Source organism: Colobus angolensis, unplaced genomic scaffold (genome assembly GCF_000951035.1).
Source record: "Colobus angolensis palliatus isolate OR3802 unplaced genomic scaffold, Cang.pa_1.0 Scaffold15, whole genome shotgun sequence".
Taxonomy (NCBI): Eukaryota; Metazoa; Chordata; class Mammalia; order Primates; family Cercopithecidae; genus Colobus; species Colobus angolensis.
In genome coordinates this window covers 3,783,668-3,855,756 of record NW_012114599.1, presented here as the reverse complement: position 1 = coordinate 3,855,756, position 72,089 = coordinate 3,783,668, and positions in this window count along the sequence as shown.

Sequence of the window (72,089 nt, the reverse complement as noted above, 5' to 3'; positions counted from 1 at the left end):
AATTCCAGCACTTAGGAGTCAAGATTATGCCATTGCACTCCAGCCTGGGCAACAAGAGCAAAACTCCGTTTCAAAAATAAATAAATGAATAAACAAACAGCGGGTCTAGGAGAAAATGGGAGGAAACAAATGGAAAGAATGAACACAAACAACTTTCTGGAGAAGTTTTGCAGCAAGTAAAAATCAAACAAAAAGTTGAAAGAGAAAACTTTCAAGGAAAGATTCTTTTAAAATGGGAGAGGTAATCACATGCTCGTATGCTGGTGGGAATCATTCAGGAGAGAATGAACAATGAAGATGTGGGAGAGAAGCAGGCAATATTGTTGGAGCAATATCCTTGAGTAGGTGAGAGGGTGAAATCCAGTGTGCAGGTGAAGAGGTTTGCTCTAGAGAGGAGCATGGAAAGTTCATCCCTGTTAGAGTCAAGGAAACAGAATATACAAGGTCAGATGCTAGCAAGTGGGGGGATGTGGTCTTAAGAGGGAAGAAGGTCATGTGCCAGGAGTAATATAGGGGGAAGGTGTTACGGGAGTGAAGAGAGAAGGGATGGTGTAAAGGTGTCATCAAGGAGAGTGGATGGGCTCGGGACATAGTGCATGATGACCTGGCAGCAACTACTGACCTCCTTGAAAATTGTGGCCCCGAATTTAAAGGGAGATCAGTTACAGGGTTGTATTTTTTTTTTTCCACCAACAAGCATGGAGTAAATGGAGAGTTGGATCTAACCATGGTTATGGTTTTGCCAAAACAGTACAATGAAATGAGAGGGACAAGGACGTCAAAGGGATACACAAGGGAGTGATTATGATAATTGACCATGGAATTGAAGTTGCGTTCTAGTAAGAAGGGTTTCCATTTTAGTAAGTGGGAACATGTGAGGTGTTTTACTTTGCCAAGAGTGAACTGTAGATGGAAAAAGTCTGAGACTTACTGCCTGGAGCCATCATTAACTCGGTGACTCCCTGATGATTTAATGGAGGTGACCTGCCTCCCAAACTTGCTCTCATAATTGGCTGGCCAAGACATATGATGTAGTAGAGAAGTAGAGAAGTCAGCAGTGAAACAGGGAGATTAGGAGCTGTCCTATTTTACCAAAATTGCTGTTACACTGCCCGTGGAGCACCCCATTTGCCCAAAGACACAGTCCTCCCTGCCTCATCAGCAAGCCTGGCCTCACCAGGAGTAGCTCTAGCAATCTCTGACTCAGCCAGGCCTTCAAGCTCCTCCAACCTTGGCTGAAGGAGCTCTGCCAGGCAGCTGCCTGTCCCTGTCCTCTGGCCTCCCTTCATATGGTTGGCCTTTTCCCACCCAGTCTGTTAGTCCTGGGATGGCAACTCCCACTCAGTTCACAGCCTTTGATTCCCAGAGATTTCTGATTCTCTTCTTCTGGCTTATAGGACGAAGTCCTTGGCTGCTCTGCCCTAGTCAACCCTCTACTCTTCCCCATTACTAGCCCCCATCCAACATCCAAGCTGGGCCTCACCAGCCAGCCTCATTCCTACATATTCAGCCCTGGGATTGCTAACTCAGCCTTCCCCTGCCATGGGCAGAGAGTAACTTCTAGGCCTGTGTCCAGAATCATGAGGACGATAATAATAACAGTAGTAACTACCACAATGTAACCACTGAGAAGAACCAGATCTACTTTGCTTCCTGCTACGCTCATGTTTCCAGAATGCAGCACAGAACCTTACACATTGTAGATATTCAGTAAATGTCTGAGGAATAAAGGAATAAACACATCTATCAAGTGTTTACTAAGCCCCAGAAAGGCTACCTAAGTCTTGATCACACATTACCTAATTTAACCCTCTAAACAAACTTTGGCAAGGGATAATACTGTCCTAATATTATGGGTGAGGAAATTGAGATGCTGAGGAATCATATAGACAATAAATAACAGAAACAAATGTAAAACCCAGTTCTAAATGTCTTATAAACCTACTACCCTATACAAATCTGGCCTGTGAGTCCCCACGGTCAGTCTGGCCCCACTAAGAACAGAACAAGAGATTACGAATCAGAGCCCCCTGGGCCACAGCCCTCACCAGTCAAGCTACATCTCATGATGTGTTACATAGAAATGGCAAGCCGCTGGCTCCCAGAAATGTTTTGGTTCCCCCTCAGCTCTGGGAAGCCAGGCTCCAATGCATGACTGCCCAATCTCCTCAGATAGCTCTGGACAGGGGGTACAAGCTGACCATCCAGAGCTTTGGCCAAGAACTCCAGAAATTCCTCCCTCTGGTGACCACCTTCAGCCCCTCCCCTCCAGCTGGACCACTGTGCATTCCAGGCAGATGTCTCAGACATGAGGTGGAACTTCAGTGATTTGGCAGGCTGAGTACCTGAAACAGATGAAAAGACTACTAGTCGTCCCCAAACATTCATTCTCTCTAATAACAGAACGATGGGTAAGTTCTGGGAAATAGAATGACACCAGAAGTAATGTATACTTTTTCTAGATCAGTAGTCCTTAACCCGGGATGATTTTGCCTCCCAGGGGATACCTGACAATGTCTAGAGATATTTGTCATTGTCACCACTGGTACCTAGTGGATAGAGGCCAGAGATGCTGCTAAACACCGACAGTGCACAAAATAGCCCCCGCCTAAAGAGAGTTATCTGGCACAAAATGCCAACAGTGTCAAGGCTGAGAAATTCAATTCCAGATCATACCCTTAAAAGGACTGCACATGACCTCCTCTGGTTTTTTCCTCCTCTCCTCCAGGCTACAAGTTGAGGAAAATTGGAGCAATCTCCTTGGACTTAGAAAATGGAAACTAGGTCAGGTGCGGTGGCTCACGCCTGTAATCCTAGCACTTTGGGAGGCCAAGGTGGGTGGATCACGAGGTCAGGAGATCAAGACCATCCTGGCCAACATAGTGAAACCCCGTCTCTACTAAAATACAAAAAATGAGCCAGGCGTGGTGGCATGCACCTGTAGTCCCAGCTACTCGGGAGGCTGAGGCAGGGGAATCCCTTGAACTCAGTACACAGAGGTTGCAGTGAGCTGAGATTGCACCACCGTACTCTAGTCTGGGTGACAAGAGCAAAACTGTCTCAAAAAAGAAAAAAAAGAAAAAAGAAAATGGAAACTACCTGCTTGGGGATGTCAGAACCACAATAACACCCTTAGATGATCTACCTCTACTATTACCATGAAAGAGAAATAATCTGCCTTGTATTTTGGGGTACTTTTGTTACAGTAGCTTAGCCCATACCCCAATACAAGGGATTTTATGAAGCTAAATAGGATTTCAATTCAGCATAATTTAGTGTAATTCTTCTTTTTCTATCCTCTTTCTCTCTTACCCTTGCTTTTGCTAACACCTTGTGGTGGGCAGAATAATGGCCCCCTAGAATGCCTCTGTCTTAATCTCTGGATCCTGTGAGTATGTTAGGTTACATGGCAAGAGGGAAGGTTACAGATGCAATTAAGGTTGCTAATCAGCTGATCTTAAACTAAGGAGGGTATCCCAATCACCCTGAATTGCCCACTGCAATCACAAACATCCTTATAAGTGAAAGGGGGAGGCAAGAGAGGCAGAGTCAAAGTGACACAGCATGAGAAGGACTCAGCTGGCCATTGCTGGTTTTGAAGATGAAAGGGAGCCACAAGCCAAAGAATGCAGGGAGTCTCTAGAAGCTGGAAAAGGCAAGAAAATGGCTTCTCCCCTGGAGGCTCCAGAAGGAACCAGCCCTGCGGTCACCTCGACTTTAGCCCAAAGAGACCCCTTTAGGACTTCTAACCTTCAGAACTGAAGGATAACCAAGTTATATCATTTTAAGCACCAAGTAGTGTGGTGATTTGTTACAGCAGCCAGAGGAAAAAAAAATATTCATCGCCTTCTTTCTTTCTCCTTCCTCTTTCCTCTGTCCCTCTTTTCAATCTAACTTCTGGGAATCCATTCATTTTCTGTGAAAGTCTGAGCCACTGTGTAGGAGAGGCCAAGGCCCTAGCTGGCCTGTGTCTGGAGTCTCCTGGAAAGCCCTCACCAGCAAGATAAAATGTGCACCTGCACATGGAAACAGCAGCTATGCTCATCTGGAGCATGAGTTCGGTCCAGCAACTTATGAATTTGACTCTAATTTCTTTCATGATATGTTTTCAGAAACACATTTCATCAACATCCAAGAACCTGCAGTAAGGAGCCCAGGCTGCTCTTTATGAAACCCAAGTCATCACTACGTGGTCTGCTTTCCCAAAGGTGCTCTGCCCAAAACCAAAGGGACCAGTAGGCAACAGCCATGCTAAATGTAGGTGGAATTAGCCAGTCCTGTAATTCCAAAGTGTTTAGCTTTGGAGCACAAAAAGTTAAACACCTTCTTGCAACACATTGTAAACATGTCAGTGTGTTTAACATGTTAACTATGCTCTGTTCTCCTGCCCATGTGTTTAGAAAAGAAACAGGTTATGATGTTTAACTAGTGAATGGATGTATGCGCTCATAGCGGCTAACACTTTCTAAACACTTGTGGATGCTTAAAATTATGATGTGTTTAAGATTCGAACACATTTGCTTTTCTACACTCTTAATCCAATGAGTGCTGGCAGCATTTTTTTTTCTAATTGCAAGGGTTTGTCCACCTTGCAAAGGCCAGTCTGCCATGATGAGTTCCAAGAGTTGTCAATGGCCCTTTTTTAAAAATTAGCATTTTCTTTGATACACGAATCCCCTTCTCAAAGAAAGGATTAACTAAGAGAGTGTAAATAATAGTCATTGTTTAGAGGATGTTGAGAGTCCTATTCTGTTAGAGAATCTAAAGGGTTTTACGGGCATCAGCTGTGAGGCTTTGCTAATTTCACCATACGGTTCAGAAAATGAAAACCAAAGAGACTCCAAACCCTACAAAGGTCACGCAGAAGTGTGTGGAGGAACAGGGGATAATACCAGGCCTCCAGGTGCTGCCCAGGCCTCTGCTTACTTGTCCTCTCTACCCAGTCTTCTCAAACCAGTAGCTGGAAAAGGCATTAAACACTGCCTCTCCCTTCCAAGCGTGGGCTCACCATTTGCAGTCATCCAGAGGGTTGTTTGGGGGTGGTTGTCCATCCAGTCTCCTCTGTCCTGCTGTAACTTTTCTACCCTACACCTCCATACTCTTTGGCCTGATGACACTGAATCTTCCCTCCAATCTCCTTTGTCTACTCTGTGTCTGCCCACTTCTCCATGCCCGCTTCCGACCACAACCCCCCTATAAGTGGCCTCTGAGATGGCCTATCTCTCTGCCATCGGACACCCTCCCTAACCAACCTTATTTCTTGCTGATGTCTCCTTTCCCCTGTAGGCTCGAGGCACCCTGGCCTTCTTTTAAGCTATTTCCTGCCTCGGGGCATTTCAACATGCTGCAAGAAAGCCAATCTTTCCTTGGTTCTTGTCAACTACCTAACTGTTTTAAACACCAATGCCTCGGGAAAGCTTTGCCTGACTATCCCACAACCCCCTCCAGCCCAGGTCATATCCCCCTTTTCTATCCCGACACTTTTTGCTTCTCCCCTTAGAGCTCTTAATTACCATTTATTTAGGTTTGCCTTCTAGCCAATGAGGGCAGGGTCTAAGGCAATCTTGTTCACTGTTGTATGCGGGGCACCCAATGCCTGACAGGTAGTTAGCACCTAATGAATGTTTGTTGAATGACCATTGGGACTTCTGGCTATCCAGTCAATCTTGGGGTGGTGGAAAGAAAGATCGTATTATGAGTTGGGGGCTGTGAGTGTGGTTTCCCACCTGGTGGGAATTTAATTTCTCTGACTCTCAGTCTGTCTGCATGCCAGATGGGAAACTGGCTCAATTCAGCAAATATTTATCAAGCTGGCCTCATGTATAAGGATGCTGATAGGCTCTCTTGGTGCCTGCAGAGATGAAAAACACAGTTCTGGCCTTCAAGGGGCTTGTTGTTTAGAGTATAAGATTAAGCGGCCGGGCGGGGTGGCTCACACCTGTAATCCCAGCACTTTGGGAGGCCGAGGCGGGCGGATCACAAGGTCAGGAGATTGAGACCATCCTGGCTAATGCGGTGAAACCCGGTCTCTAGTAAAAATACAAAAATTAGCCGGGCGTGGTGGCAGACGCTTGTAGTCCCAGCTACTCGGGAGGCTGAGGCAGAAGAATGGTGTGAACCCAGGAGGTGGAGCTTGCAGTGAGCTGAGATTGCGCCACTGTACTCCAGCCTGGGTGACAGAGAAAGACTCTGTCTCAAAAAAAAAAAAAAAAAAGATTAAGACTTCAATGTAAGTAACTACAATACAAGGCAAATTTGTTTTTTGGTTTTAGTATATGTCTCCATTTATTTCATTATGCCATTAATAATCTCCCTGCAATATTTTGTAGTTTTTAGTGTACTGATTTTTTACATCTTTTTCAGCTTTATTCCTAAGTATTTGATATTTTCTAATGATATTTTAAATTGCACTACTCATAATTGTAATGTCCAGTGATTCTTTGTAGATATATAAACATACAATTAATTTGTATTTGTTGATCTTGCATCCTGCAACCTTGTTAAATTTAGTGATTAGTTGTAGAATTTCTTTCTTTTAACTTTTAGGTTCAGGGATACATGTGCAGGTTTGTTACTTAGGTAAGCTTGTGTCACGGAATTTGTTGTACAGATTATTTCATCACCCAGGTATTAAGCCCAGTCCCATTCATTATTTTTCCTGATCCTCTCCCTCCTCCCACCCACAGGACAAATTCGATAATGCTCCAAGATAATTTGAAAGGACTAGGGAATGCATAGAAGAAAGAACTTACCTCCAAGTGACATACTGAGAAGGCTTTATAGGGGAGGGACACCTGGGCAAATTTAGAACAGGCAGGACTTCAGCAAGCCAAAATGAGAGGGAATCCTTTCACTAATGCAGTGACGTTAAAGACACAGAGGTGGAGAAGCCTGAGAGAGGCTTGAGGAGCACCTAGGATCCAATGTAGCTGCCATGTAAGTTGCAGAGGAGGAGATGAAACTGGAAAGGTTGATTGGAGACACATCAGGAGGTTCTGAAATGCCACTCAGGAGTCTGGAATAAACTATGTTGTAGGAGCTAATGGAGGACTATGGACAGGAGAGTGACCAATGAGAGCTACACTTCAGGGTGATTAATCCAACTTCCAGGACAAGAGGGAATGATGTGTTAAGAGGCACCTGCAGTTATTCAGGAGAGAAGGGAGAAGGGAGATGGCAGTGAGAGAAGCAGCAAGAGGGGGAGGCTGAGCTCAAGGTGCTCTCGAAGACAGAAGCAGCAGGACTGAGGAGCTGGCCAGATGAGCAGGCCAAGTGGAAGAGTGAAGCCCAGCCAGGATGCCAAGGGTGCAAGCTCGGACCATCAGGAACAAGATGGGATAACAAACAAAAACAGAGGCCACCAGACGAAGAGAAGTGGGTGGGGAACACATAGCATATCTCAGACACGCTTACTGCAAGGCCTGGTGAAGCCGTCAGGTGAACACTCGAAGGCAATGGGAAATGCAGGTCTTAAAACTAGAATGTGGATTAACACTTCCCAGCCTGGCCACAGGGCTACTGGGAAAATCAAAGGAGATGGTAAAGCAGAAGGTACATTGGGACTTATAAGTCACCATGTACATGTAAGGTATGACAATTTGTATTTTTATTACCGTTCCACAATACATTTTAAATATCTCAGAAGCTGGGGATGTACATTTGGTCTTTCTCTAATCTCTAATCTTAGAGATTAGAAACCTGAAAGTATTCCCTGAGTGTTAAAAACAACCCATAAAGGAAAAGAATAGAGGTCTTCGTAAGAGACAGAATGGCTTCAGGGCCAGCAGATAGTGGCAAAGACGCTGAACCATCCCTATGGACACGGGAAAGGGAGAAACATGGGGCATGACTGAGGCTCACCTGAGTACTGTCTAGGGGCATAGAGGCAGGAACATTTTCCTCTCTGGAACACCTACCCCTGTCATCACACAGGTCCTAACACCTAAGTGCAGAGACACACGTACAGACATATTCTCTGTGCCTGGATTCTACTCCCAGAGATGCAGGCTGGCCTTCTGGTTTCCACAGCAGCCCGTGCCTGAGTGAGTTTGGTTAATGTGAGTTACGCCATTCATGGCAAGCAAGGCTGAGCACTAGACGTTACACCAATGATTTGCCAAGTGAATGCCACTTGGTGAGCCCTTAAGGCATTTTAAGAAGACAAATGATCCTGGGCTTTCAAAACAATATTTTTTAAATACTTAACTCCTATTTAGAGAAATAAAGGAGAAACTTATGTTTCAACAGTAATGAACATTCAACATATTTTCATTAAAAAATTCTGATTAATATAAAATAGAATTCCAGACACTGAATGTGCCATTAGCCCCTCAGTGCATTTGGAACTGTCTTTCATTTTCCGGTTTTGGCATCACTGATAAATGGATAGCATTAGTCCCCTGCACTCACTGAAGTCTGAGGTAACATCCATGGATAACGTTACAAGGTCGTATTGAAAATATGATTTATGGCCTTTTTTCCTGGCTTTCCATTTTTCTGTAATTCCTTTGGAATCAGGTGGATGGACGATTGGTTTCCTGAAGGCGGCCTCCCAGAGAGGGAGCTGGCCTTCTGCTGAGTTCCATGGCTCCTCTGTAGTTTTCTGAACCGGGCATCTTCTTGGGAGGTATATTAAAACATTTAAATTTTAGATTATAAAATAAATCCCTCATTTCCTGAGAACAGCATTACTCCATGCATAATCCACTTTCAGAATTTCAGCTGGCTCTGCCTGCTAGCTCTGGGCAACAGTCAGCTGGCTAGTCTCAGGACAGGTGAGGACACCCACAATTCACACCATGCAACTCACAAATGTGAGTTACCTAAGCACTTAACAGACACAGGGTCAGAATGGTAGAGACTGTTTCCCATGACGGTGGAGTGCACTGTCTGTGAGGTCACAGTAGACTTTATCTGTTGTCCTCCTGGCACAGGAAGCCTGTACTTCTCAAGCCCCCTGGAGCAGGGCAGAGCCACGTGCTGGGCTCTGGCCACAGGCTGAGAGAGGAAGTGACTCCAAGGCTGAGGCAGTGATGAGCCCACGCAGGGCTTTTTCTCTCCCTTCCTGTGCCTCATTGATTAAGAAGGTCATGTATTTTAGAAATGCAGCCCTCTGGCTCCCTGAGTTGTTATATGGAGCACATTTGCTTTGCAGAGTTGCCAGAACTGGTATAAGAAGTAAACCTGTGTGTTAGAACTTGGATATTTGAAGATTGTATATAGAAATGTGACCCATGCCAGATTTTTCACTTATTTGGTGACATTTCTACTCTTATAATTGATTGGTGACTAGATTAATTCTCTATTGCTGCTGTAACAAATTACCACAAACTTGGTGACTTCAAACAATACAAATTTATTATTTTACGGTTGTGGAGGTCAGAAGCCCAAAATCAATCTCAATGGACTAAAGTCAAGGTGTTGGCAGGGCTGGTTCCCTCTGCAGGCCCTACAAGGAGAATCCATTTCCTTGCCTTTTCTAACTTCTAGAGGTTGCCCACATTCCTTGGCTTGTGGCTCCTCCTCCATTTTCAAAGTCATTAGTGTAGCATCATCAAATCTCTCTGGCTTCTGTTTCTGTCATCACATCTCCCTCTGTAACTCAGACTCTCTTGCCTCCCACTTCTAAGGACCATTGTGATTATATTGGGCCCAGTCAGATAACCCAGGAAATCTCACCCGAAAAATCACCTGAATCACATCTGCAAAATCCTATTTGCCATGTAGGGAACATATTTACAAGTTCAGGGGATTCCACTGTGGGTATCTTTGAGGGGCTACTATTCATCCTTCCACAGTGACCCATGCATTTGCTTATCCAACTGATCTTTAATCCCATTCTGGTGAGATTTAGCCAGTAGCCAGATGGCCTTTCCCAAGTAATATTCCTCCATATTGCCTACAGCCATATAGCTTTTCTTCTGAAACACATACATTTCCACATATGAGAACTGATTATGGGGAAATAATCCAAATGAAGATAAGCTTTATGCACAAAGATGGTTATGAAGGATTATGGATTTTGTTATAAGAAAAAAATTGGAAACATCTAAATGTGCAATGATATAAGGAAATGTGCAAAGAAATTCTAGAACACCCCATGTGTAAATATCATGCAGCCATTATGTTTATAACAAATATTTATAACTCTGAAATGTTCTTTATAATAATTTTTAAAGAAATTTACACATATATATAATCTCAACTCTGAGAAAAACATATGTAGAGGAGAAAATTCTGCACATGTATACACCAAAATGTCAATAGTGAGGTTTTTTTTTTCTTTCTGTAGGGTATATATAACTTTAGTTTTCTTTTTCATACTTCCATTTTTTTAAATATCCACAAAAAACAACGATGACTTTTGTAATCAGAAATCTCTATTGATGATAATAGCAGGTCACCAGGTTAGATAGTAATGATCTGGAAGTGCTGGAGAATTCTGTTTATTAGGAAAGGTGCTCCATCCTCCATCTGTAAGCACCTAAGGAGCGGATGCTGGATGATTCCCCTTCTATGTGTGCTGGGACCCTACGGCATCCCTTCTTTCAGGGCATTTGCCCTGAGGGAACATCTAGGATTTCTCCAGAAGGTACAGGAACTCACCACGCTTTGGGCCATACTGGACAATGAGGTACAAGGTTGGAAATATCACACAGACGGTTACCCTCAGGCTTCTGTTTAGTTCCACAAGAAGATAATCAAAGGAAGGTCTTCAGTGTGAATATGAAAAAGTGTACCATCCTCCAGGGTGGCCAGAACCAAAGTAAAAAAAGAAAAGAAAAGAAAATACTAGGCCATATCTTCACTGCACAGAAGCAGTGCTGGTCTCAGACCACATCATCCCCAAGGTGAAAATGAGTGGCAGCCGGTGTGGTAGGAATGGGAAAATGGGGACATTCAAAGACTGCCAGGGGAAGTGCAAACTAGTAAAAACAAAACATGCCTGTGGAGGGTAGTAGGGTCTGAATCAAATCACAAAAATGTCAGTTCCTGTGGCCCTGTATTTCCACTTGAAGAAATGTATCCTAAAATAAGAAAGTTAAAAATCTAAATTCCTAGCTTTATGAGATCCACGCAGTAGATTACGCAACCATTAAAAATCATGCTCGAGTAGAATTTTTAATAAATAGAGATGTTTATAATATAATGCTAAGTTTAAAAAGCAGAATATAAAATAACAAATACAGCATAATCAACTTTTATAGCAAATAAATATGTAAATAGATGTTCCTAGCAAAAAACCTGCTTATACTAAAATCAACAAATGTGATAGAGTAACAGGTAATTTGCAGGGTTTTAGGGGAGGTTGGTGTGGGGAGGTATAGATCTCAGTTCTCTAAGTTTTCTGCATGAAGTGTGTATACCCTTAACATAGGGCTTTTGCTTCCAAAGTAATCAGCCTACAGTTCCTTCCACTGTTGGAACTCCTGTTCTGCTCCCTGGCAGAGACACCTTCATGTCCATTGTCCTGGGTCACATCTGAGTGGCCATTGGAGAATACAGACTTTGAAGAACTACCAGGCTTTTGAAGGCCCTGTCCTGCTGTTGCAGGACTGGGTGCCCCGGAATGGTTTTAAGGATTGAACACGTTTTTTTAGGCCAAGATTATGGTTCATTTGATAACATCATTTCTTCAAATACATTTGAAATACTTTTGTTTCTGGTCATTTCATATGTAAAAAGCTACCACTAAACCGCTTGCCTATTCGCAATTTTTAAACCTATAAACTGTTCTTTCACATACCGCCTGCTGGGCTCTGCCAGTGCTCGTAGTTTTATGGTAACTATGTTGAGGCCAGCTGAAAGCATAGGTTTGGGTGGAAAGGCAGCCCCTCTTAAGCCCACCTAGACCAGCAGGCTCCCTATTGCTGTAGGGCAGAACACTAATTTTATCATCTGCTAAGTCTATGACTTCTCAAATACCACTTACTCTCTGCTTCAGTTTCAGGTACAGAAACAATTGGCTTTTTCAACCCAGCAAGGCTCCAAACTACCGAACTCTCAGTCAATTTAGACTCCAGGCTGCAGGCAAGAGAGCAGCACAAAGTCCTGTTCCTGTCCATCTGCTGTTGAAAACTAGCTCACGCTACCCTAACGTCACTGCATTCTTACAAGACTTCGTAAAAGCAACAAGATGCAACCCAACACACACCGAGAATCTGAGTCTCTGTCATCACTTCCCTATTGCCACAAACCTCAGGCAGCATGTGATCTCTCTTCAATGTCAGGCACAGTTTGATCAAATGTTTTGCCACACACAACAAGGGTCACTAAGCAATATCTGAGTCCTTACTCACTGTCACCTCAAAATCTTTTTGGAACAAGAGAGAGTATGTAGCAAAATATGCATATCCCAATGCATGATGGCCACTTCGAGGGTGGAAACCTTCATTTGACTGTGTGCATTCTGTAAACTTCGTTTTTAAATTGCCAACCTCAGTTTCGTATTAGTCACACTTAATAATTTCCTGCCCAATGTCCTTGGAGGGAGACTTTCTCCACATTTAAATGCCTTTCTAAATAATTAGCAAAAAGTGGACATGGGTTTACCTTGATTCATCATGTCATGTATTAAGGTGGCTGCACATAGCAGGTAGGTCCAGCAATTCCCCATTAGATTCCAGTGAGATGTCTAAGGCTGATTTGATGACAGATGTAGAAGCTCAACACTCAGGATAAAGTAACGTCCTCCAATCCCCAATACAGTTTGGATATTCTTTCCCTCCAAGCCTCATGTTGACATGTGATCCCCAGCATTGGAGGAGGTGGCTGGTGGGAGATGCTGGATCATGGGGGCAGATCTCTCATGAATAGCTTGGCGCAGTCCTCTTGGTAATGAGTGAGTTCTCACTCTATTAGTTCACAAAAGAGCTAGTTGTTTAAAGGAGCCTGGCAGCTCTCTTGCTGTCTCTCTCTTGACATGTGACATGTCTGCTCCCTGGTACCTTATGCCATGACTAAAAGCTTCCTGAGGCCTCACCAGAAGCTGAGCAGATGCTGGTGCCATCCTTGCACAGCTTGCAGAACTGTAAGCCAAAAAAAAAAAAAAAAAAAGCCTCTGTTCTTCATAAATTACTCAGTCTCAGGTATTCCCTTAGAGCAACACAAAACAGACTAATACATCCCTATATCCCCAGTGCCTGACCAGAATGATGGTGTTTTTCCCCATGGTTCTAGACAGGACACGGCGAGTTGGGCCCACCAACCCTGGTGTGTGTGACAATAGCTCTCTTTAGATGTCTGACCTGAGTCTACCAGCCCTTCTTCAATCATTCCTTTTCTTATTGATATAGCTGCAGGGAAGATTCTGATTTTTCCAAGACAAACGATGATACTAGTGACAACAGCTTTGCAAGTTTGGAGGAGTCAACCTGATTTACTACTGTCATCTCCCTGGTCAGGACAATTCTTCATAAAAGACCAACGTGGGGGATGAGGTGGGTGAGGAGGAGGGGAAAATGAGAAGGCTGCCTTTGGAGTGTGACCTGTGTGTGCAGGTACATCACCAAAGCTTGCTGCTCACAAGTCTCTCTTGCCCCCTGCAGACTCCATAGTCCCCCATCAAGGTTCCTGTTCCAACAGTGGAAACTTTAACCAGGTTACCCTTTTAAGTGTCTCTGCCCAAATGGGACAGCTGGTTATGATGCAGGCGAACCCCAACATTGGGGCTTAGCCCAAGACGGTTCTTGGCTTCACTCAGGAAATAATTCAAGCATGAGCCAACAGTGAAAGGAAGCAAGTTGATCTGAGCAACAACATACAGCAAAATGGCTGCTCCATAGACAGGGAAGGGCTATCCCACAGGCAGAGTAGCACTGGTGGATTGCTGGCTAGGTATATTTACCCCTACTCCTAATTATATGCTAAATAAGGGGTGGGTAATTCATGAACTTTCTGGAAAAGGGGCGAGCAGTTCCTAGAAGCATATAAAGTCATTTCTGGGCATTGCCATGGCATTTATAAACTGTCACTGTGCTGGTGGGAGTATTTTGTAGCATGCAAATGTATTATAATTCCTAGTCCTTGCTGGTTGTGGACGATTTCCTTGCTACATCAGCAGGGTCAGGAAAACAAGCCCTGCTGATCTCCTGGCTCAGTTAGGTTAGGGTTGGGGTCTGGGGGAGTGCCATAGTGAAGACCCCAGCCACTGACCCATCCCCAGAGCCTCCCCCTCCAGGATCATTCCCTACTCATTCCTTTGCCCATTTCCTGTGTTTGTTTGGTCTCTATTTCAGCTCCTCTTCCTGGCTACAACATCCAGGCAATGGCTCTCCCCACTCAGCTCAATCCCTGGGGCTTCTGCTATTCACCATCCTTGAAGGGAGTGAACTCACCCACCACCAAATGCCTCAGAAGAGCTGCATCAACAGCTGCTTCCCAAGAGGCAGGGAGTGAGTGCTCAGAGAAAACTCTGGGTAGGGGTGAGGACGACACCAAAGGTTAGCTCTGCTCCCACTGTGCTCAAGACTATCTGGACAGTCATGGTGCTTGGCCAGCTTCTCTTGGCATCAACCCCCTTTCTTCAGGTCCTGGTCCAAAACCCAGCCTTGAGGATGCTGCCTGTCTCAGATTCTGAGCTCCATAGGAGAAATGGGGCCATGCCCAGCACTGGGGCAGATGTAAAGAGCAGTTTAAAGACTATGGAAAAAAGGAGGACATAAAGGACAAGGGAAAGGGAGAAAGAAGAGGAGGAGGAGGAAGAACGACAGTGCCTCCTTTATTCCAGCCTCCATGCCTTTGCTCATACTGAAACCTAAAGGGTCGCCATGTATGATCTGCTTCCCAAAACTATTCTCATCCTCATTGCTCTCCCCTGCTGCTGGCCTCACATCCGTCACAGAGCCGTGCCTCGCCTGTGCCCTCTCAACCCAGCCTGGGCTTATAGCCTGCAGCACTGTAGCTGTTCACTGCATGTGCTTCAGGCTTGGGTCCACACTGCAAGCTGCTCCTCTCGCTTCCCTGTGGTGACTCACAGGCCCTTGCTGCAGCCTTGATTGATTGGGTGACAGGGTAGCCAGGGTCTGAGGCACCCTAGTGGCTCTTGCAGAAGAAAAAGGAGTCCAGGGCACATTCCAAGCCCTGTCAACGCTGGCTTAGCCCCTTAGTGGTGTAAAATCTCACGCCTGGAGTCCTGTAAGCTCCTGGTGCCAGCTGCAATTTTATTGGTGGTCTGTGACTTCAAAGGCCTCTCCTCCTGCATGGCTGAGCCAGGCAGACTGCAGAGCAGAAGGCCTGTGCCCAGGGCACCAGGGAATTCCCCCAGGACCTGGACCCAGCCTCCTCTCCAAACTACACTGCCTCTTTCTTTTATAGTCACAAAAATCATTTTCCCAGCTCCCTTTGTAGCCAGAGCAGATGGAACTGCAGAAGAGGAACTGGCTTCCCTGGATCAGTTTCTTAGGATACTGTTTTTCTGGATCTGTTTGTCCCAGATTTGAGGTGAGACACTTCCAACCAAACATCTCTTCAATGTCTCAACTGGATAAGATACTTTTTTTCTCTCTCTCATTCCCAGCAGTGGTCCCAGCAGTGGAAAGACAGGAGGCTGGGGTGTGGTCTGGGTCATCCTAAGCACCCACTTGGCATCTGTCTGCCTCATCTATCAAGGAGGGTGACACTGAGGCCTGGCCACTGCCTCACAGCTCTTTGGAGGTTAGAAGAGGTCAAGTCTGGGAAAGCAGGCAATGAAGCTTTCAAAGGGAAGGCACTGCTCAGTCCACACTGCTGGTGCCCCTCGCTGGCCGTCTCGACACTCAATGAAGTGTTTAAGACACAGTGTCTGAATCTCAACTCTGACATTTCCCAGCTGCTTGCCTTTGGGAGAATTACCAACTCCTCTGGGCCTCCATGCACTCGTGGGGATTAGCTCATATTGGGGAAACACTTGAACAGTCCCTAACACCTGGTAGGTGCTATAGAAATGTTTGCTATTGGTTTTTTGTTTGGTTTGGTTTTGAGACAGAGTCTTACTCTGTCACCCAGGCTGGAGTGCAGTGGCATGATCTCAGCTCACTGTAACCTCCACCTCCCGGGTTCAAGTGATTCTCATGCCTCACCTCCCGAGTAGCTTAGATTACAGGTGTATAACGCCCAGCTAATACTTTTTGTATATTTAGTAGAAACGGGGTTTTACCATGTCGGCCAGGCTGGTCTCAAACTCCTGACCTCAGGTGATCTGTCAGCCTCAGCCTCCCCAAGTGTTGGGATTACAGGTGTGAGCCACTGCACCCAGCCAGAAATGTTTGCTGTTGTCATTATTGTCACACATATGCCTCATCTTGCTCATTTATTCCACATGAATATGATTTGTGTGCCAATGAGATGGCACGTTTCCTGTATCCTTTCCTTCCCAGCACACACAGACACCCAGCCCAGCCTGGTGTGCTCAGAGGGGAGCAGCTCAGACCCTGCTCGGCTTTTTGCTTGTGAAGTAAGCATGCACAAATTATTAAACCCCTGCAATCTGGCATGCTCATTTATAAGGGGGAGCTAAGAATAATCTGCTTCACAGAGTGGCATAGAATTTACATGAAATTTAGATAAAGCTACTAGTAAATATCAGCAAAGCTCAGTGCCTGGCTTACTATAGGCACTTAATGAATGTAGTAATGAATGTTTGTAGTAGGCATTGAATGAATGTTTGTTCTCCCCGGTGCTGGGCAAACAACAGCTCAGTAAACACTTGGTGACTTCAGGTCCGTTCTGAAAAGCATGTGTTAAAGGGGGTGGTGGCATCAAGTGACCAGCCCCACCCTCCACCGCTGGCCACACCTTCCATAGTGACTACACTGAGAAAACATTTAGATGGACCGACGGGTGTGAATCCCTTGAGAACAAGGACTGCACCTTCTCTCTTGCACTTGCCAGCATCTGGCACAGCTGAGTATTAACCACGCAAGACACAACCTCAGCAGCGGCGGCCCTGGATGTCTGAAATCCTGTCCAGAAGAAAATTGAGAGAAAGCCAAAGAAGGAAAAGTTGCCCTCAAACATGCCCAAGATCTTGCTGGAGATGAAAACTAACAAGGATGGAAACATGACAGCAGAAAAATATAGACCGGTTTGAAGTTTGCCCACCTGGGAGTCAAGCCACATTGAAAATCAATAAGGCATCAAGGCCAGGAGCTTGGAGAGCCGACTGGATACCTGCGTGGGCCTCCTTTAAAGAGGGGAAAGCTTTGAAGTTGCAGACGACCAATAAAAATACAGCTGGCATTTACAGCTTCAACTCCTCCTGCTTTTGCTTTTCACCGTGTTGCTAAAGCTGCCTACAAAGCTGCTCCAGGCTGGAATCTTGGCCCAGGTCGACAGAGCCCATTCCTGTTCCATGGACAAGAACAGGGGCTCTTGGTGTCCACTGTCCAGGGATTGGTGATCAACTTTAGGCACACTGGCAATTTCCCAGGACAACCCCATCTTAGGTTCCAAACATCAGAGGCAATGGCTAAGGTCCCCCAAAGCACTTTGGTAAGTTCAGTTAGAAGCAGGCTAAGAGGTGGCCAAGTTCAGTTAGAAGCAGGTTAAGTGGTGGCCAAGATGAGCCTCAGAGAAGCTCATGCTCTTCTGGGATACCTTCGCTCTATTTAATGTGTTTTCTGGTCTCCTGCCCATTCAGTGTTCTCTTTTCAATGCCTGTAACACCAGGAGGAGGAAGGGCCTTCTGGAATGAGCTCTTCCCCTCAAAGATGGAGCAATGCAGGCACAACAGGTTAGTCTAAAAGGCAAACAATGGTTCCAGTGAGAGGGAGCTGGACCCTGATTCCCAGCCCAGTACCTAGGATTTAAGATGCTGAAGCTGGAGGCTCTTCTTTCTTCTCTCACTTCTCTATTTACCACTCTCAGGAAGCTCCAGGACCTTCCTTTTTTCTCAGTAAGCACAGAAAGGGTTCTCAGAACTAGGGGCTCCTGGCCCAGTCAGGGAGACAATACTTAAAGCCTAAAACATCCAGGCAAAAAGCTACAAAGCAGTCTCAGAATGAATGGAAGGTGTTATGCCATGCAACATATATGGGCAATGTCAGGCTTAATGACCAAGCTGAGCTAATGTCAATAAACAGAGAACTATTAGGAAATTCATTAATCAAGGTCTTGTTTATACTCCTATTTGTCAACCAAATTATTTGTTTGACTTGTGGCCTCCTTGGTTTATTATGGCCATTTCTGTCATCAGTAGAGCTGGGCTGCTGGAATTTCACACATAGGTAGTCCTGCCTCTGTCTTCAGCATGCTCCTGGTCAGCCTTCTCCCAGAATCACACCTCTCAGCAGGGGCCAAGGTCTGTCTTCAGTTAACAAACAACCATTCTTTATAATCTAGTGATTTATCGGGCCTTAATTAATTGATTTGCTAATCACTATTTCCTGTTTCTAGAAATGAGCCCAGGAAGTTGACCTTTGAAGCACTCTCCTGCTCTTGGGGGCATGTCATCAGGAAGAAACTCCAGGCTGAAAACACCTGTTTTCCCAACAGGCCGGGGAGCAGCTTTCTCAGGACATCTGAGGTCCTGCCCCACCAGGCTCTGGTCTTCACACACCATCTCTCAATGTGTTCCAGCCCCAACTGCCCTTTGCCTTCCTCCTCCCTGAGCTCATGCTTGCCCCTCCCTCAGGATCTCCCTAGCCCCAGCCTGAAGGCCAACCTCCTCCAGAAAGCCTCTCCCTCACCACAAGGCCAGAAGGAGTCTGTCCTGCCTCTAGCTTCTAAGCTTCTTAGTCCCAACGACCGTCCCTGCTACATTGACACCTTCCATACACAGCTTTGTGAGCTGTGCGTGTCTATGGTTACCAGAGGGTAAGTTCGAGGGCCAGCTGACGCCTACTGTCTCTACTGTCTCACAGCTCTGCATCGGGTTTCCTTGGCCCCACTCCCCCACAGACACACGTACATGTACACACTCACACAACACTGGACCAATAGAGAGAACTTTATCAGTAAAATGTAACTATTTCATTACACCAGAAGCTATCCCTGTTTAAGGCCCTACCCCCAAAGCAAGTAGAGAATGACAACTACCTTGGTAAGGAACAAGGGCCTTCCCACTTCCATCCCCTAAATGACACTAATTTCTGGGGTTTCCACCTTCTCTGAGCCAGTGCTTCCATTTGGGAAACAAATATGAAACGATTTCTCCATTCAAAGTGACAGATCACAGGTTTCTAGGTAGTAGGCAGGAGAACCTGCCTCACAAAAGGTAGACATCCTTTCTGACTTTGAAGGGAAAAGGGCGAAGGGCCTTGTGGGGAGTGGGAGCAAGGATTGGATTTCTCCAGAATCACTCGGAGTAATATCTATCCTCAGCAGCTGCCCTGTGGATTCTGACACATCTCAAAAAAGCAGGGGTCTGGAAAAAGCAGTCAGCATCTCTTACCTTCTGCAAAAGCTACCGTGCGGACTGTTCCTTTGTAGTTTGGGCATAAAGAAAAAAATCAAACCATCTTGGAAAAATTAGAAAGCAGATGCGCCCATAATTGAACTTGGCAAGAGCAATAGAAACCTCGTTATGAGTGTTACAGGCACTCACACCTCAATTAACCTAGGGGGCTTGGGGCCGTCGGTTTCTCTGCACAGATGTCAGGGTGAGAGACCCTCATGGGCAGAAGACTTAGATACCCTGAGACCCCCTTCGGAAACCAAGGGCCCGGGATCCCCACCCAGCCCTGACCTAGGATCCTTCTCAAAGCTTCGGAGCCTCATGTCCAGGGTAGTCCGTGGTGCACCCTGGGCTGCCTAGGCCACCAAGCCCACCCTGGAGTGGCAGGAGCCCAGCCTGTGGCCAGCTCTGCACCCACAGCCACGACCTGCTGCCGAATTTTACTATCTGCCATTTACCATTCTGACGGGGAAAACAAATTTAAAACACCTGGAAATTTATGTCTCTGATGGGTCAGGTTGCACTGTTCCATTATATTAAATAATCCAGGCTGTGTGCTTCAAAGGCCGCTGGCCTCAGGAGGCCGCCAGGGCGTGGGGCCTTTGTTAGCGGTGGGGATGCGGGCAGGCCGTGGCCCACCTGAGCCTGGGGGCACCCCGGGGTGCTTGGGCCTGAAGGCTGGTGGTTGGGGAGAGGGTGGCCTTCAGAACCAGCCCCAGGCAGGTTGTGAGTTCTTTCTGAGGCCTGCTTTCCTTTTCCCTGGACTGGGGATGACTCTCACCTGCACCGGCCTGGGTTCAGAAGGTGGAAGTTTCCTTTCTCACCCAGTCACTTACAGGCTCAGTGACGTGGGGCCCCAGTTTCCTCCTCTGTGTAACAGGACCTTAGTGGCAGGCAGCTCTGTTCGCATGGCTGATGCCCCTCCCCAGCCCCATTCTGTCCCCCAGACTTACCGGGGGGTTCAATTGATTCCCTTCAAACTCTCAGAAGCTCTGAAGGTCAAAGTGGGCAAGGAAGGGGTGAGAAGATTGGAGTTTGGAGGAATGATCAAACTGCTGAGACTTGGGTGGCTAGTGGGGTCAGTAGCAGAAGCTAGGAGAATTCTCAGGAGGTGCTGGCCAAGCAAAGCTCTCAAGGCCAGGGTGGCCAAGAGCAGCACTGATTTGGGGGAAGAAGGAGTTCAGCACCCTGAGACCATCTGGCGAGTGACCCTCACCCAGCACTGACACTGCAGGGGAGGTGGGAGGGCCAAAGGGCAGGGGTGAGGACTTGTGTCCCAGAAGCTGGACAGGAAGGATAGGTGAGTTGTGCCTGGAGTCTGAAACCAACAGACTGGTTTAAGAACTCACATGAAGTCTTGGAAACTTCTAGAAAATGCTAGAGGATGGGATGGCAGTGGGCTCTGAGATGTTCTCACCCTATGGTGAGGCCTGTGAAGCTTCTCAACGTTGGTGCTACATCTATAAGATGGAGATGAAGCTTCTTGCTCCCTCTGCCTCACAGCACTGCTGCAAGGGCCAGTGGACAAGTCTTCTGGAAGTACCTTGTAAACCTAAGATTCTGTAAATGAAGACTTATTTTTGCAGTTGGGAAAAGGAAGCCTGGAGGAGGCTGGAAACATGGCAAAGCCACAGCAGAAAGAGAAGAAAGAGATGGATGTTCTCACTCCCAGCTCTGTGCTGTCCAGCCCCTCGTCTTGCCGGTCATCAGGACCACTGCCCCCTCCCCCATGTCTCCTCTAATCCTCTAAGTGTGTCATGGGTCCTTCCCTGGGTCACTGGTGACACCCTGCTCAGCCACAGCACCAGAGAGGAGAGAAAACACCACAACAGTCTTCATAGAATTAAAAGACTTCCTGGAGCGCGCTTGCCCTTTGTTTTTATAGCTGCTGCTATGTAGATAACAGTCACTAGTTCAGCTCATACTCAGGACCAACAGAACACTTCCAAAGGTGACCCACCTCGGAGACTGGGACTCCAGAGTTCAGCATGCCTCCGTCTAGCTGTGCTTTCTAGTGAACACGTTACTTCACCTCCCCTGGGCTCGGTCTTGTCACTTTGGCAATGAGGGCATTGTGCGGCATTCTCTGAAGCCACCCTACCCCCTTTAATGGTCTGGAACCTTAGCAGCACATTTGAATCATCTGAGAAGCTTTTTAAAAATACCTTGGCCTGGGCTCTGCCCCCAGAGGTTCTGATCTAATTGGTCTGGGATAGAACCTCAGGTGGTTCTCATGTACGGGCCAGCTCGAGGACCCCTACACTAGTGGCTATGAGGATTTTATTCAGCAAACATCAAACCCCACATGGAGTGGTCCAGGAGCCAGAACCTAGACATTCAAGAGGGAGCTCCTGTGAGTTTAACTTCCTCTCCTGGAATAAAACTTTTAAGAATTCAAAAAGCACAAAAGTTGATTTTTTGGGGGATCTCTTTTCAAATTATGACACTAAGGTTAGGCCGCTATCAGTCATATACAGGTCAGAAGGGGCCAGTCCTGGCCTGGATGCTGGGTGGGTTTATTGGCCACAGAGAGACTAACCTGAATTAATCTTAAAGGAGCCCCTTGGCAGGAGGAATCAGCAGCCAGAGTGGCCACTCCACTGCCTGACCCGGGCCCCCAAGGTGAAGGGGCCCTTTGAGCCTCTGTGCAGCAGCCCTGCCAGGAGGCACCACCGTGATGTATCGCCGTAGTCAACCGTCCCTCTAAGCCTCAGGGCAGCCTTTGAACCAGGTTGACCTGCCCACAGTACGAAGCCAGTGCTCTGACCAGGCATGGCAGAGAATACTGCCGGAAAGTCACTCCTCAGGACCAAGTAGGGAAGGGCCATAACGAGCAGCAAAAAGTTATCCATCGACGTGTTTAAAAGAAATCCTCTGTTAACCCTTTTAAGGATACTAAATGGCAGATGTTGGTGCTTGAAGAGGCCTGGCCAAAACACAGCACAGGCAGAACAGGTTCTCTTATCCCCATGTTTCCTCTACAGTAAAAACCCAGAGGAAGAGCCGATCATGTGCTGCCCACCTGGTCTACTCCCGGGACACAGGATTATTTCTAATTAGCCAGACTCTAAACAAATGGGTGCAATTGACATGCTGGGAATATTTTCCTTTCTTAAGTGATAATGATAATATTTTCCCTTTATCACGTGCTTGACTCTGATGTGTTGCACGGGATGGCACTTTATAACCCCTTGAGAAAGTGAGGCAGGTATTCGTGTCTCTATTTTACAGATTAGGCACCCAGCATAAGTTAATGCCAGGGCAAGACTGTTTGTAAGCCAGGTCTCCTGGCTTATCCCTTCCTCACGTTACTGTTAATTCTCTCTCCAGCGACAATCAAGCTTACATTATCTGTGTGCTCAGCAATTTTATTTTTAATTTAAAGGTATATGTTGTGTTCCCAATTATAATTTAAAAAATTAAAAGTATGTCATTATATTTAAAGTATGAATCCAAGTCTGAAAAAACACATGTAAGTTATACTCATGTAGAATAAAATAACAAAAATAAAATACATCAAAATATTAACCATGGTTATCTATGGATGGTGAGAATGTGGTTGACTTTCACTGTCTTTATTCTACCTTTCTATATATTTTGAGAACTTTAAAATGAGCATGTGTTAACTTGGAATTTCAAAACAAGATGTTTCAAAAGTTGAGTTTTGGTTCAGCAGACTGTGCAAGAATAAGCTTCTGTTGGCCCCATCTGTGTCATCGTAAGTTTCAAAATGGCACTGAGCCAATTGGGAATGGCAATTACCAAGGGAGAGCTTGTAGTTTAGCACACCAAGCAAAGCCCAAAATTAATGGCTGTTAGCCATCATAATGGCCAGTTTCTCAGGGATCACTCCAATTAGGATCTTCTCCATGGCTTACAACACTAGCCCTCTGACTTCAGACAAGGCGCATCTGCAGCACAGCTGGAGCAGCTGGGTTGGAAAATCAATCACTGCCCAACAACTGTGCAACTGATGGCCCATCAATCAGAAACATAAGGCGTTCACTCCATTTGTAAAACACATACATTTGCTTGCAAATCTGCAAACGCAATGAGCAGCCCAAGCAACTCCAGCCCTGGAAAAATGGCAGCACCTGTCAGTTTTGCCTGTAGAGAGTCACAGATTGTCAGCCCAAATGAAGCACTCCCATTGCAAGAGTCCACAAAGACCCCTGGCCCCACACTCACTGGCCCTCAAAGCCCTTACAACCCACAGGACAGAGTTCTCCAGATATACTCAAGACCTGACAACAGTCATGTTTTAACTCCTTGAAAATCCATCAGTGCTTGGATAATTTCTTTGAGACCTTCTAATCCATCCATCCTTCCTTCCTTCCTTCCTTCCTTCCTTCCTTCCTTCCTTCCTTCCTTCCTTCCTTCCTTCCTTCCTTCCTTCTTCCTCCTCATCCCTTTCTCCCTTTCTTCCTTCCTTCCTCTCTTCCTTTATTTCTTCTAAAATTCAAACATTAAAGGAGAAATGTCTTTTCCCTAGGTCATGGTCAGATGAAGACCTAATTTGTAGAACTTAAATGCAAACCTGCACGTGAACCACTTTCTGCGGCAAATCTACTTTCTCAGTACCGAAAATGCTTTGTTGCAAGGTCCACAGACAACATCACTCCACGCAGCGTTTTAGATGCTCTCAGTAAATGTATTCAGAATAAATATATGAACAGAACACTTTATAGCCATAGCTGCCTCTGTTCCCTCCAGGACACCCTAACATTGCCTGGTGATGTCTCCCTCATTTGCCTCTGGAGTAAGGTGAACAGCCCTTGGCCTTTGGCCTGGCAGCAGGGTGGAAAGATAGCCCGGCCAATATTCCTGACCCCTGCCAAGATCACTTAATATGTTCCTCTCTGAATAATAATAATGGTAAGTATAAACATCATATATCACTCTGTGATTTATAGATAATCTCACTTGATCCTGAAAATCCTGCCAAATAAGCATTGTCATCACCAAGAAAGATAAGAAAACTGAAAGAGAACTAAGGGAAAGAGAAAACTGAAAGAGAACTAAGAAAACTGAAAGAGAATAATAAGGACCTATCAGTGATGTGTAGCACTGTGCTAAGTACTTTTCCAATGTGAGATCATCCATTCTTTAGGATACCCCTGAAGAATGTAGCATGTAGATATTATTAGACCCAATTTATAGTTGAGGAATTAAGACTCAAAAAGGAAAAAGAATCAGAGAGGTTGTAAGACACACCAAGGTCACATAGTAAGTGATGGAATGAACTTGGATTTAAACCTGAGACTTCTGACTCCAAATTCTCAAAACTTTCTGACTATAGTTTTGTGAATCCAAGTATGTTAGTGGCATAGTTCTTAAAGTCACATGAGCTTTCCTGGTCGGTTGATAACCTGAAGCTCAGGATTTCTTTTCTGGAGCAGAAGACTGGACCAGGAAAACCCCCAAACAGCCCACCCTGAAGTCCAAACTCAATCTTAGGGATAGTCTTCCATGACCCACCGTAGCCCAACTCAGCCCTGAGGCTAGAGCTCAGGATTTCGGAGGCACCATTACATGAATAGCAAGTACAGTATCAGGCCATCTCCCCATCCCTGTCCACTCAGCCCAGAACTGCAGGCTCTGTTTGCTCCTGAGGGAATGCTTCCTGAAACTCTAGGATCCTCCACCTGCACTGGTTAGGGAAAAGAAAGACCGAGCTGCCTCTGCCTATGGCTTTCAGAGCCTGTCCCTGTGTGAGCATGGAGTGCGTGCCATTGTGGGGGCAGGAGGGAGTGCTGCAATGGGCTCCACTCCTGTTCTGAGAAACTTAATAGTGGTATTACTAACGCATCAGAAAACTCCGGGCAGCAGAACCAGACTGCCAAACCACATCGTGCTTGGGGGTGAGCTACAAAAGGCCCCAGCAGTTATTGAGCATGTGCCAGGTGGAAGAGCAATCAAGCTTTTCCATATGGTTCCAAGGAAGGACCACAGAGAAGAAGCTAAAGGGAGACCCACCTCACGTTGTAAAGGGAAGAACAAGGCTATGTAGAGATACAAAGACTGCCTTGGTGGGTAGTGTGTTTCTCGTCGCTGGAGGTATTCAGACATAGTGTCGACAAGCCCTTGCTGTGAGGCTGTAGGTAGGATCATGGAATAGGGCAGAGGGTAAGATCTGAAGATTTTCAATGTCCCTTTCAACGATGAGGTTTCTGTGATTCTACTTTGGTGTCACAGCCTGGTAGCTCCTCTCTTCCATCCTTCAAACCAGGCATTTGCTGAACAAGGAGCAAGGTTGGCCCCCCATAGCAGGAAGGAGAGGAGCTGAGGAGCTGCCCGGTTGCTCAAGGCTGCTGCGCCACCCTTCCAGGCGTGGTGCATGGGGAAGTGGTTAGGGTGGGTTATGGAGAACTATCCCCAAGACTGAGTTTGGACTTCAAGGAAAGCTACATCTGTCAGGCCCTTCCTGCATTCCCTAATCTCACAAGCTCTTTGTAAAAACTCTCAGAGCCATGGTAGCTCTTTTTGGCATTTGCAATGAACACAGAATCCAAAACTACTTTCTGTTACTGAAATAAAGCCTGACTCCCAAAGAAACAGGTCTTTTGGATGGCATTGGATTCCTTCCCTTGCTATTACCAATTGCTGTTTTTTCTTTACTTTGTAACTTTCAGTTTTTCCCACAGTTTGCCACTCTGGAAAAAATTGTGGAAACGGGGCTCTCACATGTTTGAGATGGAGAGCAAACTCCTGCTGGAAAAAATGAAATCTCCAACCTGGAGCCCCAAGCCCGAGTCAAACTTTCCACGGAATCAAGATCTCTACTTACAACTTGAGAGGCAAAATCAAGTTGTAATACTCCAGCAAATAGCTGCAGCCATATTCAGAATGCTACTCCTGGCTCCTTGGCTGGATCACAAACCAATGCAGAGGCAAATTTAATTACCTGTCAGGAACTAAATAAAAGGTTTGCTTCATGTAATATTCCCAGTGTGCGGGACAGCTATGAAAAGAGTCTGACACTCAATCGATTTGTTATTTACAGAGGCCCAAGGAGGCACTGAGACACACAAACGGGCTACTTGAAGCTTGTGCAAGTTTAAATATTCTTTAGTGTATTTGCCGACTGCTCCCTATTCCTGAGCTACACTCAAAGTCACTGCCTATCCCCAAGGGCTCTTTCATCTGTTCCTTAAAAATATTCCATGATCTTTCCTTTCAGATGTTAAAAATGGCTGGTAAGGCAAGTCCCACTCCATTAGATAGATTACCCACAGCAGAACGCTCATCTCCCGCAGAGAGAATCTGGCTTTCTGCAGTCCACTGCCTACTCAGCAAGAGTCCAGGCTGCCTTTTACCTCCAGCAGCATCGGCCATCAGGGTGTCAGGACAGAAAGGACATTTTTGCACCAGGAGACTGTGATTAACAAGGTTAAGTTCACATCCATTGCTCTAAACCTCAGTTTCCCCAACTGTAACCTGGGGAAACCTGCCCTGCCTACTCACAGGGCTGTAGTGAGCCTAAGTGTGATGATGAGTCTGAAAGACCTGGGCTGATGTAAGGAGGTGTTACTGCTGATTGATACGTGCAATGGCATTTCATTGTCTGGAGTTGGAGAGCCAAGGCTGGGGAAGGAACAATTTCTATCTTCATGGAAGTTGGAAATGGCAGCTGTGAGCAGCACACAGAGAACACAGAGGAGGGGCGGGGCAGGACTGTGATGGAAGATGGGCAGGACTGTGACGGGAGATGGGCAGGACACAGCCGGCTCCCAACAGAGCTTCTCCTCCAAGGCTTTGCAGAAAGCAAAGTCAGTCCACAGAATTGCTTGAGAGAGCCCACCCCAACTTGTTTAGGGTAAGACCCTGAAGATGCTACAAAAGCAGCCGTCTGTTGGAAATGAAGGACAAAATCAGGACTGGAGACAGGAGCTTTAATGTTTTAAAATCATTTCTTCCCTGTGCCTAAAGTCAGCAGTATGGGTTTTTAAAGCAAGAACTCCATGTTGCTGTATCACTTGGACACGTTACTTAACTTCTCTGAGCCTTGGTTTCCTTACCTATAAAATAGATTCTGAAAAAAGTAAGTAATCTTAAAAGTGAAAATCATTATGTAAACAATTCTTGTACCATGATGGCTTCTGCCAGTTTTCACCTAGAAGCCTGGAGGACCTTGGTGAATAAATGGACTCATCTGTCCTCACTCTATCCTCAAGAAGGTTGTTCCAAAAAGGGTAGTGTGTTAGTCTGTTCTCACACTGCTATAAAGAGCTGCCCAAGACTGGGTAATGTTTAAAGAAAAGAGGTGTAATTGACTGGCAATTCCGCATGGCTGGGGAGGCCTCAGGAAACTTAGAATCATGGCAGAAGGAGAACAGGCACATCTTATACAGCAGCAGGTGAGAGTGAGTGTGTTAAGCCCAGGGGGGATCTGCCATTTATAAAACTATCAGATCTCATGAGAACTCCCTTACTATCACAAGAGCAGCATGGGGGAAACTGCCCCATGATACAGTCACTTTCCATGAGGTCCCTCCCTCAACATGTGGAGATTATGGGGATTACAATTTGAGATGAGATTTGGGTGGTGATACAGAGCCAAACCATATCAGGCAGCTTGGTGCCACCCAGGAGACACTGCAGACCTGGGTCAGTCTCCTCAACTCCGGGTCACTGGGCCAAGGAGACATTTTCAACATAAAGGTCCCAGGCTCTTGGCATGTATGTCCTGGAATTATGAAGCATGGATTAAAGCATGGGATCTTCCCATCCAGCCCCAAACCCTGACATCCAGGCAGTATCACCACACCCCCAGCAGGGCTCCCAGGACCAGAGAGGTCTCCTTCCCCTTTCTCCACACTCCTTAAAGACAGGTTCTGGAAGGTGCCTGACACAGCTGGGCTGGGACCAAAGTCTGTGACTCAGTCACCTCTGCTGGCCCTTCTGTCATTGTAGGAGTCACAAGGGGCTCTAGCCATATCCCCACCTCCTTGTCTCCCACAGATCAGCTTAAAGTGTACTTTCTCTGGCCACACTCCCTAAGCCCTAGAAGGGACTGAGCACAATTTCATTCATCACCTGGCCAAACTCAGGGAGGGTCAAGTCACCCCAGCACCCCAGCCATAGCTAAGGATGAGCTAGATGAAAGCATTTGGAGAGCCTCTGGCTTCTTTTTCTAAGAGCTAGGTAAAGAAAGATGCTCCCTGCAGCATCTTCAATGATCTAATTATCAGGAAGACACCACATTTTAAATTTCTCTCCATGGTGGCTTTTTTCAAAGCAGTGCTAATAAAATCTCTAACCCACGTGGAGCCCCCCACTGCTCATCAACTATTAGCTGCCCTCAGGCTGTACCAGTCTGTTTATATTATAAATAAAGGCTGAAATATGCAGCTTCCTCGGTGCAGGCTCCTTGGGGGCCACGGGGAGTGGAGCCAGCCCCCTCCACTCCCTGCCCACCCCAGGTTGGGGAGGGATAGCCCAGCAGAGGTTTTGCCGGAAGCCAGCTCCTTTGGACATTAACAAACCACTACAAGGACCCGCGATCCGTCCCTGGAATCCTGCTTTAATTATTTAGGAGGAAGAGTGTTTTGGCTTCCCCCAAGCTCTGCAGCCCCCCAGAGCCCCCAGAATCATTGTTCAGTGCTTATTACCGCCGCAGGCCCAGGCACGGTGTTGCAGAGACCTCATTTCAATATTTACCACTTAGATCACTTAAGGGCTGTCAGCTTTAATAACATTTTATCAATTGGATACTTATATTATTCACGGCTTCATAAAAATAACAAGACCTGCCTTAGCATTTCAATCATACCCGGACTAATTTCAGTGACTGCTCAGGGATTTCGTTTTTATTAACATTTAGATCCGCTGCGACTGATGTCTTCCTGGACGCATAGCGCATGAGGTGGCCACCGGCAGGTTGTAGGGGCGGGTGCGGAGCGATCCGCCCTGGGCATGCGGTCAGGGAAGGCATGGAGTTGACACACCAAGAGGCCAGGCTGAGATCCCCTCCCATTTGTGTGACCGTTCACGGTGGGTGGCCTGGCTCAGGGCTCTGTTGGGGGAAACTCCCCCCTCCAGCCTTTGACAATCTGTCCCCAGCCTGGCCTCCTTCCTCCCAGTCCTGGGGCTTGCAGCCACAGCGACTATCTCCTGGGCTCTGAAAAGCAGCACTCAACTCCACAGGGCTCCGCCTGTAAGGCCTCCTCCCAGAAGGCCTCCTCCCTGTCTTCCACCCGCAGATCCCTACTCAGCCTTCCGGGCTCACCTCCAAGGTCACAGCCATGAAGCCCTCTCCTGCTGCCCAAGAGCCAGCAGCATGGTTGGGGCTCAGAGTATGTCTGTGGAGGGAATTGCACCCTCCTGGCCCTTCCGGTCACTTCCTGCCCAGGTTCTGATGTCCCTTTCTCCCCCAGGCACCAGAGTTCTGGGCTTTCCTGAAGCCACCATCACGCGCCACTCTCCCTTCTCCATCCCTCAGGGGAATGGCATCGGAGTCTGCTAGTAACTGCGAGGCAACTCCAGGCCTTTTGTCCACTGTCCATGTTGGTAACACCCCTTGGAGATGTCATCCTTTTAGAGGAAACACCGCCTCGCCCAGCAGCTGCCACAACTTCAGGAGTGGCTCAGTCTCTCCTTTGCTGCTCCCAGGCCCTAGGGTCTTCTTCAGCGCCCCATGGCCCCAGGAATGCTGCTGCGGCAGCCTCCTGCCTACCTGGCCCTGCCTGCTCCTTTGCCCTCCAGTCATTCTCCTCACAAAGGCCAAGGTCCTTTTATGTCACTCTCCTCTGGGCAGCTTTCAAGCTTCTCCTTCAATAGATTTTTATTGCTCTCAGAACCAAATCAAAAGTTCCTCCCAACCAACCCCTTGCTCTGTGTGCCCTCACTCTCTGGCCTCATCATGCAATCCTTCCCCTACTCACAAGTGGGCTGGCCATCCTGGTCTTTCAGGTTCTGAGTCCACCAAGCCTGTTTCCCCCAGCACCTTTGCAATGACAGCCCTCCCTGGGAAGCCCTTCCCACTGCTCCCCATATGGCTCATGCTAGCCCCTGCTTCCATGTCACCTAAGAGAGCCATTCCCCACTGCCCTCTCTAACGTGGGTTTCTCCCTCCAGCCGTGTCATTCTCTATCGTGGTCCCCTTTGCTACCTCCATGGGACTGATCACTACTTGCAATTTTTAAATTTCTTTGTTGATTTGTTCTGCTCTGTGAACTCAGAGACTGTAACTGGCGCAGAGCAGTTGCTCAATAAAAATGAATTGACTGATTGAATGAACTTATCAACTTCCTTAATCCTTTTCCCTTATAAGAATTCTCCCCATCAGCATCTTTCCTTCTCACATCGTCTTGACTCTCTGTGCTAATAAAGGGAATTTGACTCCTATGGGCCACTCACATCACTGGTAAATGTTCAGACTAGAGCCCACGGTCCACAGACAGGAGCACAGTGGTTGAGGACAGCCTCCCTTGTCAGCTGTGCCTCAGTCTGTTCATCTGTGACTTGGGATTAGTATTATAATACCTACTTCATAGGGTCATTCTGAGGATTAAATGAGTTGATATATGTAAAGTGCTTAGAACAGCGCCTGGCACATAGTAAGTGCACTATAAATGCCAACTATTATTATAGTAAGTTTAGAATGGCCATCCCCATTTCCTACAGAGAAAATTGCCCTCTACACACACACATACACACACACTCTGTTTATCACACCCTGTGGGTGGCAGGGAGGTGATTTAATGAAGCTGTGACTCCCTCATTTCCCTGCAGTTGCTGTGGATGGCCTTGGTGTGGGGATGGGGTAGGGGCTGGGTGAGTGTTTCCTGCCGGCTCTCCAGACAGACCTTCACATTGAGGGGGACAGGCTTTCTTGCAAGAAGGTATTTCTCATTCCTGCCTATCATCCCAAGGTAGACTCCCTGAATCTCCACAGAAAAAGCCTATTCTTTGCAATAGAGACTTAAGGAAAGTCAGTGTCCAATAACTGCTCCCCGGAGAGGACTGCCACAGCTGCATGCCCTAGGGGGGCAACCAGTGCTGCTGGAGGGAAGTAGCTGGGGAAGCCTGGGACTGGCCAGATTCCAGTGTCCTCTTCTTCCCAGGCACCACTGCTGTCCTGGCTGGAGTCCTCTAAACAGAGGCAGATATTCCAGAGCTGCCAGGCTCCATTTGTGCCCTGTAATTGGTACAAATTTGTCAGTAAATGTGTCTATTGCTTGAAGCTTCTATTTCTGTTAAAGAGATGTTAAATACCTCCCAGGTGACTGGGCTGCAAGGATTCCAATCTCCCAGGGGCTGTGTAGGGTGTGTCTGTGTGTCTGTGGTGGGGAAGCTATGTGAAGTAAGACCTATCCATTTTGACACCCTGAGTTGCCGGGGTTCTGTCCTCCCAAGTGTTCTAAATTGCAGGATAAATTGCCCTGACAGAACGTCCTGCTGACAGACAGTATCTTTTGTTACAGACGGAGGTGTTGATCCTTCTCTAATCAACAGCTTAATTAGGTCTGCCAAGATGAAAGAGCCATTTTTACTTTGGGAGCTAATATTTATAGACAACCTTCTCCCCAACCCCTGCACTGGAGGTGTTAACAACTTGAGGGCTAAATCAAATAAAAATTATAAAACTCATTTCTTCACTCTACAAAAAATGCTGGCAAACTCAGAGCTCTGCAGACTGTAAGCTGCCCCATCAAGCAGCTTCATTCATGGCCATAGAGCCCAGTACAGATTTTGGCACACGGTGGGCACTCAGGAAGCATTTGTTGAATCTTGAAAATGTGGAGAGTCAGTTTGATGGCTTCCTTCTCTAGCAGAAAACACAATGGCATTGTGGTTAAGAGCTTGGCTTGAGAATTAGACAGTCCTGGAATTAAATCCTAGCAGCCTCACCACTCAGCTGTATGACCTTGGGCAAGGTGTTTAACATCTCTAAGCCTCAGTCTCCAAGGCTGCAAAATGGGACAATAATAATACCTATAATTAGGACTGTTGCCCTTAAAACCTGTATGTAGCACAGTCTTTGGCACGGAGAAGCTCCTTTAGTGTTGGCTACTTGGACAGAGGTGGTAGCAGTAGGGGTGGAAGTGACAAGTAAACCTCAGAGCAGCTATTGCTATAAGAAGGTCTCTGGGAAGCTTTAAGTTATCTTGTTTTATAGATTGCTCAGTACTGTTAAGAATGTATTAGGCTTCCTCATTTGGGAAATGAAAATTAAAACCATGAGGAGATACTATTTCTTACCCACCAGGCCAGCTATAATAAAGAAAACTGGAAAATAACAATGTTGGAGAGGATGCTGAGAAACTGGAACTCTCATACACTGACGGTGGGTACAATCAATGATGCAGCCAGTGTGGAAAATGATTAGGTGGTTCTTTAAAAAATTAAGCATAGAATTACCATATATCCAGCAATTCCACTCCTAACTATGTCTTAGTTTGTTCAGGCTGCTATAAGACAAAAATACCTTAGAATGGGTAATTTATAAACCGTAGACATTTATTGCTCACAGTTCTAGAGGCTGGGAAGTCCAAGATTAAAGCACCAGCAGATTCAGTATCTGACGAGGGCCTATTTCTCATAGATGGATCCTTCTATGTGTCCCCACATGGCAGAAGGAGCAAGGGAGCTCCCTCAAGCCTTTTTATAAGGGCAATGATCCCATTCATGATTGTGGACCCCTCATAACCTAATCACTCTCTAAAAGTTCTAGCTCTTAATACCACCACAGTGGGGACCAGGTTTCAATATGATTTTTGAGGGACACAAACAATCAGACCATAGCAGTTTATGCTCCAAAGAATCAAAAATAGAGACTCAAACAGATTCTTGTTCACCCATGTTCATAGCAGCATTATTCACAATAATCAAAAAGTAAAAACAACCCAAATGTCTGTCAGCTGGTGAATACAAAAACAAAATGAAGTATATTTACCCAATAGAATATTATTCAGTCATGAAAATGAATGCAATTTAATATGTGCTATAACATGGATGAACCTTAAAAGCATTATACTAAGTAAAAGAGGCCAGACACAAAAGACCACAGGTTGTATGATTTCATTTACATGAAATGTCTGGAACAAGTCCACAGAGACAGAAAGTAGATTAGTGGTTGCTATGGCTACCCATTCCTCCTTAAGCTGGGGCGATATAGGAGAATGGCCTTGGGTTGGGGATGGGGTGGAAGTCAGGTGAATGCTTGCTCCTGGCCTGCTTGATAATGGGTATGGGGTTTCTTTGGGGGGTGATGGAAATGGAATTAGATAGTGGTGATAGTTGCAAGACATAGTTAATATACTAAAACCCACCAAATTTAAATTTTGCATTGTGTGAATTATACCTCAATTTTAAAAAAAGAAAAAAGAATGCATTGGGCTCCCAGTGGTTGACACTCAGCACTCACTCCCCTGGCACCCACGTGCCCACCCCTGCAGGCGGCCTTCTTCATCAACTTGCTGTCTGGGACATGAACCAACAACTGTAGTCACAGCCCAAACAGTATAAAAGTTTCTCTAACACTTCACAATTTGCAAATCCCCTTCCAATTTGATCCTTACAATAGCCATGAAGGCAGGTATTATCATCACTGTTCTACAGATGTGGAAACTAAAATCCACAAATATGAAGCAACTGGGTGAAGATCACCCACCTAACAAGTGAAAGAGTTGGAACTGGAACCGAAGCCTTCAAACCCAGCACTCCCTATTTTCCTTACTGATGACACACAGTTTGTTCAACAGTGCTTTCAAATCATCACAACAGTGAGCCACTTCTGAACACAGGCCTGAGTTATCTCTCATTTTAGCCTTAGCCTCAACTACAAAGGCAGCATTCCTGACCCTGTGAGCTGAGGACCTCCAAAGTGCATGTCCCATAAGAAAGAGAAAACGTTTCACATTGTGCACCTGCAAAACAGGTCTCTCAATTCCTATGTCACCCAGGCAAGGAGTTGGCCTGCAGCACAAGTCAGTATTCAACTGCCAGGTACCCCTCTGTATGTCCTGCTGATTTGGACAGTGACTAAACACCTCAAGCAAGGAGCAGTAAAGAAGTCCCAGTTTTCACTCATTTCTGTCACCTTCCAGAGCCTGCTACATTTGCAAGAAGGTTTCTCATGAAGTTCAGAGGCTTTTACATCAGATTCATCAAGATGAATCAGGTGTTGGGGGCATCTAACTATCTGGGTCAAGAAGAAAAGGCCAGGCCAGGCGTGGTGGCTCACACCTGTAATCCCAGCACTTTGGGAGGCCGAGGCAGGCAGATCACGAGGTCAAGAGATCGACACCAGCCTGACCAACATGAAGAAACCCCATCTCTACTAAAAATACAAAATTAGCTAGGCCTGGTGGCGCATACCTGTAATTCCAGCTACTCAGGAGGCTGAGGCATGAGAGTCACTTGAACCCGGAAGGCAGAGGTTGTGATGAGCTGAGATGGCGCCACTGCACTGCAGCCTGGGCAAAAAGAACGAAACTCCGTCTCAAAAAAGAAAAAATGGAAAAGTCCAGATGCAAAGAAGCTGAGAAGAGTGAGGAGGGCTTTCCATTCCAAATGTTAGAGGAGTGAGAGAAAGGGAGGCAGAGGAGAACCAAGGAATAGAGTGGAGAATATGCAGTGTGTGGAGGGAACCATGAGTTCCTGGAGCAAGAAGGGCAGAGATAAGGCTGCAAGAGCAGGTGGGAGCCAGATTTCAAAGGCCATGGACAGCAGGCTAAGGAGGGAGGCCCTCTCTAGCAGGCAGTGGGAAGCCCCTGGAACTTCTTGAGTAGGAAACTGATATGAGAGTTCATATTAGTCTCCAAGATACAAGTTGTCGATGTGGAAAAGCCATTACAAAGAAAAAACACCTGCTTATTTATGGGTCTTAGATGTAGTTTCTGTGGGTGCCCAAGAAAGACTTTAATGACCAACCAAGTTGGTGGTTGTCTCATGAGGAATGGAACTAGGGAGGTATATATAGAAGTATATGCGCAAATTTTTAACTATGAGATGTTAGGGAAAGGTCCTAAAATCTCAACGCTCTCTTCTTCATTTGAGTGCCCGGTACTTTATTGAAATAGAAGCTAACCCTTTCAGAACTGGTCAGATTCAGTGGATGCAAAGATAACGGCCTTGTCTTCTTAAGGCTAAAAATGACCTTGAAGTCATTGATGCCTCCATGTGAAGCCCACGTTCTGAAGTAACATCCTTGCCAAACTGTTGTCCAGCCTTTGCCTGAATGCCTGCAGTGACAGGGTTGTCACTGTCTACTGGGTAACCCTCTCTATCTTTAGAAATATCTGGCTTTTAGAAACTACTTCCTTAGATAAAGTCAAAACCTGACTACCTATGACCTCCATTCATTGGCCTCATTCCACCTCTTGGGGCTTCTCAGAAACACATTTGCTCATTCTTGCACATGGTGGCTCTTCCATATTTTAAGACTGCTATTCATCCTCCATGCCTACTCAGTGAGTCTTCTCTTCGTATTTCTTATATGACACTGATTTGAAGCTCTAAACTACCCTAGTCATTTTGCTCCTTTCTCTTTTCTTACAATTTACTTTTCAGAGAAGGAAAAGTTCATATTCTGCATTTCCTCTGAGATACTTCTGAATTTCCCCTCCATGGGTTAGCACAGCATAGGAAAATTCAGTAAAGGATCATTTATCTCCTCCTCACCTCCCAAGTGTTCTGTCTCATTGCATGGTCATGCCTGGATGACAGCAGGGCAGGGGACCTGGAACTAGACGCATCAGCTGAGTTATAGCGGCTTCTGAGGGGATGTCAAGTTTAACAGCAGAATGTGACATGAGTTAGTTAATGGGCATGAGTTAGCAGAATGTGACATGGGTTAATGGGCATGAGCTAGTCCGACAATGAAGGTCTCAAGGAGGGTCTCCCCATAGATCCAAATATCAGACATCCAGAAACAGACAATACCCCAATAATCAAGCAGACAGTGGCACCAGGAAAGCTTTACAGCAAGTGACCATGCCTCAGACCCAGGGCCATCATCTTAAGGAAACTGGTATTCTGCGAAGGCCAACAGTAACAAGGATGCAGGCACAGAAAATTGAGCCCCAGATCTGGATCTGGATGAGGGACTTTTCTTGGCCAGGTTGCATAACAGTTCTAATTAGTTGGCAGTGAGTCCCGGGGACCGAGGCTGAACAAGATTCTGGTACCTGCTCTTGCAACCTCATCTCTGCCCTTTTTGCTCCGGGAAGACTGGGGTCCTCATGGTTTCCACCACACACTTTGTATATTCTCCACTCTATTCCTTGGCTCTCCTCTGCCTTCTTTTCTCCCACTCCTCATCTCAACATCTGGAATGGAAAGCCTCACTCTTCTCAGCTTCTTTAAGTCTGGCCTTTTCTTCTTAACTCAACTGGTTGGATGCCCCCAACACTTGATTCACCTAAGACTCTAGGAATCAAAGACAAGATTCTAAGACTGATTCCAGAAAAGACTTTAATGATTGATTACAAATATCATCCCAGGCACAGGAGGGAAGAGTAATGGCTTGAATCACTGACTATTTCCAAACCAGCAACAAGGTTTGTCTGTAGAACTGGGGCCAGGGTCAGAATGGGAAGAGAATCAAATGGTACTTGAAGTTATTGAGTCCTGATGCGGGACCAGAGTTGCATCAATTCCTCCTGCTGGAGGACAGGACTTACCCGTATAGAAGTGTATACCAGAATTTTAAACTATGAGATGTTGGGGAAAAGTCCTAAAATCCCAATGCTCTCTTCTTCATTTGACTCCCCGGTACTTCATTGAAATAGAAGCTGACCTCCTTCAGAACTGGTCAGATTCAATGGATGCAAAGATAATGGCCTTGGCCTTTTTTTCTTGGTATATACTTCTATACAGGGCAGAAGGCAACATACCGAAGCTGTAGGGGGTATAGGGGGAGAGACTGCCAAGGCTGGAAGACCAGGCAGGACCCAACAGCCATAGTCTTCAGGCCAAAATGAGCTTCTGGCCATTTATAATTCCTCCAAATTGTAGCGATGCTTGACTTTCCTCAGTTTAAGTGGCAAAGTTATGCAATCAAAAAGCATTCTGCAGAAGCAATTGTTGCAGTGAACAAAAAGAGAGAATTCCAGCTGTTTCAGGTCAAAAAAACAAAACAAAACAAAAACAAAAAGAAACAACACCTTACAAAAACCAGGGGGCAGAGAAGGGAGATAAAATGAGGATGGAAATGGTAATAAAGAGATTCACTTCCATGCTAAGTAACTGGCAAAATATTTGAAATTTCTTTATGTCTATTTAAAAGCTTCATATCACTGCTTGGAAAGTTATCCTGCATGGGAAACCTGTGATAGAAACTGGTCGGATTTTCTCTGAATGACTTTATTGTAAGAAACCCACATTCTTAATGAGGCAAGGGAAAGTGGGAGGATGGACCACAGCAAGAAGGAGGGCAGAGCATCCTGAGGTGTTTGGAGCCTATACAGACATTTGAGTAGGATTTTATGTAAATCTAATCAGTTCCCAAATCAAATCACAATTATTTAACCCATTATCACTGGTCCAGAGTAATGCCAGGCATATTATTCTCACCAACCCCTCACCCTGTCAAGACTAGGAAAAAATACGAGTGTTTACTTTTATTATTATGCATCCTGTTATGAGTACCACAGTTGCTAAGTGCACGCAGCACCTTTAACTAAAGAAACTAATTGCAAGCCACTTTCAATATCTCTTGTTTTTTAATTTAATGTCCTCAGAGAGATATAATTGGGCTGGAGGGAAGAATTTTCACTGAAGTCATGAATTTGCTATATAAATACAAACAAGAAAGAAAGCTAATACAGTGAGGGAATATGGGATTAATTTTGAAATTGTCTGATTAGTGGATTGCTGCCCATCAATAATTGCCTTATATTTTCCCAAGGCTTTCTCTTTATTGGAGTCTGGCACTGCATCTGCCCACAGTCTGTCAATCAGCCTGTGCAGCTGGGAAGGTCTGGGGAGACCACAATTGGAAGCCTGCTGGGGCACCTTGTTAGACAAAGCAATATATCCCAGACGTGAAAACACTCCCATCTCAACTCAGCTGCTAACATCTTTACACTCAATCCTCCTGCCTTGGAGCAGGACCTCAAGTGACTAAGTCTGATTTTTAAAAAGGAAAAGAAAAAGTCACAATTGCCTGTTTACGTGTATTTTACAGGCCTGGGTTCTGCTGGAATTGGAGGTCAGAAACACCTTCCCCCCTGGAGTCACTAAGTTGCCTAGTAACATCCTTGAGAAGAGCTCTGCAACAGCTGGAATTTTTAAAGCAACATCGGCATCATGGGGGACACCTAAACATGCTTCAGACATTTAAAAATTAAGAAATATGATCAGAAGGGCTATGAGCAAGTGCGCAGATGGTGGATTTCTAACTTAATCAATGCCTAAGATCTGGAATGTTCCTTAAGCTCCAAGAACATTTCCCATCTATCCTCTCCAGGCCTGATGCTCCCAGGTCCTTAAAGACTTGATCACAGAGAAGAGAGGAGGGTCTGTTGACTGAACTCACCATAAACATCTTTTCAAACCACATGCACACGTGCATGCGTGTGCGCACACACACACACACAAAGTTGCAGCCCTGCTAATGACATGTTTATGCCATGCCCATTTCCAGAAATATTTATGTCTCTCTACCTTGCCAGCAATCAGTCAAAATACACAAAAATGGATTTGCATGTAAAGATGCTTCATTTAGAAGACCTAAAATATGATAATAGAACAAAGATGGCCCAGAGCATATGTTTTGTTTTGTTTTGTTTTCTTATCTTCTACTGTTTTCCTTTTCTGTTTGGTAAACTGAGCATTTGTTTTAAATTGGGATTTTGTCCTTGTGAGGTAGAAAATAAAATGATCTGGAGCCAAGGTCCCTAAACATGAGTTTATTTGTGTCAGCCAAAAAGTGACTGAGGCAGATGTCAATTGATTTAGAGGCTTATTTGGCCAAGGTTGAGGACGCACCCAGGAGAGACACACACGGGTCCCAGTAGGATCTGTGTCTTGCGCTTTTTCCAAAGAGGGTTTTGAGGACTTCAGTATTTAAAGAGGAGAGAGGAAGAAGGAAGACAAGGAGGGAAGGGAAAAAAAGGGGAGAGGGCAGGCAATGAGGCAAGTGGTCACATTCTTATAAGGCTCTGGTCGGCACTCAGTGAAGCTACATTTTACATGTGAGAAGAACGGAGTAGTGGGGAAGTCAATTATGCATTCCTATCTTGCTCAGTAGATCTACATTCTACATGAGATAAACTAAACATGTAAAACTACAACTGTTTGGGAACAGAAGGAAGGTAGCTTTTTGCATGACTCAGTTCCCAAGCTTAACTTTTCCTTTGACATAGTGAGTTTGGGATCCTGAGATTCTATTTTCCTTTCACAATAGTCATTGAAAGGCAATTTCCTTTCCTCGTCACAGGGGCAGAGGTCTAAAGGACAGAGCTAGCTGCAATCCAGGCCTGCATGACAAGAAATTCAGCCCCTGGTACACCGAACGGCTCACATCCATGTTCACCACAGAAACCTTAGGAATCATCCATCCCTTCCCTCTACTTTCCATTTGGTTTTCAGCTTTGAAGTTGGTCACACCTTCCTCCAGTGTGTCTTCCTCCTGTGTGACTAACAAGAGCAGGTGCTGGTGCTTGGAGCACTAAAATCACCCCTGGTGGGCCGGGCACGGTGATTCACACCTGTAATCTCAGCACTTTGGGAGGCCAAGGCGGGCAGATCACGAGGTCAGGAGATCAAGAGCATCCTGGTTAACACAGTGAAACCTCGTCTCCACTAAAAATACAAAAAATTAGCCCAGCGTGGTGGCAGGTGCCTGTAGTCCCAGCTACTCGGGAGGCTGAGGCAGGAGAATCACTCAAACCCAGGAGGTGAAAGTTGCAGTGAGCCAAGATTGTGCCACTGCACTTCAGCCTAGGCGATAGAGTGAGAGTCTGTCTCAAAAAAAGGAAAAAAAAAATCACCCCAGGTGGACAGCTCAGCGCCCTGGGGTACACACTTACTGTGGCCTTGCCAATTAGCACGACTGGGGCCAGTCCGAAATGGTACATCTCCTGTTGAGAGAGAACATGGATACTTATGTCACAGAGTTGTTGTGAAGCTTAAGAGATAGAAGGCAGGTGGAAACACATTTTCAGCTCTAGTCTAGTCTAGAGCATTCTGTCAAAGTAAGGTGATATTTTGTTATTACTAATTCTTTTCATGACTGGTCATAAGAGTGGTATCAAGTAGCCGCCTTGGTTGCTTCCTTTGCTTTGGGTGAGTGGGCAGCCACCAGTTTAGGTCACAGGTCCATGGGACTTGTACTCACAACAGTCACCTTCCCAGGTGCTGGGCTTGCGACAGCAGGATGGAGGAGTCTTCCCTGCCTCTGTTTCTCTTTTCAAATATGCTGCCCCTCTAAGGCCTGTCAGACATTGGGCCACTTCTCACTCTGGCTTAAAGGAAATCACAATTTCTTTTCCTTACGAGTTCAAACCTCCAGAAGGCCAAGGCCTCAGCAGGCAAAGCCCTTCTCTCCAGGTACCAAGTTGGCTTTTGGGACCTCTGTAGTATGTACCTGCTATCCCTGCCAGATGGCCTCATCTTTTTCACAGGCTGATCCTATCAACCCGAGGGGGGCTAAACCGTCTACTTGTTCATGTTGTTTCCTCACTTGCAACGCTTCTCTTCTTCCTCTGGGGCCCAAGCCTGCCCTTCTTTAAAGCTACCCCTGACCTCATGGCTTCCAACTGCATCTCCCTCTACTTTCTCCAACCACACTAGCCCTTACTGATCTCCTCCTCCCTGAATCTTGCAGCATTCATGGTTGGTAAAGGTCACTGGACAATGATGAACCTCTATGAGCTTATTCCTTTCACATTTGTTGAAAATTCCCTATGTGCTAAGCATTGTGCCAGGGCAGATCCAAACAAGAATATATAAAGTTATGCTATTCCTCATTTTATGATAGCAAGTTTCATTTGCCTGGCTTGATTCTAAGCTCCTGGAGGGCAGGAATCATATCTTATACTATATTTTGCAAGGTTCATAGTATCTGTCAATAAATACAGAGTGAATGACTCAGCGACAACCAGTGTTTGGAGAGATCCAAGAGTGAGTTTAAACCATAGAGAAAATGATCTTGAAAATCAAAATGTTGGTTCCCCAGTCAGGACAGCAATGTCCCTTGCCTCCTAGGTGGCCTGCCCCATATTACCAAACACATGGCATTGGGGAAAATCAAAGTGTCACAAAATAGGCATGTCTCCTCTCACAAAATAATCAACTCTGTGGTTCAGGTATAACATGGAAAGACAGCACTGGAGCCATCAGTTTGTTGATTCTAGGTCCCGATGTGGGCACCCTGCTTATAAAGAGGACCCAGGGCTTCTGACTAGAGCATAAGAAGGTCACCAGGACCTGGGCCAAGGACTAGATCTGTGAGATCTCCAAAGTCCCCATAGGCAGGAGCCTTAAGCCACCAAGATATAAGACTTGCTCCTGGATGGAGGCCAGGAAACCAGGTGGAGAGTCCCACAAAACCACGAGACCAGGAGGGATGAGCTCAGGGGAGGCCTTCTCTTCCAGGTTTATAAGTGTTGGAGAGCCCTACGGCTGTCCTTGGACCTGTCCTCTTCTCCATCTCCCTGAGTAACTCTGTCCAGTCCCATAACCCTCATCTGAACAATGATGATGCCTATATTTACAGCTCCAGACCCAGACTCTTCCTGAGCTCCAGATACTTGGATGTCTGATAAGTATCCCAAGGTTAACACGTCCAAAACACATCTCTTGATTCCTATCCCAAACCAGCTCCCTCTCCACCTTTCCCTTTCTCAGGAAATAGCATTGCTGTTTAGCCACTCCGGCCAAAATCCTAAGAGTCATTTTTGAGTTCTCACTTTTCTCTCACACCTCATATGCAATCCTTCAGCAAGTTCTGTTGGCTCCATCTTCAAAAGATATGCTGAACTTGATGGCTTCTCATCACCTCGACCACTACGGCAGTGTGTGAAGTCAGCCAACCCCACCTGCCCAGGCTGCTGCTGCCGTTTCGTGGGTCTTCTTGCTTCCTTCTTTCTCCCTACTGGTCTGTTCTCCACACAGCAGTCATAGTGATGTTTGAAAACCACAAATCAAACAATGTCAGTCCACTACTCAAAATTCTCTCGTGGCTTTACTGTATGCCTAGAATAAGATCCCAAACCCCTCCTGTGATCTACCATGTGCCGCCCAGTGTCGCCTCATTTCCTGCCATGCCTTCCTTGTACCCTGAGCTCTGGTCACATTGACCTTCTTGCTCTTCCTTCCAAGAAACCCCGTTTCTTGCCTCTGGACCTTTCTGCCTCCTCAGTGTTCTTCTCCTGGTTCTTTGTATAGTTCCAAACTCATTTCACTCTTGTGTCCACCCAAATACCTTCTGAAGAGGCTCTAGTCTATCTACTCTCCCTTCCCCACATCCTCATCACTCTTCACCTCCTTTCCTTGTTCACTTTTCTTCATCATCACTAACTGAAACTATCTATTTTGCTGTTGTTGTTGACATATTCCCCATATCAGACCCATGAGAGTAGAAATTTTGTCTTTATTGTTGTTTGTTATATCCTTAGGGCCTGAATCATGTTTGGTACATAAAAGGCACTCAAGGAATATTTGCTGAGTAAATCAGTGAATGGATAAATAACCTCTAAACTTAATGTCATATTACTATACTCATGATCATGTACATGGTGACTCTCATGGAGTAATTTGTAAAACTAAAAGCACTAGATCTGTAGGAAGGCCTTTCTTCATGGGGGAAAAAATGGTCCCCGAAAGAAAGGAAAACACTAGAGATGCTGATAGGACAGTGCAGATGATAGAGAGAATGACTAGCTCCCTTCATAAAGCAAAGCTCAGGTTTTGCAAGGTTGAGCAAGTGTGGTTGGGCTTTTCCTCCTCCTCATCATTCTTGTCCCAAAGTTCCCCTGCCCCTGCCCCAAGACCTCTGAACTATTAACACTTGCAGCCTAGCTCCAATTCCTTGCAGCAGAGCTGAGATCACACTGGATCATTTCACCAAATATTCAGGGAAACCGAAAGAAATGCTTTGTATACAGTGAGCCAGGTGCTGTGAGAGGGCACAGGGGAGGAGGAGGAGGAAAGAGCTCTGGTAATGTCCTTCCCTGAGGGCCAGGCTCACTTGCCTTGCAGGACAGCCACTTTGGAGAAGACAATGTAAGGTTTGGGAGGTAGAAGGAGGACTTCGAAATAGAGATGGTAAGGTGCCTATACTTCCAATTGTTCATATCCATCCTCCTCACCACTCATGAGAGATGAAAACTTGAATCCGTTTTTACAAGAAAACACTGTGCTTAGAGGCAGGAGTGGCAACAGGTCTGAGTGCCGCAAAGCTGGTGCTTTTTAATCACCTTGGATCCCCATTCCACGAGGACCCATGGAACCAAGGGCCACTTCTCCAGCTGGGGCCTGAGGAACACCGGAAGTGTCCACTTACAGTCTAGGGCTTTAAAATGTCTGCAAACATGTGTGCTGGCTCGTTTTAAAATAAATGGTGTCACCCCTGGTTCCCCATGATTCTCACACCAAAGTGGGATTGGGGGAGCCTGCTGGGGAAGGAAAGCTCTGAAGCAAAGCTGCTCCCTAACCATAAGGCCAGAACCCGGCTAGAAACATGACTGATGACGTGATAAGAGGGTGCCTGAACCATACGGAATGCAAAACAGGAATTCCAAGGTAACTGGCTGCATCTTAGGAACACAGTTTCCATTTACCCACTTGGAACAGAACAATCTGTAGCATAAAAGGAGAGTAAAATTTGGCAGGGTTCATTGTGAGCTGGTGAGGAGGCATGAGTGGAGAGAATTCCTAAAAGAGATCCTAACTTAATCAATCACTTGAAGCAGGAGGCAAAAAGCTGCTTTCAGAAATAGATCAAAAGAGTTGGATTGGCCCAGGCGTGCACACACCGTATCAATCTCTGGCCCAGCCATGCGAGGCTCCAGGCATCACCTCACAAGCGTGCACAGAGCAGCCTGGTTTTATTTGTAAATGCACAGGAACCACCTGAAACCCAACCCCAGGGTAAGGCTGATGGGGCAGGGGCCATGTGGAGTAGGAGTCAGGACCAAATGGAAATTCCCTTGGATTTATTTTCCTCCTGATTTCATGCTGGTGGAACACAGCATGAAATTCATCCCCAAACTAACAAATTAGTGGGGCCCCATCTAAGAGATGGAAAAGGGCCTGAGGCAAGAAAGAAAGGCTAGGGCTGGCTGGTGCCAAGGACAGAAGACCTGCCTCCCTGGCTTGTACCTGCATAAACTCAACTCCCAGGAACTGAGGCCACTCCTGTCTCTCATCTCCGGGCTCAAGGTTTTGAGCCCAGTATACAGTCTTAGTTCACCTAACCCTCTGCACATGTAAGCGACTATATTAGTAGCTTCTTTATTTACACAGAAGACATTAATTATATATGTTGTGGTCCATCCTGCTTTTCTCACTTTACAGTATAACTTGGAAATATTTCCATATTAACTTTGGTCCGAGGAAGGAATTAAGCCCAAGCACTTTAAATCAGCAATGAATATCTGGAATTACGTTTTCTCCTATGCATTCAGAATGGCACTAGTCATGTACAACCCTTGGGAAAATTAAGAAAACAGTCACTCAAAACAGTTTCTGTTTTCTGGGGTTTGGATGAGGATGTGGGTTAAGAAAGGCTGATGGAGTATGGTGAACTATAATGTAACCCGTCCTGTATTGATGGACATTTAAGTTGTCCCCTCACCCCTCTTATTTTCCTATTACAAACAATAGTGCAATGAATATCCTTGAAACGTAACTTGGAGAAGTTTGGTGAGTATCTCTGTAGAGTCAATTCTTAGCGCAACAATGCTCCACAGCTAGATTTTAAGCTCCTTCAGGATAGGAAAATGTTTTAATCATCTTTCTTGCTCCCTCACCTAGCACAGTCAATATACAGTAGGAACTCAATAAATACTCATTGACATGGATTAGTGAAAAAGATACAATCCATACCCTGAAATTACAGAACCATAAGCACAAAGCAAACAACAAAACAAAATGGTTTATTATAAAGTGGTAAGCAAAATGGTATGGATCTGGTAAAAGGGCTGCAAGAATTCCAAATGGAAGGTGTTAGGTCTTTGATTTTTATCATTTTTCTTACATCTGAATTTTATATAACATTGCTAATTAACATCTCGTTCCAAGAGACCAACAATGGATAGATCAGTCCTGCCTTCTTACTCCTGGAAATAACAAGCAGGTGGAAGAAAAAGATCCTGGTCAGAACTTGTTCCTTTCATTGTAATTTTTGGGAGACATCTAGAACATCACAGACAGGTGTGATTTCAAAACACAATCTTCTAGTACATTGGCTGGCTCAAGATGTTAGTAAAAAGAAATATATATATATATATTCCTATATATATATGGGAAAATGCTAGAATTTGGAATTTCATATTTTTCTATCTAAAATAATTTGGATCAGAGCTACTTATGAACATATCCCACTGCAAACCAGCAGTTTCTGAATTCATACTGTACCACAGATATGAGGATTCCAGGCTATCTATGAGATTTGGGACAACTGTTGTTCACTTTGATACCAGCTGATATTTCGTTAAGATGATGTCATCATTATCTTATTAGCAGCACAGCACAACATGGTGAGATTGTATCACCATTTTGCAAATTGGGAAACTGAGGCACAGAGAGTACTTGACATCCCATAATTCCTAAATAGCAGAGCTGAGCTTGAATCTAGGTCTTTTATTCTACTTTCTTTCCTTTGCTCGCAGGAGTGGACTTATCTTGACGCTTGAGCTTCAGGAGCAACTTGCACTGCAATTTCCAAGACCCTGGGAGGGGTCCTAGTGTTGTCTATATGGTCGTGTATGTTTGTAAAATTTTCAGATGTAAGCTATTGAGCAGTAGTAAAAACAACTATCTCTTTTCATACTGACTTTTCTTTCTGACTCACTCCCTTCCTGTTGGGTGGCCTCTGAGTGGTAAGGACATTTTTAGGATCTAACTAAAAGAAAATTGAGCTGGGGTACATTTAGTTTGGGTTTGATGAGATATGTTTATATGACTCATAATCATTTCTATGTAGAGTTAAGTTAATGCTGGCTGTCCTGCAAAAGCAAAATAAACAAAACCCTTAATTTTTACTAAAATCATGTATGTACTGGTAACAAATCAAATAGCACAGGGGGCTTATAGAAAAGTTGAATAGTACAGATTAAGTATCTCTAGACTGAAAACCCAGTATCTGAAATGATCTAAAATCGAAATTTTTTGAATGTTGGCATGACACAAGTGGAAAATTCCACACCTGATCTCATGGGACAAATTGCAGTCAAAACACAAGTGCACAACGCACAATTTATTCAGCGTCCTAGGTCTTCTGGTGATGCCATTGTGCTGCCTGGTTACCCTGAACACACTGTTTTCTCACTGCATTAATTGTATGTCATATTTTTTACTGTTAAGTACTTATGTGTGAAGAAGTGTAAGAGTGATCCCTTGTTGGTAGCATATAAATTCTGAGTCATGAATGATGGTGATGCCAAACAACCACAGAGTGTCCACATGGGTGACTGAGAGAGTGACACTTGTGCTTTTTGATGGTCCAACATACACAAACCTTGTTAAAAATTGCACAAATTTATTACAAATATTGTATAAAATTATCTTCAGGCTATGTGTATAAGGAATATATGAAACATAAATGAATTTTATCTTTGGACTTGAGTCTCATTGCCAAGATATCTCATTATGTACATGCAAATATTCCAAAACAAAAGAAAAATCAGAAATAAAAAACACTTTTGGTCCCAAGAGTTTCGGATAAAGGATACTCAGCCTATACTACAAGACTGATGATCAAAACCAACGCTCCCACTTGAGATCATTACTTTCCATTATTTTGGCAATTTCGTCATTGATCTCCATATTTTAATTTGTATCATTCTTTTTTTTTAACTGTTTTTTTTTTTTTTTGAGACGGAGTCTCGCTTTGTCACCCAGGCTGGAGTGCAGTGGCCGGATCCCAGCTCACTGCAAGCTCCACCTCCCGGGTTTACGCCATTCTCCTGCCTCAGCCTCCGGAGTAGCTGGGACTACAGGCGCCCGCCAACACACCCGACTAGTTTTTTGTATTTTTTAGTAGAGACAGGGTTTCACCGTGTTAGCCAGGATGGTCTCGATCTCCTGACATCGTGATCCGCCCGTCTCGGCCCAGCAAAGTGCTGGGATTACAGGCTTGAGCCACCGTGCCCGGCCTTAACTCTGTATTTTTTAACAATATCTTAATACTTCCTTTTTTAAAGTCAGAAAATTTGCAGGCATGTAAAACTTCCCTTACATAAATTATTTTAAAGTAATTTGGTTTTTGTATGGGGGAAATAGCTAAATTTGGCTTTGTATGTTATAAATATTAAATATTAAAACTAGTTTTGTAATATTCTTTCTTGATTTATTAATATTAGACATTACCTATTAATTTCTTATTTCAGTAGATAAAGCTCTCTTCAACCTATCCCCTTCCTTTATCTTCTTTTTATAGTTATGTTATAATTTTTGGTTAAATCAATAGTCAGAGTTTACATTTTATATGATACGGATACTATTTTTAAAAAAATTTAATTAACACTTTTCTTTTACCCCTCAAATAATTATTCCCAACAGAAAAGCATGCATATGTTCGTTCACCAAGAAAACAAATACAAGAATGTCCACAGCAGAATTACTTACAACCTCCTACTAAAACCAACCCAAATGCCAATCCACAGTCAAGTGTATAAATAAATTGTGCTATACTCATATAATTGAGTACTCTACACACATAATAACGAAAGAGCTATTTTTATAGGCAACAAAAGAAACCAGACACATCACAGTACATTAATCTAATTATATAGCATATAAAAACAGACAAAACTAATACTTCAGTTAGAAATAAGTACAATGGATGCCCTTGAGGGAGGTATAATGACTGTAAAGAGGTGAGAGGGAGGCTCCTGTGTTCTGGTAATGTTCTAGTTCTCCATCTGGGTCCTTTATATAAGGGTATATTCGTATGTTCACTTTGTGAAAATGTAACTATGTATACTTAGAATTTCTGTATTTTTCTATACATGTTTTACTTCCATAAAAAAGTTTTTAATCATTGTAAAAAAGATATTCACACTTTATTATCTTTTGACCTCCCAGATTTTAAATATTTTATTTTACTTGTAACATCTGTGTCTTTATCCCTTCTCCTCCCAACTTTTATTACTTTAATGCATTTTCACAATATCTTGGTTTATCTACGCTTATATTTACATTCTCTTCTGTTACCAAAAACCCTACATTTGTTTTACTTTTAGTTCTGCAGTTAAATAGACTCAAGGCTCACCACCAGATTATTTTCCTGTAGTCTTCCAGTCTTCTCCTAGGTAATTAAAATGCATGTTCTTATTCATCAAAAAAGCTCAATGAAATAATATTCCCTCCACTATGTTCTCATATATTCAGAATGGTTTGTTACTTTAGTACAGTATTAGAATGATAGTTCAAGAAAGTATGTTCTATTGTCTTTTAGTCACTCTGAAGCTTGTCTGTTAAAGCCCTATATTACCTCCTATAAGAAATCAGTTTCTTTCTTTCCTTCTTTCTCTCTCTCTCTCCCTTTCTTTTTCCTTCTTCTTTCTTTCTTTTGCCTCTCTTCTCAAAGGATTCTTTGAAGTTCAGTAATTTTTTGAGGACATATCTCTAAGTTGACCATATTGGTTCATTTTTTTTTTTTTTCTGGCTGTGTCCTTTCCATATGAAGATTCATACCTCTCTTTTATTTCAGGAAAGTTTTTTTTATCTTTAAATATTTGTCCAGTCCATTATTTCTGCCACCTTCTTTGAAGACCCTACATTGAACCCCTTGGCTTGTCTTCCATAACTATCATTTCTAAGCCTTTCTACTCATTCATTTGCTTTCACTTCATTTCATTATTTTTCTCATTTCCATTCTGTATGCTAATAATCTTAAATCTCATTTCCATTCTGTAAGCTAATAATCTGGGCAAAGACTTTCTTAAGGGTATATAAGCATAGTTTTAAGAGCATCAATTTCCATGTTCTCAATTTCTTAATGTATTCTTTCCAAAAATCAGTCTGCCAGGAAATATATCTTAAGTCGAGATGTTTTATGAGTTATTTTTTTTCCCATCTCCTCTTCCCAAATCACTCACCATCACTGGTGTTGGTGAAGCCTCTTTTACTCAAGGCACCATAAACTCTCAGTAGGGCTTCATATCTTTCCTTCTCTCATATATATTTATAATAGGAAGACATTAGAAATTGAGAATTTTGCCTGTGTTGGCATGTTCTGAATTCATTGTAACATGGGGACACAAAAGAGATGACAAATTTTGTTTATTAATCTCACCTCTTCCAATCCTTAACTATTGTCAAAAAGTGCACTGCTCTTTAGCTTGAGACTTGTGAGGGCCCGCAGGGTCAAACTAATGACAAGCCCTGGCTCTTATGTATCTTATCTACATATCCATTAATCTAAAATTTTGAGTATTAATATTTATTTTCAAATGATATCTCTACCACAGCTTGTTCTTTCTGAATGTCCACCATTCTTGGTGATAGAGCTTAGAGAATCCTCTCATTCACCCATGTCCTGATCCCTTCAGGGGTATATCTACATGACTTTGAGGAGGAGGAAGTGAACAGTTCCACACCCATTTCCAATGCTCTAGCAGGTTAGTGTCGCATCTGGAAATTGAACAGATATCTAAGTTAGGGGTTTATATTTCCTTGAACATTTATTCAGACTGGCATGAGAAACATTTTCATTAACTTTTGCCAATAGATTATGCCATAAAGTCCTGTTGATTTTTTATTTGAGCATACATTTCCTTCTCACTGCTACTAGTTAACTATTTGCTCTTCAATTACTCTGTTTTGCCATGCAGTTATTAGATTTATATTATATCAGGGATATGTTCTAGATACCACTGTAAATAATACACACAGCAACATTTATTAATAAAGTTTTCATAAGTCCCCCACTTAACTAATGGCCCAATACTTTCCTTTTGCTGTTACTTTCCATAAAGCAGTTTAAATTGCATTCTTAAAAGTAGAACATCTACCTCTACCCATGTAGGATAAAATGTTCCCCAAACATATTACAGAACATGATATCCTGAACTTTACCAGTGCAATTTATTTAATTAGAGATAATTCCTCCCCTTCAGATGTTGATTGTGTTTCTCTAGTCATATCAAACACATCACTATAAACATGCTCCTTTTCAACCATTAAGTAAATGACTAACTTATCTCTATGTAACAACTGTCAAGAACTCTGTTCATCTGTCTTGCCTTTTTAAGACATTTTAAGTTGTCCTAAAAAAGCCGAATTCAGCATGATTATACTTTGTTCACAAAACGTGGACAATTTCTAATTTTTTAAAGTGAAACTGTGAACTGAATTTCCAATTTTATGCATTCTTCTTTAAAATCTATGTTTAATTTAAGCTACAAAAACGAGGTTTCTCTAAAAATAACAAGAATAATTAACAGCAATTTGATAAATCATGAAAAGACTTTTTCTGGGAAAATTAAGAAATCGAGAAATTGAATGGCTCTAAAGACTAGAAAACAAAATCTTATGCAAGTTAAGTGGGTTCTAATTCCTGGGTTCCAACAAAATTGAGGGAAGATCTAATCAAGTTAGATCACTGAAAATAATTTTTGATGATCACGATATAATTTTGGCACATAACGTAAAAGAATTTCCAAGTCTTTAGTGAAATTAAAAAAAATAAGACTACTTTGACCTCCGTCTACTTATTTATGTGATCAGCTCTATCTATCAAAACCGAAAAGATCAGAATTGATGCTAAGCCTGTCACATCCTCGAAATAAGTCATATTTACTTATGTACCTATGGATGTGTAAATTGAAAAATGCCTCATCCAATACTGTTCAGTGGTAATTTTCTAATAAACTTTTATTTTATACATTAATCATTATTTATCAAAATTTAGATTTGCTTAATTGTATACTGCTAAAAATTATATGATTTTGGTTGCAAAGAAAAATGATAAGGTAATCAATGAACATCTTTTAAATATAAGATATTGTACTGGCATAAAATTATATGGAAGAAGTGGAAAGGAAACAGGAGTTAAAGGAAAAAGGAATGATGTACAATATTGGACTACTAAGAAGCTCATGCATTTTGGTACATATCAAAGCACTGTGATATTTAGGTCTGAATGGATAATTTAAAAGAGTTATCCAAACAGTTTAAAGTGGCTATTGGGTTATAGTTTGCTAATCCCTGGTCTAGATCTAAGAAAGTGATGGAAAAAAATGTTAATAATGTAGATGAAACTTAAAAGTGTGTCATGTCTGTAGCCATTACATTGTGAATAGGAAAGAAAAGTATTTTTCCAAAATTCAAAAACTATTATCCAATTCAGCAAAGTCAGACACACCATTGACAACTGAACTAGTGAAATTCCAACATATGTCTTTATTGTTTCACTTGCATCTTACTTGTTAATGTAAACAAAAGGATCTATTCATCAACGCTCATGTCAGAACCACACTTGGAGAGTTGGCCACTAAGCATTTACCAGGAGCACACACTACTAGGCTTCCATGTGGGATTCCTCGTTTAGTCTAACTCCTTTTGCTTTTCAAAACCAATTTTTGTCTCAGGACACTTCTCCCATCAGCCTATGCATTTTCTTCTTGCCATCGTGCACAAAGGATTAGGTCTTGTACTTGTTTCCCTCAAGTCTGAAAAAGACGTTTGCTAAGGCACTTCTGACATTTGCAGAATGAATCCTCTCTGCTGCTTTTTGTATGCTCTCCTGCTTGAGCTCCACAGCTTTTGTTTTTTATCCAGGCTGTGTTATCTCTGCCTTTTAATCAAAGTATTTATACTTAAAGTAATTACTGATGTATTCGGATTTAAATCTTACTATTTATTTTTTATTTGTCCCATCTGTTCTGTGCTTTCACTCTTCTCTCTGCATTTTAAATGAAAAATTAATCAAGTTTTTTTTTTAATCATTGCATTTCCCTTTTGATTATCTTGTTAATTATACACCATTGGCTGACTGCGGTGGCTCATGCCTGTAATCCCAGCACTTTGGGAGGCCAAGGTGGTAGGATCGCTTGAGCACAGGAGTTCAAAAACAGTCTGAGTAACACAGTGGGACACCGTCTCTACAAAAAATAAAAATAAAAATATTAGCTGGTTGTGGCATGCACCTGTAGTCCCAGCTACTAGGGAAGCTGAGGTAGGAGGATCACTTGAGCCCAGGAGGTTGAGGCTGCAGTGAGTGGTGATAGCACCAGTGCCCTTCAGCCTGGGTGTGTATATATTTATACACACACACACACAATTATTTTACTACCCTTTTTGTGGTTCCCCTAGAAATTACAACATGTATCTTAATTATTTGCTAGGATCAGATATAAATTTATATTTTTACCAATGCAAAGACTATAGAATATTTTAGTTCCCTTTACTCTTTTCCTGCTTTTTGTGCTATTATTGTCATGAAGTTTTTTTTTTTACATATTTTAAACACCTCAAGATAATATAAGTGTTTTTATACAGTCAGTAATCATTATATATATGTATGTGTGTGTGTGTGTATATATATATCCACATACTTTTATGGTTTTGTATCAAGGTAATGCTGGTTTCATAGAATGAGTTGAGAAGTATTCCCTGCTTCAATATTCTAAAAGTGTTTGTGTAGAATTAGTATTTTTTTCTTAACTGTTTGGTAAAATTTCCCAGTGAAGCCATCTGGACCTGAAGTTTTCTTCGTAGGAAAATTTTAAACTATAAATTCAACCTCTTTAATAGATACAGTACAATGCAAATTATCTATTTCTTTTTGATTAAGCTTTGGTAGTTTGTGCTTTCATGGAATTTTTCCATTTTATCTAAGTGTTGAACTGATTGCTATAAAGTTGTTATTTTACTCTTTATCTATCTTTTTAATATGAATAGGCTCTGTGGTTACGTTAACTCTCTCATTCCTGACAATGAAAACTTGTGGTTTTTTTCTTCTTTTTTCTGGTCAGCCTGGGTAGAAGTTTACCTCCTCCCTGAGCCCCATAACCTCTCACCCACCGAAAGAATCAGTTTTTGGTTTCATTGTTTTTCTTTCTATTTCATTGATTTTTGCTCATGTATTATTTTCCTTCTTCTGCTTATTTTGGCTTCATTTGCTCTTTTTTTTTGAGATGGAGTCTTGCTCTGTCACCCAGTCTGGAGTGCAATAGCGTGATCTCAGCTCACTGCAACTTTCACTTCCCAGGTTCAAGTGATTCTCCTGCCTCAGCCTCTCAAATAGCTGGGACTACAGGTGTGTGCCACCACACCTGGCTAATTTTTGTATTTTCAGTAGAGACAGGGTTTCACCATGTTGGCCAGGTTGGTCTCGAACGCCTGACCTCAAGTGATCCACCTGCCTCAGCCTCCCAAAGTGCTAGGATTACAGGCGTGAGCCACCGCACCCGGACTGCTCTTCTTTTTCTAGCTTCTTAAGGTGAAAGTCAAGATCACTGACAGGACTTGAGGTCAAGAATCCCAAATAGAAGGATAGTACATTTTGCATAAGTTTTCCTTTCAGAGAATCTGCTGATCTTAAAAGCTTATGTGTAAGAGTTGAAGAAACAAAGCAAAGAGCAGCAGCTTAGAACCTGGGAATCCAGGTGGATCTTCCAGCAATCTCTCAGGCTGGGTGGCAGAAATTAGAGATCAGTTCCTACCAATGAGGAGAGGCCCTGGTGTACCTTCCAGGCTTCCTGTTAAGACGCTGGAAGAGTTACAGCACAGGTATAAGTTGGAAATAGAACAGCATGCACAAAGGACTGAAACTCGGCTTTAAATGAGCTCATTCCAGACTAGATTAAAGTGATCTATTCCTACTTTGCCCACCTGCCAAATAGTAGTCAATCTTCTCTAGAAAATTGGCCAGAGACTCAAATTACACTTACAATTTTCAAATATAGTATCTGGCATTCAATTAAGGAATTACCAGACATGCCAAGAGATAGGACCAGTTGAACAAAACCAAGGAATAAAACAGACTTGAGAACAGACTCACAGATGATACAGATATTAGAGTTATCAGGTATAGCTGTAAAATGACTGTGATTAATTTGTTCAAGACAATACTGGGCAAAATGGAGAATTTCACTAGAGAATAATTATCAACAATAAAAAGAATAAAATGTAAATTTTCCACCTGAAAAACACAAATTGTTGAAATGAAAATTTTGCTAAAATTAAAAACTGCATAGACAATGAAGAAAAGAAGATTAACTAAACGACAGGTCATTAGAAGATATCCAGAGTGAAGCAGAGACTAAAAAAGGCTGGTTTTACTGGTATATGCAAATGTTAAAACTAATCAAATGACACACTTTCAACACGTGCAATTTATTGTATACCAATTATTCCTCAGGCACATATTGTTGCTATAATGGAACAAGAATCATGGTGGCATCATATTTCTTTTCTGTAAAATCATTTTCTAGAAGACAACAGAGCAATAATTTGAAAATTCTCAAAAACTCCTACTTTCATTCTAGAATTCTATGCTTAACTAAATTAGCAATTATGTGAGGACTATTTTCAAACATGCACGTATCAAAACATTTACATCCTGGGCATATTTTTTGAAAAAATCTTAATAATGTATCATAAATAGAACACGGAGTACAAGAAAAAAGACTGAATATTCAAGAAACAGTGATACTTACCTAAGAGTGTGACAAAAAGAAATCCCAGAATGACAGATAAGCAGTAGGCTTGGAAAGCAACTAGTTCCAACTGGACCACAGAAAAGCTATCTTACAGAAGACAGTGAGATTTATCAAAAGGTTGTATGGTGAAGATGAATGTTTTACTGTTATGGTGAATGTATGTATTTTATATAATGTATATATTGAAAATAAAAAAGAAAGGTAATTAAAAGCCTAGGTGGACACTGTACAAGAAATGTGATGCAACTAAAATAAAGTACAATTTTCTCTGTGTATAAGAAAGATAATTAATTTAATGTGAAGCCTGGAACATTCTCCTTCAAGAGGTAGTGACATAGGATTATGTTTCCTTCTCTGAGGTTTCAATAAGACTATTTGATTTCACAGTTCACCATATTTTCACAGTCCACTGTATCTGTTCAGTGCATAATAATGTAACCAAATGCTATTTTTTTCTAATTATAGTTACAGAGAAGAATATAAATGCCTTAAGTCTCAATGTTGTAAAAAAATGAAATACTAGCAGATGTTGCAGAGTAAAATTAGAGAAAGGAGGAAGAAGGAACTATAAATATGCTTATTTTCTTACTTTACAAAGTGATATACATATATTTTATATATATACATATATATTCTATAGTTGGCAAAAATAGAGGTTTAAATATATTAGGTAAAATTTGAAAATAACCAAGAACTAGACTATTAATAAAATTATCCCTCTCTCATTTTAAGATGGAGAAATAAATCTCTGACCCCATCTGCTTTCTAAAAACCAATCAGAAAAAAATAAAAATAAAAATAAAAATGGAATAAAAAACTCTGGCTAAGAGGAAATCAAGAAACACTGACGACTGGAACTTTAATATTGATAAAGAAGTGCTGCCAAGTGCAGTGAAGATTAGACAGGGGTGAGAAAGGAAGCCAAGAGGCCACACTTATGGCTGCAGATCCCACGCAGAGTCAACCGAGCCCATTTTTCAAGTTAGTGATATATCTGGAGGAGCAAAAGCAACAGTTCCTTGTTTGAAAAAGCCTGAGGTTTAAAACCTGGCTATAGAATTCTCTATGACACCCTTTTGAAACAATATACACATGATATTCCTGCAAGAGAACATTTTGAGAGAGTAGAGAAAGTAAGGTTAATAGGTGGCCTCGAAGCTAGTAAGTCTTGTAAAGTAAAATTTTGTAAAGTCTGAATCCACAACTACAACACACTCCACTGAACCTTACATATGTAAGGCCTTGTTGTAAGTTGGGAAGACTTCTTTGTGGTCCAGGCGTTGTTCAAAACCTCTGATATCGCTGGGTGTGGTGGTTCACGCCTGTAATCCTAGCATTTTAGGAGGCTCGGGCAGGAGGATCGCTTCAGCCCAGGAGTTTGAGGCCAGCCTGGGCAATATGACAAAAACCTGTCTCTACAAAAAATTTAAAAATTAGCAGGGTGCAGTGACAGGCACCTGTGGTCCCAACTGCTTGGGAAGCTGAGGTGAGAGGATCATCTGAGCCTAGGAGGTTGAGGCTGTGGTGAGCCGTGATCATGCCACCGTACTCTAGCTTGGACAACATAGTGAAAACCTGCCTCAAGCAAGCAAGCAAGCAAACAAACAAACACCTTTGATATCTCTCTCACATTTTCTTTCCCCAGTGAAAGTCCTTCTACACAGAAGGAGTTTGTGTCCAAAAATGAGAATACCCAGGAAAAGGAACCAGGGGTGGGTTCATGACTCTGTAAATATGCTTAAAAAAATTGAACTGTACACTTTAAGAAAGTGAAATATATTTTATGTGAATTATATTTCAATAAATCTTTTTTAAAAAGAAGCCAGGAGACAAATTCACTACAGAAAAAAAGGCAAAAGAGATAAAACAAATTTGGCATTTGCCAGGAAAAAAAAATTATTGTGGGACAGTTGAAAATTATCCCACATACTAAAACTTCATATGGATTCAAGGAACTTGGTGAAACAGTGGCCACCATGAAGGAAGAGTTCAAAGCGCAGATAAAAGAAGTGACAGAAGTAATGATAAGACAACATAAGAAGGTAAAATGAAGCTCAGGAAAAATGTAGAAGAGAAAAGTAATAACATCACAGACATAGAAATCACAGAAAAAAACAATAGATATTGTTGAAAAGCTAAAGAAATGGAGCACAGGCTTAAGAAAACTGAGCATAAGAAAAAAGAGTTTTAAAGAATTATAGAAAAAGTCATACACATGGGAAACAGCTAAGGGAGAGTTCATGTTCAATTATGGATTCTTCAGAAGACAACAAAACTTCAAGCACACAAAAAATTTTCAAAGTGTAATCCAAGAAAATTCTTCGAAATAAAAGACTTGAATCTATAAACAGGCATAACATCTTCCAGGAAGAAGTAACAAAAATTAATCAGCATAGAACATACTCTATAAAAGTTACTGGACTTCAAAGATATGATCTTTCAGACAAAAAATCAAATTAATTCAAGGGAAGAGATATAAATCAGGTTGGCTTCAGACTTCCTTAAAGCAACAGTCTACACTGCAGAAATTCACTATCTTCAAACACCTCATGGAAAGTATGACTCAAGGATTTTATTTCTAGCCAACGTATAGTTCAAGCATTAAGGCAACATGCGGATGATTTCAAATATACAAATATTCAAAGAACACAGTTCCTAGGCTCTTTCTTGAAAAAAGTTACTAACAATTTGCTCCGTCAATTAAAGACAAATGGAGAATGAAAATAATTAAATGTCCAATACAGTAAGTTATAAAAAGAATAGCAGAGTAATCTTAAGAGCAAAAGAAGGGAAATATTAGTAAAGATAAGAGCAACGATTAAAGAACTAGAAAAGAGAAGAACTGTAGGACAAACAAACACCTTCTAGAGAATGTTCTTAAGGAGAAATGAAGGGTAAACTTTTACCTAAGTTAATCAAACAACATAAATAAAAAGGGAAGACACGAATAAATAATAAAAATGAGCATGAAGAAATAAGCATAGATACTGAGGAAATTAAATGTGTTTTAAGAGAATACATTGCTCAGCTTTATGCAAATAAATGTAATAGATAATTGGCTTGAGAAAAACAAATGATCAAAACTGATCTCAGAAAAGACAAATCAATTTCTAAAAATTTTTTACAAGTTAATTATATAGGCCGGGCGCGGTGGCTCAAGCCTGTAATCCCAGCACTTTGGGAGACCGAGACGGGCGGATCACGAGGTCAGGAGATCGAGACCATCCTGGCTAACACCGTGAAACCCCGTCTCTACTAAAAACTACAAAAAACTAGCCGGGCGACGTGGGGGCGCCTGTAGTCCCAGCTACTCCGGAGGCTGAGGCAGGAGAATGGCGTAATTCCGGGAGGCGGAGCTTGCAGTGAGCTGAGATCCGGCCACAGCACTCCAGCCTGGGTGACAGAGCGAGACTCCGTCTCAAAAAAAAAAAAAAAACAAGTTAATTATATAAAATATTTAAGGAACATAAAACCTTAATATTATCTAAATGGTTGCAGAGTATAGAAAGGAAAATTTCCAAAATCTTACCAACTCAACATTGACAGTCTAATTCCTAAACATTATAAATAAGGATATTAGCTGGTAGACTGTAGTCTATTATTAAGCAAATATATATCATGATCAAGAAAGACTCATACAAAACAATGCAAAGGTGGGCTGGGCGCGGTGGCTTATGCCTGTAATCCCAGTACTTTGGGAGGCCGTGGCTGGTGGATCACTTGAGGTCAGGAGTTCGAGACCAGCCTGGCCAACATGGTGAAACCCTGTCTCTACTAAAATACAAAAATTAGCTGGGCATGCTGGCACATGCCTGTAATGCCAGCTACTTGGGAAGCTGAAACAGAAGAATTGCTAGAACCTGGGAGACAGAGGTTGCAGTGAACCAAGATTGCACCACTGCACTCCAGCCTGGGCAAAGAAGTGAGACTCCGTCTCTATTATTATAACTTACACATAGATCCAGGAGAAATACTGCATAAACATTTCTATAGATGCTGAAAAGTCATCTAACAACATTTAATATCTCTGCTGAATTACAAAAAAAGTGTATTAATGCAATACTAATAGATGAGTAGTTCCTTAACATGAAGAATATGTTATTTTATTTCAAAGGTCAGAAACTATGCAGTAAGTCTCATTAAAATCAGAAACAAAATAAGGGTGTACATCATTGTCACTATTAGTTAACTTTGGGCAATACTAGCCAATGTCAGTAGAGAAGAGAAAGAAAAAAAATTAAGATCAGAAAGGAAAACAAAGAAAACATTATTATTTGCAGATGAGATGATACTATGCCAGAAGGCCCAGAAAAATCAACTAAAAAAATCCCTATTTCCAAAAGTAAGAAAATTTAGCAAGGTGGTTGAGAACAAAATTAAAACACAAAAATCAACAATTCCCTCTATATAAACAATAATCATCTAGAAAATATAATCGAAGTAAGTATCTAACTTACGTTACAAGAAATATAATAGAATCCTTAGGAGTAAACCTAAGAAACATGCATTATTCACTTGAAGCAAATTCGAAAACATTATTTAAGGCCACTAAAAAAGACTTGAATATATAATAAGAGGTATCATAGTCTTAGATAGGGATGGTGGTAATGATGGCCTCCTCTCCAAATAAATCTATAAATTAAACTTTCTAAATAAAAACATTGACACCACTATTTTTGGAATAAAGCAAGAAAAAAGCAATAAGGGATAATCAGCCCTACCTGGTACAGAAAAGCATTATAAAAATTACAGTAATTAAAGTAGTTTGGTACCAGCAGATTAATGGGAATATCTATGGAAAGGAACAGATTTCCCAGAAACAGATGTAACTATGTATTGGGATTTTGTTTCTGACAAAGTGGGCATTTCAAATCAGTAAAATTGTGTATTTAATAAATGGTATTAGGATAAGAGGGTAGCGATCTGGAAAATATAAAATTCTTTCTTTCACGCCTTACACCAAAATAAATTTTAGATAGATTAACAATTTAGATTAACTATTTAGATAAGAAAAAAATAAATTGTATATTTGACTTTATAAAAATTTTGATTTTCTTCATGGCAAAAATCCCAATTATATTTTTTATTTCCAAGCATTAATTTAGCCTGTTTTATTAGACTTCTATGGTCATTTAAAAATATTATTTTTCTCTTCATATAAATGATTTGGGTATTCAATCCCTTCTTTCATTTAAACAGATTAAATACACTTATTTTATAAATCTTTTCTAATAATTCAATATGTGAAGGCTTTGTAAGTCTCTTTCAGCTGTTTCTTTTCTGCTGGCACTTACCTTTGAGTGGCTTGTTGCTTGTTTTGGTTGATTTGTTCATTTTTAGATTCTTGACTGTACTATCACATTCCTTGGAACTTTTCTAAAATAGTTCTTCTCCAAAGGAGATTTGCATTCACTTCAGCAGTGGCCAAGGGGCACGGTCATTTTAAATGATATTCTGGGCTTGTGGATTTGTGGATCACTGAGATGGTACAATATCAGCAGTACTAGGTAGCATTTTTGTTCATTTTGATAGGTGGTATTTTCTTCCTTTTAAAAAAATTCTAAGTGTTTTCTATTTTCTAATTTTCACTTTGATTTCTTCTTCGATTGATGGATTATTTCAAAGCTTCCAGACTTTTTTTTTTTTTTTTTGCTACCCTCAATTACCTTTATGAGCATTCTGCAAGTGAACCTTCATCACTACTGTTTTATTCAGGCCTTGGATGCCTCTTGCTTATACTAGAATAACCACTGCACACTGTCTATGGCACCAATGTTGTCTCTCCACTCATGTTCTTTGTTTTTTGTTGCTGCTGTTGTTTTAACTGTGTGTACTGGCATGTCTAATTGAGATCTTACAGAACTATTCCAGAGAAAAATTCACAGACAAAACCTCCTAGAGAGGATATCAGAGACGAACTGAATCACCTGGGTTCACCTGAAACAACAGAGCCCATTGAATCAGGGCAGTCAAACATGCTTCCTCTGAGGACACAGTATTGATTTGTTTAATTTCTGAAAGGTCATCTACCCTGAGAAAGGGAAGGGGAATTGTTCATTCTCTTCCATGGTCTGTAACCTCATCCCTAACAGCTGCAAGGACATGTATATGGGGGAGAATCTCTCCTTCTCCTCATTCCCCCTCCTCCGTTGCTATACACACATAACTGCTCGAATTTACATTCATCACCATGTCCCAAGATGGACTTTGTTTGCCAGACTTCATGTTTTCCATAGAGGCTTGCCATGGGAAAGCCTCTTCTTCTAAGCCCCTCAAATCAACAGACAATGCATTATTCCCTCCTTGGATTCATCCTTGGATTGGCTTCAGTTCACTAATAACTCCTGATCAGTATACCTATCCATGCCTGATCCTAAGTCAGTGTCTGTTCACACTGACTTACACATTACCAGTTCCAGAAGGCAAAACACAAGCCAACAGAGTCAAAACCAAGCCAAGTCCAGGCCCCCATTAACTTGTACAAACTGCAGCAACTACCTCCTGACTGATCTCCCTGACTTCTATCCCTCCCACCACCCGTCACACGTCTGCCAGAGAAATTGTCCTCAAATATTACGTATTCAAATGCCCCCCAAATCAAATCCTTTCCCCCACCAACTACCTTCAGTGGATCCTCTTTGCTTAAAAAATAAGGTACAAATGAAGAGAATCAGAAATGGTAGATAACAAAGTTAATATAACATACTATATAAATATATATAGTTAATCCCCGTCTTTGTGATTTCCACATCCATGAATTCACCCAACTGCAATGAAAAATATTCTTCCAACCAAAAGCGAATGGCTGAGTCTGTACTGAACATGTATGGACTTTTTTTCCTGTCATTATCCCTCAAACAATACAGTATAACAACTATTTACATAGTGTTTGCATTGTATTAGGTATTGTAAGACATCTAGAAGTGATTTAAGTATATGGGAGGCGGTGCATAGGATATATGCAAATACGACACCATTTTATATCAAGGACTTGAGCATCTGTGAATTGTCGTAGCTTCGGGAATTCTGGAACCAAACTCCCATGGATACTGAGGGAAAACTGTACTTGCTTTCTTTTCTCAGCATTTTTAATAGACATAAAGATATATAAATAATTATACCAACATATTGTTGGGTTTGTAACATATATATATATGTAACAACAACATAATATATAACATAACAGTAACAGTATAAGAAGGGAAGAGAGGGAATAGAGTTATAGGAGTCGTATCTCTTTATCTCACTGAGATTGTTAGTATAAATCTGAAGTAGGTTATGCTAGGTTAATGTGTATATGGCAAGCCTAGAGAAACACTAAAAATATAACTCAAAAGACTTAACAAATAAAGAGAGTGTGTTAGTCTGTCCTTGCACTGCTATAAAGAAATACCTGAGACTGGGTAATTTATAAAGAAAAGAGGTTTAATTCTGCAGGCTTTATAGGAAGCATGATGCTGACATCTGCTCAGCTTCTGGGCAGTGGGGAGCCTCAGGAAGCTTACAATCGTGATGGAAGGTGAAGGGGGAGTAGACATGTCACATGGTGAGAATGAAAGCAAGAGTGTGAGAGAGTGGGGGGAGGTGAAGTGTCACGTACTTTTAAATAACCAGATCTCATGTGAACTCAGAGTGAGAGCTCATTTATCACCAAGAGGATGGCCCAAACCATTCATGAGGGATCTGTCCCCATGGTCCAAACACCTCCCACCATGCTCTGTCTCCAACATTGAGGATTACATTTCAACATGAGATTTGGGCGAGGACAAATATCCAGACTATATTAGAGAAGTACAGACCAATATCTGTTATGCATGCAGATATAAAAACCCTCAGCAAAATACTAGCAAATCAAATCCAGTAATATATACAAAGGATTATACATTATATGTAAGTTTGCTAGGGCTGCCATAACAAAGTTCCACAAACTGGGTGGTTTAAACAACAAAAACTTATTGTCTTACTGTTCTGGAAGCTATAAGTCCAAGATCAATGTGTTGGGAGGGTTGGTTGGTTCCTTTTGAGGGCACTAGGGAAGGATCTGTTCTAGGCCTCTCTTCTACCTTCTGGTAGTTTCTTGGTTTGTGGCAGCGTAACTCCAGTCTTCACATGACATTCCCTCTGTGTATGTGTCTGTATCCAAATTTCCCCTTTTTATAAGGACAACAGTTATATTGGACTAGGGCCCACTTTAATCCCATATGATCTCATCGTAACTAATGACATCCACAATGACCCTATTTGCAAATACAGTCACATTCTGAGGTACTGGGGATTAGGACTTCAACATATGAATTTTTGGAGGTCACAATTCAACCCATAACATACCCCTTGACCAAGCAGAATTTATCCCAGCAATGCAAGATTGGTTTAACATTTGAAAATTAGCTAATGTAACATACCATATTAACAGAATAAAAGACAACCCTGCAAAATCATCTCAATAGATGTAGAAAAAGAATTGGAAACAATTCAATACCACTTTATGATAAAAATACTAAAAAAAAAAAAAAAGAATAGAAAGGATCTTTTGCAACTTGATAAAAGGATACAAACAAAACCCCCCACATAGCTAACATCATACCTGATGATGAAAAAATGCTTTCCCCTGAAAATCAGGAACAAGACAACAATGTCCACTCTCACTATTTCTATTCAACATTGTACTGGAGGTCCCAGTCAGATAAATTAGGCAGGAAAATTAAATGTTTAAGAAATTCAGATTAGAAAGACAGAGATGAAACTCCATTCACAAATGGTATGACCTTATAATACAGAAAATCCAGAAAAATCTGCTAAAAAACTATTAGAACTAATAAAATGAGTTCAGCAAGGTTGCAGGATATAAGATCAATATAAAAAAACAATTGTCTTTCTATACAGTTGTAGTGAACATTCAGAAAAGAAATATAAGAAATCAATCTCACTTATAACTGCATTAAAAAATTAAAATACTTAGGAATAGATGTAACAAAAGAAATGTAAAACTCTTCTAACAACAAAACATTGTTGAAAGATATTAAGGAATGCCTAAATAAATGGAAAAACAGCCCATGTTCATGGACTGGAAGACAATACAGGTGTGCCTCGATATCCACAGGGGATTGGTTCCAGAATCCCCCTTGAACACCAAAATCCACAGATGCTCAAGTCCCTTATATAAAATGGTATAGTATTTGCATATAATCTATACACATTGCCTCATACACTGTGCTTTAAGTCATTTCTAGATTACTTATAATACCTAATACAATGTAAATGCTGTGTAAATAATTGTTATACTGTATGGTTTAGGGAAAAATGAAAAAAACTCTGTATATATTCAGTTACAGATGCAGCTATCCATTTTTTTTTCCAAATATTTTTGATCTGCAGTTGGTTGAATCCACAGATGCAAAAACCATGAATATGGAGGGCTGACTGTTCTATTAAGAGGCTGTATCCCCCCACATTGACCCACAGATTCAACACAATCCCTATTAAGATCTCAGCTGACTTCTTTGCAGAAATTGACAAGTTAGTCCTAAAATCCATATGAAAATGCAAGGAACCCAGAATAGCCAAAACAATCTTGAGAATGAAAAACCAGGTGCAGAGGCTTACACCTGTAATCCCAGCACTTTGAGAGGCCGAGGGGAGTGGATCACGAGGTCAGGAGTTCAAGACCAGCCTGGACAATATGGTGAAAACCCATCGCTGTTAAAATTACAAAAATTAGCCGGGAGTGGTGGCACACGCCTGTAGTCCCAGTCACTCGGGAGCTGGGACTATATATATATACACATATATATATATAGTCAGTCTCAACAGACAGTCTTCAAAGAAGATATGCAAATGACCAATAAGCATATGAAAAGATGCTCAATGTTATTATTCATGAGGGAAATGCAAATTAAAACCACTGTGTGAAACCACTTCACACCCACTAGGATGGCTATAATAATAAAAAAGAAAACAATAACAAGTGTTGATGAAGATGTAGAAAAATTGTAACCCTCATACATTGCTGGTGAGAATGTAAAGTGGCACAGTCACTTTGGCAAGCAATCTTTTGAAGAACTCCTCAAAAGATTAAACATAAAGTTACCATTTAAAGACTCAGTAATTTCACTACTAGATGTACACCCAAGAGAAATGAAAACATATGTTTACACAAAAACTTGTATATGAATGTTCATGGCAGAATAATTCATAATAACCAAAACATGGAAACCACCCAATGTCCATCAATGGATGAATGGATAAGTAACATGTTGTGCATTCATACAGGAGAGTATTATTCAGCAATAAAAAGAAACAGACTATTACTACATGCTACAATAGGAATGAACCTTGAAAACATTACACTAAGTGAGAGAAGCCAGTTGCAAAAGACCATGTATTGTATGACTGCATTTATATGAAACGTCCAGAATAGGCAAATCCATAGAGACAAAGTAGTTGTCTGCTAATGGGGGTATAGGATCTCTTGATGGGGTGATGAAAATGATAGTATGTATTGTAGTGGTTGCAGAACTCCTTGAATATATTCAAAACCGTTGGCTGGCACCCTTTAAATATGTGACTTGTATGATATGTGAATTATGTCTCAATAAAACTGTTAGAGAGCAAAAGAGCAAGAGTGTGCAAGGGAAAGTTTCTAGACACAAACTTTTTGATTGTAGACTATTTTCTTTGGTTCTGGCCCTATTCACTCGGGCCAGCAAACTGTATTAGGGAAGAGTTGGCCAAAGCCCAAAGGAACTCTCTTGATCTGTGCAATTTATTTTTAAGTAACCCTTTGTCAAATTAGACATACACAGCCTGGTTTTGCATACCCTCTCCTAGGGTTTCTGATGTTTTTATCTTAGGAGGACAGGGGCATGGAGGGTATGTTTTCTTGTTTGGAAGATGTGGTGGGTTAAGGGCCAATTGTCAGTTTTAGTTTTCTTGGCCCCTGACTCATCCATTTTCAACTCCAACAGCTTCCAGTATCAATCACACAGGAGCCAAACTCTCCATGAGCCACAGAGATTTCCCCACTGCCCAGAATTTCTAATTTTCTTTCTTTAATGGATAGGCAGCTGCTGCTCAGTGTTCTTGGAGATCTAGGTGGGAGGGAAGTGATCCAAGGGAACCTTGTAAACAATGAAGAAATAAGAGACATTTTGGCGCCTTGGTCACCCGGTGCTGCAACAAACTGTGAGGCCAGGGATAAGGTTCTGGGACTGGACTGCCTTGGAGCTGGTTGAGTTGCATGGGTTACAGTTGAGTTTCACAAGTAGAGAACAGGAGCAAAAAACAATTGGGGTGGAAGCGGGGGGCAGTTTAGGTAAGCTAAGTTAGTTTGAAAGAACCTCAATTCTAATGCTCTGGAAGCTGTACTGGACTGGTTTATGAAGCTCACTCAAAGCCACATAATCAATCCACTCAGATTCACTCAGCCTTGCCTATATCCCTCCCACCCCTGTCCTCAGCCAGTGGCTCCACGGGAAGCCTCTTTGCTACTGCAGTCATGGTGCATGCTGTCTCACCTTAGCTGGGGGTGGTAAGGACCAGACTTCAGAGTGGTCTCCTTCTCACCTGCTGCTGTGGGATCCAAAGCAGCTCAAGCACAAGGGTCTGGTTCCACTTCCTTAGCAGCTGTCCACAGAAGCCAAGTAATAAAACCTTGAAGTATGGAGGAATCAGTGCCTGGTAAGGTGAACACTAACTAGTAAGAAAGAAACAGGAGTCAGGAGGGAGACAGCCAATGAATTTCTCTTCCCTACCTTCCTCCACCCTTCCAGTGTTCTGTGCCACCATCATACCACAGAGCTTCTTCCATGACAACCTGGTGACTAAGAAATTGGCAATGTTTTCTTATGAGTCTATGACTAGCTAAGTTAATACAGCACTTTGTATTTGCTTTCTCTGCTTCCTGGCTCACTTCCTTTTTTCCCTTATTCTTCTTGCTCTGGGATTATAACCCCCAATAAAGTATGAGTACATATGCTTTTTTCACGCTCTGTTTTCTCAAAAAAAATGAGCTAAGAGCTAAGACAGAGCCCAAGGCCAAACACTGTATCTAGAGGAATCAAAGGAAAAAGATGGAAGACTCAGGTCTGATGAAGATGGGGGCAAAATCAGAGAAGGAATGAATAAAAGGGGGGTGGTGAGTTTTCTGATTATCACAAATAGTGATAGATACTCAAGGTTGCTGTCCTCAGAGTCCTCAGAGGAAGACATTCATTACATGCTGTTATCATGTACATAAATGTATATGTGCAGGAAGTGAAACAAAGTCATGTGGTATAAGGACAGCCTGTAATAGTGAACTTGATTTAGTCTGGGAGAAAATGCCCTCTGAGGTAAGATCCAATACTGGGACCTGATAAATGGGCAGAAGTAAGAGGTAGGGGAGGCCGTTCCAGGCAAAAGGAATGACATCTACAAAGGCTCTGTAGTGTGAGGTACCATGCTGAGCAGGAGAACAGCAAGAGTTCTTCCCATAGAGAAAAGTGCCTCCCAGTTTTGACTTTCATTTTTTAAAACCTCAATCCAAAATAAAGACTATATTTTACATTTTAACCCAGTACCAATACACATATATGTGCTCACACAATTGAAACAAAAAGTCATGAAAAAATATTTAACCTTACTGTATTGGTGGTGGTGGTAGGGGGTTCACAACAGTTATTGACCTTTAAATGTGCATATTCTCTGACAAAGCGGTACCACCAGGATAACGTACGATGGTGCTCACTGCAGCACTGTTTGCTGTTGTTTACACACACACCATGAAACGTATTAAGGTAGATATGTAGGTACTGACATGGGAACATGTACATGCCTGATTACAAAGAGAAAGAGAACAGTGTACATAAGATGCCAGTTTGTTAAAAATCTTTAGGAAGGAACATACATATAGAAAAAGGGACAGGGATGTACGTAAACTATAGAAGGTGGCTACTTAGCAGAGGAGATTTTTATTTTCCAACTTTTGTATTTCATTATTCGTGCCTTTTAGACTACACATATTGCTTTTTCAATCAGGAAAAATCATAAAAATACAGTTATAACAAATGGTCCAAAATAACTTGATGTTTCTTGTGGGTGATAACACAGGTCAAGTGACAGTGTGCTTCGCTGGAAATTCAATTATTTTGGTAACTGAAGTGGCAAATTACATCAAATTTGACTAAACTGGGCATTTTGAGTTTTAGCTTCATAAAATCACCTTAAACCTGTGAAACAATGAATGAGAGAATATCTTAGTTTTGACTTTCACTGGTGTTGTCTTCTCTTTCATTGCTAAGAGCCTTAAACCTGGGAAGCAGATGGGCAAATGTCAAATGATCAAAGAACCAATCGTTGGGACTGGAGAGAGACATCCAAAAGCATGCTCCCTTGGGGGAAATTCCCCTGGTTATTGTGGGCCTGGCTATAAGAAGGTGGAAAGTTTTGTCAGAAGTGAAAAGCTTTCAGTAGCACGCTTTCATCCATCTTACTTGATTGCTTTTGCAAAATACTGCAATAAATCTAGAGAGAGTTACATTTGACCTAATTGCTTGGATAAAACTGAACTCTTAAAACTTTGTACCCCACCGACGTGAAGCTATTAAATTGCTCTCTCCCCCTTCCTCCCTCCGTTACCCCATGTCTCCCTTCACCATTGTATCTTTAACTTTAGATTTTTCTGGTAGGATTGGGCCATATAACATTTCAGGCCGCCATATTAGATGGGTCATACAGTTAGGATAAACTCTATCTCAGAAGCTTCCCTGAAGCATTTATATTAATACTTTATTTCCTTTCTTCAGGATGAGAGTTTCTTCTTCAAAATATTTAAGGGGTGGCTATATAAACCTTAGATTCTTGATATGAGGCAAGGGAACAACAAGTCTTTCTGGGGGTGGTTTTTAAATTAATTTCTAAAAAGATAATGTTTAGTGCTGAAAGGACCAGAGTCTGCTTATCCCACTCTTTCCCTAAGTAAGAAATGCAATCTTCATGCACAGAATCATCCTCACCATATAAAGTGAGTGAGAAGAAACCTAATCTTTCTTCCTGTGGAACAGACTGCTTTGGCAATGAGCCCAGTCATTCAGGAGTTCTCCATGATCTGTTATTTAAATCCAACTCATTATGACCGATTTTAGGCAGGAAGCCAAAATGAAAAGATGGGCTAAATATATTTTTGGTTTTTCCATCCTGTCCCTTCTTGCCATCTCCAATTTTAATACAAGTGCTAACTCTGAGGTCAGGGTTAGATATATAGACATCCCAACATGAGCACTCCATTAATCCAAAGCTAAGCTTTCCAAAAGGTCCTGTGGTTTCAGATGAGATGGGATGCCACCATATTCTCAAGTAGACAGCGGCCAGCCGAATTCCAAAATTCTCATGATATTGAACTTAAAACACCCCTTACTGTAGCTTAAATTCCAACTCCTTCAGGCTGAAAACATCCTCAAAAGATGTGTTATCTTTTTTATCCCTAGAACCTGGCACAGGATGTCATGGGTATTCAGGAAATGTCTTCTGAATGAAACTCTTATGCCTATAGGTCTGTGTTTTCCGTTTTTCCTCACATTCCACAACTGTGGCTATTCAATCGCTTCTCAAAGCTCTTCTAGTTTGCTCGTAATTAAAAACAATTTATGTATAGTCCATCTGGAATGTATTTTTGTTTGTAGTGTGGCAATATAATTTTGCCCCAATCTGAAGTGCCATTTCTTTACATTAAATTCCTACTGGTTTTGAATTGTTTTTTTCCCCCTCTCACTTCAATACGCTGGTCTATGAATTGTTTTATTCCACTCTTCTCCTGTGTTAGTAACATACTATTTAAATGATGGCAGCTTTAGAGTATACTTTAACAGTAGGGCAAAGTCTCCCAAGCCATATTACATACAACTCAATTATTCTTTTCTTTTTTTCTTTTCTTTTTTTTTTTTTTTATAGAGACAGGGTCTTGCTATTGCCCAGGCTGGTCTTGAACTCCTGAGCTCAAGCAATCTGCCTGCCTCGGCCTCCCAAAATACTGGAATTACAGGTATGAGCCACCACACCTGACCTCAATTATTCTTTTGAAGTACTGATTTGATTTTTCTCACATACTTTTCCAAATAAGTTTTAAGTTTAAATAAACATACAGACAAAAGCAAAGCCAATTGGAATGATGACTAAAATTGTGGCAAAAAAGATATATATCATTTTTGGAGGACTGTTTTTCTACAATACTAATTATAGCCTTATAAGTTAGGAAAATGGTATACCTTAATATATTCTGCTTTTTAAATATTCATTAGTAATGCTTTATAATTTTTCTTCATATTCATCTCTTATTTTGCTTTTTAGAGTCTAAATGTTTTTTGAGAAGAAGTCTCGCTCTGTCACCAGGCTGGAGTGCAGTGGCACGATCTCGATTCACTGCAACCTCTGCCTCCTGGATTCAAGCGATTCTCCTGCCTCTGCCTCCCAAGTAGCTGGGACTAGGTATACACCACCATGCCCAGCTAATTTTTGTATTTTTAGTAGAGAAGGGGTTTCACCAGAATGGGTTGGCCAGAATGGTCTTGGGCTCTTGACCTCATGATCCGCCCGCCTCAGCCTCCCAAAGTGCTGGGGTTATAGGTGTAAGCCACCGTGCCCAACTGAGTCTAAATATTTTATAGTGTGTTGTAATGAATAGGAATCTTTATCATATTGTTTTAACATTATTGTTTAGATGTTTATTTTACATTGAACCATTTTATGGAATTCTTAGATGTTCATTTATTCACCCAATCAATATTTATTGAGCAACTGTCACATGCTGGGCATTTTTCTAGATATAGGGGATACAGTAGGGAACAACATAAATGTATATTAAGGAATACACTTGACGGTAAGCCCCCACCTCACTCCCCTCAACTTAAATGAATGAGGGTTTTGTTTTTTCTCACAAAATGTGAAGTCCAGTGCAGGCAGTTTGGGGCTATTTTGGTTACTCCATAATGCCAAGATAAATTTGGAAATTTTCAGTCATTATGATGGAATCTCCAGCACCTTCAGCACTCTATCTGCATTCCAAGCAGGAAGGAGGGCAAGGGCAAAGGTTAAGAAAAGCATGATAGCTGAGCTGCCTGCACTCCCCACCCCTTTCTAACTTTCCTAGAATTCCATCCTATGACTTCTGCCTATATTTAATTGATCATGTTCACGTCCATTAGCCACATCATTGCTCCTCTCTAGGCAGGATCTTCTTAGAAAGAAGGGGAGAAATCTGAATAAGCATCTAGCAGGCCGGGCCATGAGACAAAATTCTTGCCTTATGAAGTTCAAAAATTTTATAGCTGAGTCTTGGATTTCAACAACTTGGCCCTTGGACCCCTTCTCTGCTTTATCTCCACTTATTCCACTGGTGGTCTCATTCAGTCTCACCGCTCTTAAGTAGTTATGCTAATAACTATCAAATTCACATTTCCAGTCCAGCTCACTCCCCTGAACATCAGCACTTGGATGTCTAATGAGTATCTCAAATTTAACCTATCCAAAATGAATTCCTTCACCAAAACTGTTCCCCCTGCCAGTCTTTTCATTTCAGTAGATAATTCTATACTCCTGATTGCTTAGGCCAAAAACCTTGGAGCCATCCTAGACTGTCTCACATCTTATGCCAGGAAATCCTGTTTGGCTCTACCTCCGCCTAACTAAATCCAGAATCCCACTACTTCTCACCATTTCTACCACTAACATTCTGATCCAAGCCACCGTTATTTTAGCCTGCATTACTGAGACAGCCTCCTAAAATCATTCTTCACATGGATAATCCTTCCTGAATTCTCAGTTCTTTTTTTTTTGAGACAGGGTCTTGCCCTGTCACCCAGGCTCCTGTCACCCAGGCTGGAGTGCAGCTCACTGCAGTCTTAACCTCCTGCATAGTTGGGACACAGGTGTGTGGCACCATGCCCGGATAATCTAATTTTTAT